The sequence below is a fragment of the Furipterus horrens genome, unplaced genomic scaffold, assembly GCF_987537825.1.
Source record: "Furipterus horrens unplaced genomic scaffold, mFurHor1.1.pri manual_scaffold_13, whole genome shotgun sequence".
NCBI lineage: Eukaryota > Metazoa > Chordata > Mammalia > Chiroptera > Furipteridae > Furipterus > Furipterus horrens.
The window spans coordinates 57,574,914-57,635,622 of record NW_028327183.1 but is presented as its reverse complement, the minus strand read 5'-3'; the positions used below and the strand labels follow the sequence as shown (position 1 = coordinate 57,635,622).

Here is a 60,709-nt window from a genome sequence, read left to right as displayed (position 1 = left end):
GGTCTGATTCCCTGTCGGGGCACATGCCAAGGCTGCGGGCCAGGCTCCTGACTGGGGGTGTGCGAGAGGCGACTGGTTTAATGTTTCTCTCCCTCTCTCCCTTCTCCTCTTTGAAAAATAAATAAAATCTTTAAAAAAATAAAAGAGAGTTCCTGAGCTTCTAAGCTGTAATTCTAAAAGTAGACAGGAAAGGAAACCGAAATATAGCTCAATACTCGTGAACTGCTGCCCACAAACACGTCTGACCTGGTGCAGCAAGTGTAGAAGGAATGTGAATCCCTTTAGGTGGGCACGTGCTTTACAGTTTACCAGAGTTCGAACCACTCCCTTTGTTCCCTGATACCCGACTTGTTTTACACTTTTACTTCCTGACGCAGAATGCAATCAATGCATTAACCAACCCACATGAGTACAGGTGCAAAGAAAAGGATGAAAATTAATAAGAGAGTGAGAAAAACTTGAAGAGACAACCTTTGGAGGGGAAAGACATGGTATTACACAAATGTTAGTAGGCCCCAAATTAATCTGCAGATTCTTTGTACCTAACAAAAGCCTAAGAATTTCTTAAGGCTTGAAAGACTGTGTGAACATACACATTCATATAGATATAAAGAAAATATATAATGAAGGTTATATTTCATGCCAGCGGCTTAACAGTATTGGTGAAATAGACTCTGCTCTGTACAAAACCCCCTCATTCTTTTATCCAAATGTGAAACAGTGATTAGAAGACACTGTAACATACTTTACAGTCATGGAGAACAACCTTCCTAAACATGACATGGATCCAGAAGCCACACACACGAAGATTGTAGGTTTGATTGTGTAAGAAGTTTAGTTAAAGTGTTTATATAGTCAAAAAAGAGTATAAACAAAGGGTTTAAACATCAGAATTAGAGGAAATCATTAAGCCATGAAATTCACATCCTTAACAGAAGCGCTGTTACAATTACTTAGAAAATGACACTTGGTCCCCTCCGTGGGGAAAGGGTATGAGGAGGCAACAGGTGACTGATGAACATGTAAGTACTGAGTCTCACGAGGAGCAGAAGAAATTCAAGTTAAACCAATGAACTACCTGCATTGCAAAGGCATATGAAAGGAGGTGCTTCTGTGTGCTGGGTAAAGACGTGTGAACTGCACCACCTTTGTGAAAGGCAGCTGTCACTATCAGGATGTTCAGGGGGCAAACCAAGATTTTCTTTTGCAGTTAAACAGCACCCAAGTATCTCTCCCATTCATTATCTCAGTAAACATAAAACAATGTAAAAGGTACCACACAAAAAGCAGAAGAGAGGGTCAGTGGACGAAAGAGTTAAGTTTTGCAAAAGGCAAGAGGGAGAAGTGTTCATTTGTGAGATGCAGCACGAGAGACTGCCACCTGAAATGTTCACTCAGTCAGGGACTCAGGAATGAGAGCCTATCAGCAAAGATCCTTGGAGAGCCCCAGCCTCTGAGTTGGCTTGTGTGGAGGCTGGGGGTACTGAGGGGACAATGACAGGACTGTTAAAAGTGCTTTTCTATGCAAACGTTATGTTAGTGCCCGCTGCCAGCAGCTTCCCACTGCACCCTGTCTTCTACAAGGACACTGCCTGGGACTCTTCACACCACCCACAACAGTGGCTTCCTGTGCGTAAAATCCTAAATATGCAAGTAAGTAAATTAGTAAAAGATATAATAGGATATGTTTATGCCTATGATGTTGGATGCATCTTTCTAAAATAGACAAAATGAAAGCCATAAAGGAAGATTAATGAAGTTGGTATCAAAAGTCAGCACGCTTTTAAATGAAGCTAAAAGACAGGCAACAGAAAGGGAGATAATAATTGTAATATAACACAAAGGGGGAGATGTAAGAAGTCAATAAATAAAGGACAGCTAAGCAAACATAAAAGTGGACGAAAGACGAGGACGGGCAAATCAGAGAAGAAACACAGATGCCTGGTGAATCTGAGTCCCTGCTTAACCCTGTGAGTTTTAAGAGACGCAGATTTCAATAATGTAATCTTAAAAACTGTCAGTGGTGGGAGAAAAGAGCACTCTCATCACGGCCACGTTGGAGGCGATGGAGTTTTAACACGTTCACTGTCGCCCCTTTGGAAGGCGGTATGGTTAGTACATGAAACACTGGAAGAGGCATGCGGAGAAACACTAGCAGCAGTTTAAAAGCATGGACTGAATACTGACATGGATTTGACTAAAAGACATGGATTGACAAAGCAAATTTTTCAGAATACATAGAATATCATATTTTAAAAATACATTTATGTAAATATGTGAACGCTTAGAAAAAATTCTGAACAGATGTCACCCTAGTAAGTGTTTCTTCTGGGGAGGGGACTGATCAAATATTCTGGTCGAGAGAATTCAGTGTAATATTTGAAGTTTTAAGAATGTAATTATAATATAATTTTAAAAAGTTAAAGTATGAAAACACGGAATGGACGTACAGCGAACTAGGGCAGTTACAGTGAGTTAGCAGCTGAAGCGGAAACCTTTCTGGACTTTGCAGAATCTCTCATTGACTTTCCAGCCCTTCCCTGTACCGTTCAGAGATCCCAGTAACCCTTGCCATTTGGGGAGAGAGACCTACAGTGAGTGTCTGAAGAACTGCCTGCCATCTACTTAGGACAATCAGTCATATTATTCCTTTTTCTTAAATCCTCACCTGAGGATACATTTATTGATTTGAGAGAGAAGAAAGGAGCAGTGGTGGGAAGACAGGAATGTCGATCAGTTGCCTCCCGTATGCGCTTCGACCAGGGATCAAACCTGCAATCGTTTGGTGTGTGGGACAATGCTCCCACCAACCGAGCCACCCAGCCAGGGCCAGGAGAGTTCCTTTTAAAGCCCTCCAAAGAAGGCTGCCCTCACCTGAGGTGTCAGAGACACAGCCACCACGAAGTGAGGCTGTTTCATAAAGGACGGATGTGGTCTACAAGGAGAGCTGCCTTCAAGTAAGGAAACTCCATTTCCCTGTCCCTTCTCCTGATCTCTGCAGAGTGGTGGACCCACGAGGAGGCAAATGCGAATGTATGTATGAAGAACCTTTCAATATATTCACTAACTTCTGAATTTGAAATGGTGGAACCAAGGTGTCTCTATCTGTCCCTCCTTTCTGAAACCAAGGAGAAGCAACAAGAACAAGAATCAGATGTGGAAGCTCCATCTTGGATAAAGCTGAGACATATGATTCTGAGCCTCAAGATCCACAAAGAAATGTTGCTACACGTAGTGAGAATCCCGGGAGAAAGCCGCTCTTGCATTTGAGAGCACAAAATTACTCCGAAGCAGTGGTGTATCCAGGGGAAAAAAGGCACCTTGATTCCTTGATTGCTGCCACAGCATTCATTGCTTTGAAAAGTCTGGCTTTGCAAGCCTCCCTAGCGCTGTTTCCAGTCTCACGGCAGGACAAGGACCTGGGGGCTCAAGGAGAAACACGGGGTCTGAAAAGGTGATTTATGGTGTGACCGATGATGAGCGGGGACTGCAAAGTAAAGACCAAGTCCTTGCTGCTCCGAGCGTGGGCCAACCAGCAGCGTTGGCATCACTTGAGAATTTGTTAAGAGTTCCAGAATCCTGGGCGCTATGCCGGACCTGATCATTTGAAATCTGCATTTTCATTACATCCCCCAGGTGATCTGAATACGCAGTAACGTTTGAGACTCCGAAGTCAAGGAAAGGGCTGACGAAACTGCCAGGAGAAGCAGACAAGTCCACGCCTGTAAGAGATTGCGACATGCATCTCTCACTGGAACAAGCAGACAGAAAATCAAGATATTGAAGACTTAAGCAACACTATCAGCCAACTTGACCTAACTGATATTTTTAAATGATTCCACCCAAAAACACACCCAGCACATTTATCAAGATAGATCATTTTCCCGGCCTTAAAACTTTCTCAATAAATTTAAAAGGGTTCAAGTCATACAAAATGTTCTTGGGACCAGAACAGATTAAATTAGAAACCAATAACAGAGAGATAATTGGAAAATCCCTAAATATTTGGACTTAAATAGCACAATTTTTAGTAACCCATGGGTCAAGAGAAACCAAAAAAGGGAATACAGGAATTATTTGAGTTGAGTGAAACTTAGAACATAGAATACCAAAAGGTGTAACACTGTACTTAAAAGGAAATACAACAGGGCAAATTGCCTAAGTTATTTTTTAAAAAAAGCTCTCAAATCAATGACTTCAATTTCCACCATTAACAAATAAGAAAATGAAGAGCAATGAAAACCAGAATTAGCAAAGGAAGAATGGAAATAATAAACATACTAAAAATCGATCTTGGAGATTTTTATGCTGACTTTATAGACCCGATGTAAAAGGTTTAAGTAAAAAGTGAATTGTTGTGTATTACACTCTGCAGGTATGACCACACTTCACAAATGTGGCGGCTGCTTCCTCAGCTGTGGTCAGATGTTAGAGTGACCTAACCCACGTGGCCATACATTCCACAACGTTGTCTTAGCAAGATATGGCTGTTTTCTGGCCAGGTAGCTCAGTTGGTTAGTGTCATCCCAATACCCCAAGGTTGTGGGTTCGATCCCTGGTCAGGGCACATACAAGAATCAACCAATAAATGCATGAATAAGTGGAACAACAATTCAATGTTTTTGTTCCTCTCTTCTTTCTAAAAATCAATTTTAAAAAATAGCATTTGCAGAGGGAAAATGAACACAGATGTGTCCAACTCATTTACAAAAAGAACTCATTTTCTTTTTTAAATAATTTTTAAAAGACTTTACTTGTTTATTTTTAGAGAGAGGGGAAGGGAGGGAGAGAGGGAGGAGAGAAACATCAATGTGTGGTTGCCTCTCACACACCTCCAACAAGGGACCAGGCCCACAACGCAGGCATGCGCCATGCCCGGGAATCGAACTGGCAACCCTTCAGTTTGCAGGTCGGTGTTCAAGACACTGAGTCACACCAGCCAGGGCTGATTTTATTTCTTACATATTTTGTACAAGCTAGAAAGAGGCTGAATGCTGTTATGGGGAGTAGCTCACAGGCTGGTATGCAAATCCAGGGGTTTTCCCAAATAATTCATCAGTCTGGCTGTGATAATAAAGCACCACAGACTGGGGGCTTGAACAACAGAAATTTATTTCTCATGGCTCTGTAGGCTGAGAGTCTGAGACTGGGGTACCAGCACGGCTGGGTACTGGGGAGGGTTAAGTCCCTGGCTTAAAGACAGTTGTCTTCTTCCTGTGTCCTGACCTGGCAGAGAGAGAAAGCAAATCTCTCTGGTGTTCCTTCTTTTGAAGACATGAATCCCATCATGACGCCCCACCCTCGTGACCTCATCTAACCCCAATTACTTCTCAAAGGCCCCATTTCCAAATACCCATCACCTTAGTTAGGGGGAAGGGCTTCCACATATGGATTTGGGGGAGACACAGTCCATGAGGCTCCATCCTCCACCAATAACATATTGCCCACCAGCGTTCGTACATGAAAATACCAATGTTCATTCATATAAATACAGACACATTTATTCTCAAATAAAACAATAATTTCTGCTCTGAAGTTCCTTGGTCTACAGTATACCCTGTCCCCACCCCGCTCAGCCCTACCACCCCCTAGCCTGTCAGGCTTGTTAGATTTTTCACACCACAAAGGTCATATACCTGTGTGTCTACAGAGACAGTATTGTGACGACTTCTTCCATACAATCGTGTGATCTTTATCCACTCAAGGATTCACTCTTATTATTACCCACAAACTTCTGTCAGCTGGAAGTGATACCCTGGTTTTCCAGGAAGTCCCTTATATGTGATAGTTCTAGTTCCAAGAAACAAATTCAAACTCTCTCTTCATATAACATTACATCAGGCTCAAAGCCCCATCCACAAAGATGGACTTTACAATTTTACTTTGTTGTATGCGACCAACAAAATAGCTTTAAAGCTACATTGGAAAAAAAAAAAATTCAGTAGTTCTTACCAAATGAAGAATGGTTTTGATGAAAAATGAAGGATCCAATCATTAGAGCTTGATTAAGACCTATGATAAGGTCACTGCCTCAGTTAATTTCAAATTCTAAGGTCAAAGTCACCAAGGACTTCTGCTGTTTGGCTTTCAAAGTGGGATGCATCATCAAATGGTCCCATTTTTGCAGAATTTATGTTAGGGACAAGTGCATTTTCCCTATGCCTCTGTCTCTGCTACTTTGAGCCTGTCTTTGCTTTTGTAATCTTATGCTTTTTATTCTGAATGTGTATTCTGATGTCGAATCAGGGATGAACTCCGACTATAAGCCTTCCCACATTTACCGCATGTGTAGGGTTTCTCTGATGAGTCCTCTGATGCTGGATAAGGTCCAAGCAGCTGCTGAAGGCCTTCCCACACTCCTTGCATTCATAGGGTTTCTCTCCAGTATGACTTCTTTCATGTAGAATAAGGGACATGTGTTGACTAAAGGCCTTCCCGCATGTTTTGCACGTGTATGGCTTCTCTCTGGTGTGAATTCTTTCATGCTGGGCGAGGTGTGCACTCTGGCTGAAGGCCTTTCCACACTGATCGCATTCGTACGGTCTGTCTTCAGTATGAGTTCTCTTATGTCGAGTAAGAGATAATCGATGGCTGAAGGCTTTCCCGCATTCCTCACACTGATAGGGCTTTTCTCCAGTATGAATTCGCTGACGTTCATAAGGAATGACTGGCGGCCAAACACTTTACCACATTTGTTGCAATTGAAAGGTTTCTCTTCAGAATGAATGTTCTGATAAATTTTAAGGTTAGCAATTTCAGAAAACATCTTCCTACATTCCTTACATTCAAACAGTTTCTTTTTCCTTGTATGAACTTTCTGGTGTTGAATAAGAAATGGAGGCCGATTACAGACCCTCTCCCCTTTGTTGCATCTGTACGGTTTCTCTCCATTACGAATTTTTTGATGTGGAACAAGGGTTGAAAGCCGCCTGAAGACCTTCTGACATTCATCACGTGTAGGGTTTTTCTGAAGCATGAATTCTCTGATGAAGCACAATGAATGAAATCCTATTAAAGGACTTCCCGCCTTTTCTACATTTATAAGGACTCTCTAAAAGGTGACTTCCCTGCCGACTCAAGGCCTTCTCACCCTCATGGGTTTTCTCTCCAGTGTGAATTCTTTTATGCTCCACAAGGACTGCCCTCTTACTGAAGCCTCTCCCATGTTGACTGCATTCATGTATTTTCTTTCCATGGTAGGCTTTCCTATGAAGGAAAAGGGACAACCTTCGAACGAAGGCTTTCCCACACTGTCTGCACCAGGGAGCACCCTCTACAAGGTGGATTTTCTGATACAGACTGAGGAATGGGCCCTGACTCAAGGCCTCCCCACAGCCAGAGGTTTCCTTTCCATCATGCATTTTCTCATGAAGAATGAGGGTCTTTCTTTGAATGAGGTTTTCCCCACATTTACCACATTCATGGCTGGTCCTTCCATTGTGAATTCTCTGATGAAGGATGAGGGCTGAGACCTATTGGAAGGCTTTTCTACAATTACTACATTCATAAGGCTTCTCTTCAGTGTGAGAATTCTGATGGAGTTTAAGAGATAAGCTTTGACTAAAGATCTTCCCACAGTCATTACATTTTAAAGATTTCTTCCCTGGATGCACTTTCTTGGGTTTTATTAGGACGAATTTTTCTTGGAGCCTCTCTTTCCTGGGAGGCCTTTTCATGCTGCAGAAACTGGTTTCTGATAGATGCATTGCCTAGATTTCTTGCAATGATTTGGACGTAACTTCTTGGTCTCACATTTAGACCCTGAGTCTGAAAGGTACCAACAAATTAAATATTTGTCTTATTAAAAAAAAAAACTGTCGTGTAAGAAGCTAAGTTGAACTGACACAGAAAATTTCCTAGATTATAAGTGAAGAATTAGTTTGTCAGATGTTACTGCAAGAATGATCCCATTTTATATGTTGAAAATATCTAGAAGTCAGTACATCTAAATAGAAAGCACTCTTCCTGGGAAAGGATTGTAGTAATATTTCCCTTCGTTTTGATTTTTGTCATTGTTTCGAAATGTACATGTTCCTTATGCATATGAAAATCAGTACTCATTTCAAATGACTAAAGTAGCTCTCTGAAATGCTAAAAGAGTGGTGAAAATTCAAAGTATTAGAAAAGGAATTTAAAATTACTTGAACCCTTTTGATATTTTGCCAGAATTAATGTCAAGAAAAAATAATACTGTGAAAACTGGATTTCACTAGGCTGATTAAATTTGAGGCAGGCTGGGCTTTTAACTAAATTCCCATTTTTGCAAGAGTCATTGGCAACTCTCTTCTGAAGACAGAAACCACTAACCTCAAACTCTGTACTTTGTGAAAATATGCTTCAAAAGTGAAAGAGGAAAAACAAACTTTCTCAGACAAACAAACGTTAAGGGAATTTGCTGTCAGCAGACGTGCCTTGGCAGGAAACGTTAGAAAGAGACCCTCTCAGAGAGGAGAACAGAGATCAGGAGCTGCGATGCACGGGAGGAGGAAGAACCCCGACGAAGAAATGATGAACGCAAAAACCCTCTTATCTTCCTTATGCTGAACTGATCTAACAGATAAGTTTGTTCCAATAATAACACAACAATGTATCCAATTGTATGTGTTTATGCATTTATTTAAATAAAGTGAATGACAGCAATGATACTGGGAACGAGAGGAAGCAATTACCTTTACTTTGTTATTATAAGGTACTCGCGCTACGCATGAAGAGGCACAGTGTTATTTGAAAGTGGACTTGGGTTAGTTGTAAAAGTATGTTGCAAATTCAAGGGCATCCATGAAAAAAACAACAACAAAAAGCATAACTGATATGCTAAGAGAAGTAAAAAGTAGAACCATATAAAGTGAAAAAAAAAATTTAAAGAAAAATATAAAACCACAAAAGGCAGAAAAGGAGGGGATGGCAAAAGAATAAAGACAACAAATAGAGACCAGTAACTATATATTCATTTTTGATATAATATATCAACTATATTAATAATCACCACGAATGTCAATGGTCTCAACATACCAATTAAAAGAGATTGTCAGTGTGGATCCAAAAAAACAGGAACCAACTGTATGTTGTCCATAAGAAACCCATGTTAGGTATAAAGATACATGAGATTAATAGTACACGGATGGAGAAAAATATATCATGCTGATACTAAGCAAAAGAAAGCAGTAGTAGATATATTAATTTCAGCCACAGCAGACTTAAAAACAAGGAAAGCGATCACAGATAAAGAGGTGGGTCACATAACGATAAAGGAGTCGACTCTTCAGGAAGACGTAACAATTGATATAGCGTGCGTGCCTAACGCAGCATCAACCCGAGACAGAGACGGACAGCCCTGCCGGCAGAACCAGATACATCTGCTCTCGCAGCTTCAGCACCCCTCTCAGAAACGGACAGCTCCCGCACGCAGAAAATCAGTGAGGACTGGGAGAACTCTACCACACCCTCATTCCACTGGGTGCCACTGACATCTACAGACGACTTCATCCAACAACAGCAGAATTATATTCTTCTCCAGCTCCCATGGAACAGTCACCACAGCAGAGCACATTCTGGGCCATAAAACACACCCTAACAAATTCAAAAGAGCGGAAATCATATATAATGCCTGCTCTCAGACTACAACGGAATTAAATTAGAAATCAGTGACAGAACGATCACTGGAAAGTCTCCAATTACTTGGAGATTAAACAACACACTTCTAAAACACACAGGTTAAGAAGAAAACTCAGGAGAAATTTTAAAATATTTTGAACTAAATGAAAATAAAAACATAATTCATCAAAATCTGTGGGATGCAGTGAAACCAGTGCTTAGTGGGAAACTCATAGCATTGAATGCATATATTAGAAAAGAATAAACACCTAAAACCAATAATCTAAGTTGTCCCCTTAGAAAAGTGAAAAAAGAAAAGCACATTAAATCCAAAATCAGCAGAAGAAAATAAACAGATTCTTTTTAATAAATATACAGCCGGCCCTCTGTATCCCTGGGTTTCGCATCCATGGATTCAACCAACTACAGATCAAAGACAGTATTTTTGCTCTGTGGTTGGAACTTGCAGATATGCGGGGCCGACTTAAGTTACATGCAGATTTTGAACTTTGTAAGGAGTCAAGGTCCCTAACCCCCATGTTGTTGTTCAAGGGTAACTGTATTAGTAAACTGAATTCAACAGCGCATGAAAAGGATCATTCACATGGACAAGTGGGATTTATACCTGGACTGCAAGGACAGTTCAATATGGGAAAATAATCAATGTAACACATCACATTAACAAAATGAAGGAAGAAAACCAGATGATCATCTCAACTGATGCAGAAAAAACCTTTTGACGAAATTCAATAACCTTTCACAATGAAAACACTCAACAAACTAGGACTAGAATGGAACTATCTCGATATAATCAGAACCATAATTAAAACGCCCATAGCAAATATCGCAGTAACTGTGGAAAGACTAAAATCTTTCCCTCCAAGATCAGGAACAAGGCAAGGATGCCCACTTTCACCACCACTATTCAACATAGCATTGGAAGTTCTGGCCAGAGCAATTAGATAAGAAGAAAAAAAAAAAACAAGACATTAAAAAAAAAGAGAAATAAAATTCTCTCTTTTCACAGATAACATGATGTTAAAGATTTCACACCAAAAAAAAAGAAAAAACCTGTTAGAGCCAATAAATGAATTCAGTAAAGTGGGAGGATACAAAATCAACACTCCAAGGTCCATTACACGTCTATACGTTAACAATGACCACTCCAGAAAGGAAACTAAGAAAACGATCCCATTTACTATAATACCAGAAAGACATGAGAAATAAATTTAACCAAAGAGGTCAAAGACTTAAACACTAAAAACTACAAACATCATTAAAAGAAACCAAAGAAGATACAGCTAAAGGGAAAGACGCTCTATGCTTGTGGACTGGAAGACTGAATAGTAAAAACGTGACCCGATGATCAAAGTGATCTACAGATTCAGTGCAATCTCTTATCAAAATCCCAATGAGATTTTTTTAAGAAATAGATAAAAAGTCCTAAAATTCATATGGAATCTCAAAGGACCCCGAAAAGTCAAAACAATCCTGAAAAAGGGGAACAAAGTTGGAAGCCTCACACTTCCTGATTTCAAAACATACTACAAATAAATAGTAATTAAGGTGGCCCTGGAGCGGCATAAAGACAGACACACAGACCATCAGAACAGGACAGAGAGCCCACTAATAAACCCTTGCAAACCTGGTCCATGATTTTCAACAAGAGCACCAAGACCATGCAGTGGGGAAGGACAGTCTCTCTCACAAGTGGCGCTGAGAAAACTAGACACCTACACGCACGAGAATGAAGGAGACCCCTTGCCTTCCACCAAATACAGACATTAGCTCAAAATGGATCCAAGACTTACACGTAGGATCTAAAACTACTAAACCCCAAGAAGAAAACACAAGGGAGAAGCCCCAGGATTTTGGATTTGGTACTGATTTTTTAGCTATGACACCAAAAGCACAGGGAACGAAATAAAAAATTGACAAACAGGACTAGATCAAACTTAACTTCTGCGTGTCAAAGGAAACAACAGAGTGGAAAGGCAACTGGAGGAACGGGAGAAAATAACCGCAAATCTGGTAAAGGGTTAATATACAAAATACATAAGGAAATTCTGCAACTCAACAACAAAAGACAAGCCCACTAAAAACGGGCAAAGGACTACACGTCTCCAAAGAAGACAAACGGCCCATCAGCACCTGAAAAACACTCAACTTCACTAATCACTAGGGAAATGCAAATCAAAACCACAGCATCTCCTCACACCCACAAGAATGGCCACCATAAACAAGACAAAAAGCAACAGAAAATAACAGTTGTTGGCAAGATGAGAAGTCAGAACTCCTGTGCACCATTGGTGGAAATGAAAAATGGTGCGACCGCTGCGGAAAACGGTAAGGAGGTTTCTCAGAAAAGCACAACCAGAACCACCACGGGATCCGGTGCTTGCTCTTCTGGGTACGTATCCGAAGGAATCAAAATCAGGATCTCACAGTCATATCTGCACACACGTGTTCACTGCAGCATTATTCACAGCAGCCAAGAGGCGGAAGCGCTGACAGATGAATGCACTTAAAACTATGGTACAGTCGTCCCTCGGGATCCTGGGGGGACAGGTTCCAGTCCCCCATGGACACTAAAATCCACAGATGCTCAAGTCCCTTATATTTGCAATATAACCTACACAATCCTCCCATAAACCTTAAATCACCTCTAGATTACATATTAGGCCTAAAACACTGTAAATGCTGTGTAAATAGTTACTATGCTCTATTGTTAAGAGAACAATGACAAGGAAAAAGGTCTGCACCTGTTTGGTACAGATGCAAGCACTGTAGGTTTAATGACATATTTTTAAAATACTTTCAATCCACAGTTGGCTAAGCTCACGAATGTGAAACAGGACACGGAGGGCCAGCTGTATATACACACAGCAGAATATTACGTAGCCTTTAAAAAGAAGGAAATCCTGTCACATTCTACACCATGGAATTAAGCTCAGTAAAAAAAAGCCAGTCAGAAAAGGTCCAATACTGTGTGATTCTACTCATAGGAAGTATCCAGTCATCAGAATCGCAGAAACAGAGAGCAGAAAGCTGGTGACCAAAGGACAAGTTCTAGAGATCTGCTGCCTGACAATGTGTCTACTTAACTGTACGTTTAAAAACGGTTAGGATCTCGCCCTGGCTAGTGTGGTTCTGCGGACTGAGCACCGGCCTGCAAACCAAATGGTTGCTGGTTCGATTCCCAGTCAGGGCACATTCCCTGGGTTGCAGGCTGGGTCCCCAGCTGGGGGCGTGTGAGAGGCAACCACACATTCATGTTTCTCTCCCTCTCTCTCTCCCCCTCCCCTTCTCTAGAAAAATAAATAAATAAATAAAAATGGTTAGGATCGTATGCTTAATGTTACACTTTTTTACCACAATGAAAAAACCTCGCAGAAGTGTAAAAAAAAACAACAAAACCCACACGACTTGACCAACCAAAGAGGAATTTGTTAGAAAAGGGAATGAGTTCTTACAAAGTAGTCAAAATGAAAAGTTACGGAAAAGATTTTTAATTTTTCTGAGGGATGAAGGAAATGATGCCCACCGGACATTATCACTAGAGGTGCTGTCATTGACGAGGTTGGACGCACTTTCTCTGAGGGGAAATACAGAAGCCGAGGCAGGGAAAGTGACGGGTGGGGATGAGGGTGTCAACCTGAGCTCCCGAGACTAGAAGCTGGGGTTCACACCCAGTTCTGCTGCCGCTTCGCCACTTCCTAGCTGGGCGACCTCGGGCAACTCACTAAAGCTCTCTGGTCCTCAGTTTCCTCATCTATAGGAGTAACAGTTCCTGCCTTACAGTGCTGTTGGGAGAAACCTGTGTTCAGAAGTGTCTGATACCCAGCAACAGCTTATAAAATGTTATTCTCCCAGGGGGGGCGGGGGGGCACACGGCAGAGACAGCTTGCTGCACAGGAGGTGGGAGGCGGCTCTCGGGTACAGTCTCCCGGGGTGGCCCTCTCCCATTGGCTGTGCTCTTACACGGAACGCCACCTTCCAAGCCCTGGCTCTGTCACTCACCCGGGCCCCCGCGTCTCCTCGCTGGCTCCACCGTCCAGGGCGCTTTCCCCTTCCCCAACGACGCGACCACGTCTGCTCCCCGACAGGAAAGTCCTGCACACGGGACAGACACTGGAATTGAGTGTGACGTGGGCGCCATGATGTCCGAGCCGAGCCCTGTGTCAACAGCAGGGACAGGGACTCATCAGCACAGAGAGAGCTCAGAGGACCGGACAGGCAGCCGGAGGACGAGGGGGATGAAATTCCAGGCACGGCCAGTGGAGTTTTTCCTTCCTAACTCAACAGAGCCGAGTGTTTTCCTGAAAAGCAGGAGCAGAAACTCCTGAGGCTGGTCACTGAGCTGCTGCCTGTCGGCCCGACCCCCGTTCTCGAGCTGATTGTGACGCAGGGGCTCTGCAGCCCCGCCTCTGCTTTGCCAGCAGCACCCTGAGAGCGCCCACCAGTAGGGGCTCTGGGGGTTTCAATTTCTGCTTTCCTCCTTCCCGCCCACCCCCAGACCCAGCCTCCTCTTGCCGCATCAGGAGTCCAGAACGAGGGCACACGTCCCCCCCTCCTGAACAGGGCTGTGTCCCCCTAAGTCCTGAAAGCCCCAGGCTCTCCCCTTGCCCTGGGAGGGGGGCTGCGTCCTGCATTACCACGTCAGCCTCACCCCAGTGTCCACTAACCCTCTTCACAGTACCTGCCAATGCCTGATGTTAAATTCTCTGTTTCAGCGCAAGCGAGGTGTCCTCAGGTTACATACACAGCTGCCTCGTGACCAGCAAGCAACTGCCCTCATAGGTACACACCCAAAATGGGAAGACGCGTCCGTACAAAAGCTCGCACAGATGTTCACAGCAGCACAGCCCTAAGAGCACGAAAGCCCACCGACTGATGGACGGACAGACGGACGTGGCCCATCCTCACACTGGGACGTTACTCGGCCATGAAAGGTAATGAGGCCCCGGCACCTAGTACAGGCGGGTGAACCTTGATGAAAACATGGTGCTCGGTGACAGACGCCACACTCACAGGCCACACGCTGTGTGACTCCACTTCTACAAAAGGCCAAGGACAGGCAAACCCACAGACGGAGAGGGGAGGAGTGTGTGCCGTATCAGGGGGCAGCAGTGGGCGTGGGGAAAAAAGGGGCTTTCTTCAGGGGCTGGGATGTTCTAAAATGACTGAGCTGACGGCCACACACTCTGTGAACACAATTAAAACCACTGAGTGGGACACCTGACGCGGCGAGTTGTATAGTGTGTGAACGGTGTCTCACTGAAGCTGTTAAAAAGAAAACAAAGCCAGACTGCAGCAGCTTCGCTTTTCTGGGCCAGACTGACTCTGGTCCCTCAAATGGCAGCTGCGGGGCGCGGTGGAGCCTTACCGAGACCAGGTGCTGGTAGGTCCCCAACATGACGTCTTCGTACAGCGCCTTCTGCATGGGGCTCAGCGCCCCCCACTCCTCCTGGGAGAAGTACACGGCCAAGGCCCCCAATGTCACTGGTGCCTGAAATGGAACACATCCTGTCTCAGTGGGCTCGTGTTCCCACACGCCTGGCACAGACAGAGGACTTGTCCCAAACACGGGAGAGTCAGGGGACCAGGGAGCTACGCAGGACACATCTGGGGGTGCGGAGGCCAGAGGGGCAGGTGTACGAACGTCAGTAAGACACAGTGCGGCGTGACAGTTAAGACTGTGTTGTGTAAAAAGCGTGTCACCTCCCACGTACTGGGCCCCGACCGCGTCCAGGCATTTCCCTAAGCACCTGCATGCACGGGCCTGTTTAGTGCTCAGGGGAGCAGAGACCGGCCCTGCTGAGAGGACCACAGCACTGTGACACGAGGACAGGGAGGACTGGGACGCGAGGGGACTCACTGACGTCCTCACTGCGACCAAGTGGAGGAGCTGTGCAGTCTGGCCCTGACTCCCAACCCCTCGCTCCCTGAGGGGCCCGATGAAAGGCTCTTTGCTGACGTAACGGAGGTTTTACTGCTCAGGGGACCTTCCAGCAGGGAGACGATTGAGGACCATCTAGGTGGGCCCGAGGGGAACACGGGAGCCCACAGAGCAGACTTTTCTCCAGCCGGAGGCAGAGGAGGACAGAAGGGGAGTCAGGGAGGTCGGAGGCCTGAGCGGGATGTGACCCCCGCTGCTGGTTTGGGGATGGGGGAAGGGGCCACACGGAAAGCAGGAGAAGGTAAGACCGCAGCCCGCGACGCCTTGATTTCAGTCGGGGAGACCCAAAGCAGCGCCCAGCTAAGCCACGCCTGCTCGAGCCCCAGCCCAGACAGTAACTGGGCGATAGGAAATGCCTGCCGCCGCCGAGTTAGCGGTAACCAGCAGCAACAGGGAACAGATTTACAGGCAGAACTCAGACGGCGCAGCAGTCCGTTACAGGAAATTGCCCTCAGGACACGCACTGCAGAAAATCCCGAGTGGGGAAGCCTGCTCATCACCGGAGGCTGACGCTCCCGCCTCTGGGCCGGCTCCACCTGAACAGCGACGCGTGTCTGAGCGTCAGGGGGATCTTAGCTCTGGAGAGCAACACAGGATCCGCTTCTGCCTCCGCAGGTCCCACCGGGGCGGGCATGTCCACTGTGAGAAATCAGGGGCTGTCACCTGCCCTCTGGGGACCCTCGAGGTGCTGGGGGCGGGGTGGTCACATGTACACTGAGAAAAAAGGAGAGCGGGCCCTTCTCAGCTCCCGCCCTCTGTGGTGATGGGAGGAACCTGGGGACCGGGCCTTCACTGGGTCGCCATCGGACAGGAAGTGTCCCTGGAGGGAAAGCAAATGGTCCACAGCTCACAAGATGGAACTTTCCCGAAGGAAGAGGAAGGGGTGCTTACCTTAGCCTTGGACTTGCCTCGGGCGGCAGGCGTCCTTTCCTCCCCTCTGAGAGTCCTCGTCTGGGCAGGGGCACGTGCTGGCACGGGGGGGCTGCGGGAGAAATCAGGAGGCTCACTGGCCTTCTGTGTGGCCCCCAGAGTCCCTCACGCTGAGCCTCGCAGGCACACGACCACGGAGGGGGTCAGAACACCTCCTGGAACATTCGGGCTCATTGTCGGGGTCAGGGCGGGACCACAGTCTGTGCTTCCTGCTCCTAAGATCACAGAACGCCCTGGATCAGAAGGCAAAAATGAGACACGCACAGACACCCGTTCACCACTTGACAAGCTCGCACTGAGTGCCCACCAGGTGCCAGGCGCTGTCCCAGGTGCTGAGGGCAGAGCAGAGTTAGAGCAGGTAGGTACCCGCTCCCACGCTAACTTTCCCACAGGAAAGGCCAGTCCACACAGAACGGTGTTAGCTGAGTCACTGCCACAAAGAAAAACAGGGCCAGGCCTCCCAGAGGCGGCAACATGGAGCTGAGGTCTGAATGTAGTGTCGCTGGTGCTGAAGGAAGAGCATTCTGGGTAGAAACGCGTCAGGTGCAAAGACCCTGTGGTGGGCGCATGCTTGGAGCATGAGGGGGAGCGAGAAGGCCGGTGTGCTGCAGTGGAGAGAGGAGTGTGGGAGGCCAGGAGGGGACTGAGGTCAGGAGGGCTGGATCCTGAAGGGGGTGGAGAGCAGTGTGAAATTGACCTGAAGTGGGCAAGACGTCCTTGAGGGAGAGGGGTGCTGAGCAGAGAAGTGACATACCTGACTTAACACAATTTTTGCTGGGGGGGGTGGGGGGAGGAAGAACCAAAGGGGGATACAGCAGGGCAATGTTGGTGGTGCTGGGCTGGGGGTGGGGGAGGGGCAAGATGGCGAACATCGGCTCCTCCGGAGGCCCGCCATGGCCCTGAGTCACTGCACCGCATGTCCCGCACGAATGCCACCAGCCGCGGGGAACCCATGTGCACTGACTTGGGGACCAGCCCCGAATGCTTCCCAGCAGCAGATGGTTGGTGGCAGGGTCAACCGCTCCATGCGGAGACTGCGTCACAGAGTCCACAGTCACCCCAAGCCATCTGAACTTGTCTTCTGGAGCAGGGCCGGTCTGCAAAGGGCAGACATGGGGTATGCTTTTTATTCTCCACTCCCGTCCTCATTGAAAATATCTGAAATCTAAAGAAAATAATAGTGCAAGGAACACCTGACCACGCTTCACCCACCATTCACATTTCCCTTACTTGAAAAGAATGTGAAAAAGCAAGCAAAAACCCAAAAATAAATTGTATCATTTCCAAGTAAGTTGTGGCTTGCGTGGGCTGCGTGGAGCCAGCCCCGGCCGCTGCGCCTGGCAACAGAGCTCCGCTCTTTGTCTGGGAATTCTCGCATCAGACCCATGACCCCAACAGCAGAGGAGGGCAGGCCCCGCTCTGTGGTCTGCGGCACACCCAAAGCAGCTGCCTCACGACAGGAAATGCTTTTGCCGGTTGTTTCTCTTGGTTTGAAACATGCACGTGACTTTAGCATCCTACGTCACATACATCCGATTTGTGTTAACATAAAAAACCACGTTTTACATTACTTACCAGGTAAGTACACCCGCGCTCTTCCCTCGCGATTCCTCGGGTGGAACGGACTGCTCCGGGACGTGGCGCCGTGCGCACCCTGAACCTCCTCATTGCTCCTCCTGCTGAGCCACACACCTCAAGTCGGAGAAGTGCGATTCTTGTCGACAAAAGAACCATCTCCGAGGAATTCAGCACCCCTGGGCGGGAGAGAAGAGCAGTTTGATAGGAGGGGAGTCTGGGTGCAAAGCTTGCCTCTGCCCATTCCTGGCCGCGGGACAGAGACTCACGGCCTTGGTTTGCTGGGCTGCGTGATGGGGTCACGGGCACCGACCCCAGCGTGGCTGTCAGGCATTTACGAGGGCTAGCTCCAGCAACTGGGTGGGCCAGTTCTCACAGTAATCACCAAGGCCCCCACGCGGAGGAAAACTGAGACCACTAAAGGGCTGTGGTTAGGGTTCTCGTGAGAGAAAACAGCACCTCCTCAATGGAGGGCGACACTCCTGACACTGAGGGGAACAGACCTTTGACCCAGTAACCCATTTCTGGCCTTGGTCTTCGAGTGCCCGTGCGCGGTGTACAATGACAGGCTGCGGCAGGGTTTGTGAGGGGGGCGGGCGCCTGGAGCCGGGCTGGCTGGATTCAGCTTCTAACTTGGCCGCCTCCTCTGTGTGACCTCACGCTCTGTGTCCCCTGGGCCTCAGCTTCCTCAACTGTAAGATGGGGCAAATAACAATGACTCCACAGGACTGTTGTGACTGCAACACACGGCAGAGCACTGCTAAGCGATCGTCAGTCATTAAGAGACTGGGGACAACCCACCTGCCCATCAGTAGGAAGACGGCTAATTGAACGTTATGTGAACTATGGGGCACCCTGTACCCTGAGAAAGATAGAGGGAGCACCACAGCAGTGGTTTGTCATTGGAGATTTTGCCCCCAGGGGACACTTGGAGGTTGGGAGACATTTTAGGTTGTAGTGGGGGATGGCCAGGGAAGCTGCTCAACGTTCTGCAAATGCACAGGACGACCCCACAGCAAGAACGGCCTGGCCCAGCATTCAAAACTCTATTTAGGCCAAACAAAACACTCTATTATACACTATATGGGTTTTATAAGTCATAGCTTTTGGCCTCAGGAAGTAGTTAAATTTGTCACAGAGATCTTCTAAAAAAAACACACACGCGAAACTGTGGCCTCATTTCTGATGGTACTTCCGTTTTTCCCTAAGTTAGATCTTAGAATTTGTTTTTAAATCCATATGTATAGGCCTGTGCTAAATTATTCCATTAAAAAAAAAAAAAAAGAACGATCTGGCCCAAATGTCACCCGCGCTGAGGAACACACTCAGCGTTAATTGTGTGACGTGACCTCCAAGAGGCGGTACCATAATGGGGGAAAAAAATAGAGAAAAAATACTTGGAAAAACAAAACAGAGGATCCAAATACATGAGTCTGAAAGGCCTAGACAAGCTCTGGGAGAGCAATTAAGAAGCTGGTGGCCGCGAGTGTGTCTGAGGAAGGACACAGGGTCACCTGGCACGTGGAAGGAAACCCAGCCCTCCCTTCGCCCCATCGACACTGTGGCTTTTTGTATCACTCGTGTGTGTCTGCCTCTTCCAAACGTGACCCCCACAAGGGAAATAAAGAGGTTGGGTCCCACGCGCCCGGGCACGGATGTCCACCCGGCCTCCTCCCTTTCCGAAACCCCCATCGCCGCCCGCTGGGACTGTGAGCGCCCTCCACGGAGTGCGCGCGCCGGGGGGCACGGGACTCCGCCGCCCGCCCGCAGCGCGCGCGTCACAGTCGCGGCCGTGCGCCCCTCACACCGCCCGCCGCGCACACACCGCCCGCCGCGCACACACACGCGCCCACACACGCACACACGCGCGCACACACAGCCCGCCGCGCACACACGCACACACGCGCCCACACACAGCCCGCCGCACACACACACGCGCGCACACACAGCCCGCCGCGCACACACACGCGCCCACACACAGCCCGCCGCGCACACACACGCGCGCACACACGCGCCCACACACACAGCCCGCCGCGCACACACGCGCGCACGCACACACACACGCGCGCTCACAGCCCGCCGCGCACACACACGCGCGGACACAGGCACACACGCGCGCTCACAGCCCGCCGCGCACACACACACACGCGCGCGCACGCACACGCGAGCGCACAGCCCAAAGAACAGAAAACAGTCGCACAGCCGGTCGCAGGCGGAAAGAGCCACGAAGCCTCACGACCCCACGCCGGCGCGAGCGCACAGACACCCACACTCAAACTCACCTCCGTTTCCGTGGCTCGCTTCCGGGCGGCGCCCAACCTGACAGGTGTGCAGGGGCACCGCGCTCCCTGCGCCCGCGCACCACGCCACGTCTCTCGCGGGACCGCCCTCAGGCCCTCCTCAGGAGCGCGAAGCCACGCCCCTAAACAAAGCCACGCGGCGCTAATGCGTCAGCACGCACATCTCCAGTGACGTCCCACAGGTATCAACATCAGGCCCCGCCCCTCTCGCATGGAACCGCAGGCACGCAACCAATTAGATCCGTCCATGGGGGCGTCACTGCTCGCGCGCAGGCCGGAGGTCCCGCCTCTTTGCCAAGCACTTTGCAGGCACGACCGGCGCACAGGCCCGGACTCACTTCACCAGGGGAATCACTTAGACGTTCTCCGGCGCTGCGGCCCCGCGCTATCTGTTCAGCCAGACCCAACCTCCGCGGCTCGTCGCCCTTCTCGGCTTCCGCCCCCGTGTGTTCCCATTCGAGTGCTTCTAGCCCTGTCGCCCTCCTCTGGGCCCCGGGGCCTCTGCCGGACTTGGAGCGGCGACCACCTGCGGACGCTTCGGCGTGCACCCGCGCCTGCGTGCTGCGAACTCACTCCCAGAAGCCTCCGGGGCGCAGCGGCGTCGGGTGGCGAGAGCCCGGCGGCGCGGGAGGCGATCTGCCTTTCCCGGAGATGAACTGACCCGGGAGCGGGGTGGAGGGAGGTTCCTAAGGCCCGGAGTGCAATTTCAGTAGCACCTTCATTCAACGAGGAGCCCCAGAGCGCTTTGCGTGGCGCCTTTGAGGTACCCAGACTCCATTTCCCAAGAGACCCTGCGGCACGTTTCCATGGCGACGCGTGAGGCGCCTGCTTTGTGAGGTGGAGGCTGCGTGGGTCTGAGAGAGAAGTGAGGTGTGGACCAGGCCGTGTGTCGTGAACGCCTGTGAGCCCGTGTTTGTGGTCGTGACTCCCCATTGTGTGGCGTTCTGCGTGTGTGAGAGGCCCAGCTTTCGTGGTTGTGTACGTGTGTGGGAAACAGATTCGGAAAGTGCTCGCGCACCAGCGTGCATTTACTTGTTGCGGAATTTTTCATGGTGAGAATGTTGGAACCTGCAGAGAATTTCTAGGAGTTTGAGCCCAAATTCACAAGGGCCGGTGAGCAAGATCTAAAATGCTCCAGAAAATGACCGTTTTGCACTTTCTTTTATGCGTGTGGAAATAAGGAAGGTAGGGAAGGAATATTCCCTGAAAGTGGGAGGAGCAGATTACAGAAGAGTTAAGATTATCTCTCGTTTTCTTTTTTTTTTTTTTCAGATTTAATGTGTTTTATTGATTAAAATATTACATTTGTGCCAATTTCCCTTCCCTCTGCTCCCCTCCACCCGGTGGCCCCCCTCCCTCCAGTTGTCCCCCCCTTTTAGATTATGTCCATTAGTTGTGCATACAGTTCCTCCCAACCTCTCTCCGTCTATTCCATTCCCTCCTACCTTGCTCCCCAATTCCTATATCATCTCCCTCCCTCTCCCCACTCCCCCTCCCTGTTGACCTCCCCCCAATATGCTTCCCGTACCCACAGTTCCTCTTCCACTCTCGTTGCCTGTTTAGTTTGCCTTTGTTTCATCTCCTTAGCTTCTGTTTTTTAAACCAGTCCCTTTAACATCTCATATAACAGTGGTTTGGATCTAATGAACTCTTTCAGTTTTATTTTGTCCTGGAAACACTTTCTCTGTCCTTCTATTCTGAATGACAATTTCGCTGGATAGAGTATTCGTGGTTGTAGGTTTTGGATTTTCATTACTTTGAATATTTCTTGCCAGTCCCTTCTTGCCTGTAGGGTCTCTCTTGAGAAGTCAGCTGATAGTCTAATTGGGACCCCTTTGTACATAATTCTTTTCTTCTCTCTTGCTGCTTTTAAGATTCTCTCTTTATCTTTAATTTTTGACATTTTGATTATAATGTGTCTTGGAGTGGTTCTCCCTGGGTCCAGTCTCTTGGGAACTCTCCTTGCTTCCTGGACCTGCAAGTCTATTCCCTTCCCCAATTCTGGGAAGTTCTCCTTTATAATATTTTCACTCAATTTTTCAAGTTCTAGTTCATCTTCCTCATTCTCTGGCAAACCAATGATTCTTATGTTGGGCCTTTTATAGCTGTCCCAGAGGTTTCTGATCCTCTCATTGTTGCTTCCCATTTCCTCTCGCTGCATTGGTTGACTGCTTGTTCCTTCTCCATATTCCAGTTTGTTGAAATGAACTCTGGATTTTTGTTCCTCACCATCTTTCTCGTATGTGGTTTTGTTCCTTTCCTTATGAAAGTTTTTCGCTTCTTTCTTATCTTTTTCCTGCTCTTTTGTGAATTCTGTAAGCCACCTGATAACAATGGCCCAGAACTGAGCCTCTGACAGGTTTCTTATCTGTTCATCTGTCAGGTTCTCTATCTGCTGCCTGGTGAGCTGTGTCACGGGTATTTCTATAGTTGTCTGCCTCATTTTGACAGATGCGTTTTGTTTTCTTGGGCCGGCTGTCGGGGCAGTGCCTGTGTACTCGTAATGACCCAGCGACCGGCGCCGTTTGGCGTCACAAGTCAGCGACCGGTGCCTGTCTGCGACCTATTTCGCAGCCCTGTGGTGCTTTCTTTCTTTGGGGGCGGGGGTCCAAAATGGATTCACACAGTTATTCAGCTAGGAGACCGGGATCCGTCCTCCTGCCCCCCTGGGCCTCACTGTTCAAGGCGATGCGGTGGCCGCTCTCCCCAGCGCTGGGGTCGCGCACCACCAGGGGCTTGACTGCCACCGGGATTTTTCGCTGCCCCGCCGCTCCGCAAACAGCTTTGCCCTCTTTAACTCTTACCTGCCCGAATGGCACCGCTGGTTTATAACTTCATATGTTGGGCTTCTGTGTAGTTTTATTTTCTGGAATTTCTAGTTATCCTTTGTTTTGAAGTAGTTGTATTCCTCTCTAGTTGTAGAGGGAGACTTAGCGTGTCCGTCTAAGCCTCCATCTTGGCCGGAAGTCCCTCTCGTTTTCTTTTTAATAAGAAAAAAAGATGTTTATTGATTTAAGAGAGAGGAAGGGGAGAGAACGAGAAACATCAGTGTGAGAGAGGAACACGGATTGGTTGCCTCCTGTAGGCTCCCCGACTGGGCACTGGACCTACGACCCGGGTATACGCCCTGACCAGGAGTCAGACCTGCGATCCTTCGGTTCAGGACGGCGCTCCCACCGACCAGCCGGGCCAGGGCTGCTGTCAGGCTCGTGTGCTTCCTCCTTGTTTGGTAGCCCACACTGCAGTCCCCTAATCGTTCATCCTTTATTTCACGTACGGATTTGATTGTTACGCCAGGAAGACAAGGAGTATTCAGAGCAGAGAACTGCCAGAGACCTAAACCACCAGGAGAGTGACAGCCACCATCCGCGCACCCCATATTTCCCAAGGAAGTCATGCCTACAGATAGTGCATGCAAGGGCACGTGAATCAGCCTCTCTGTGAAGCACACGCTGCATCTGACTTTCCAAAAGCCAGATATTCACGTTTTCCTCCTACTCAGACGAAGCTGGGATTGAATGTGTGACTAGATACCTGAAGATGAAATATAGGAGAAAGTGTTCCAGGAGGATTCAGGGAAGAAAAGAAAGATCTCTTTCTCTGAAAGAATGAAGTCCTACGGAGGTGTATGCCAGGCCACTTGGGGCCATCTGCTCTTGCCTTTGAGCTGAGAGGACTTACTATCCTCCAGCAAAGACAGCCCTACAGTCAGACATGCCAGCCAGCCCCCGGACACAGAACCCACTGCTTCTTTGAACCAAGGATAACAAAATATGGGGACTTTTTTTGTGATAAAAAATACATTGTTTCAAAAATGTTAACTTGGGGGTCCCATTCTGGATAGCCATGTGCGTCTGTCTGCAGTCCAACACTTGGGTTCTTACGCCTGTTCCAAGCACATCAGGAGAAAATACGTCATAACCCCTACGCAAACCATTGGGCCACTGCACAGCTGCAGTTCTACAGTATTTGCATTTTTCGTTTGCACTTAAATCCTCTCACATCACCCCCTCTCTATATTACTTCTTGTGTGTCAAACAGCAATGACTTCTACTCTTTATAACGGTAGTTCCTTTCATTCTGTTTTCCAAGTCCACCTCAGTACCTGGCACACCCACATGGGGGAGCAAAACAGCAATCAAAGCTTCAAATCAAAGGACATTAACTGTATTCAATATGTGCAGAGTAAGTATTCCAATGAAAAGGCAGGGACTGACAACCTGGGTACTTTTTTTAAAATCATGTTTTAAGGCAAACTGCTCATAGGTAGGGCTATTTTATAATACAAGTTGATCATAAAAATTTTTTTTGGTAAAATTTATACCATATTTCTCAGTCTGTTTGGAATATTATTACAAAAATATTATAAACTGGGTGGCTTAAAACCGACAGAAATGTGTAGGGGAAAGTCACAAGCCCTCTGCCAGGGGGGCCTGCAAGCCCCCCCCCCCCCCCACTGTCCTGTGACCTCAGCTTGCAAGAACTTGCAAACGAGTCCAGCCGGCGCCAGCAGCTGCACGCGGCTCCTGGTGGCTGAGTCACGGAATCCAGGGAACAAAGTGGGCTGAAGACCTAAGCCTCCTTCCCATAGTGATAACGTTGAATAGTGCGGACTCTTGGACCCTTACTCGCACATGATTCTTGGGGGCCGGTGTACAAGCCTCTAAGAACAAAGAAGCTTGAAAATTAGTGTCTCCTCTCTCCTAGCAACTACATCGGATGTGGAACAGACCCTTGGACCTTTGTAATTTACCACTTTGCTCTTTAACCCTATAGGTTAATGTTTATCCCTCTTAGTGGAATCACGTAAGCCTTTAGTTCTGTAGCTCTATAGGTTAATGTTTATTCCTTTTAGTGGAAAGAATGTTTGTTACCATGTAAGCCTTTTTAGTTTCTATTTAATTTTACTTCGAAAAAATTTTTTTCTGCAACACAATAAAAGAAACGGAGGGCTGTGAACAATTGCTGATTGCCTGAGCGAGTCACAGTCCTCCGTGCGTAGCTGGCGACTCATCCTGCTTCCTGGATTATCTCTGTGTCTCTTTCCACAAATATTCACGCAACAGAAATGTATCTCTCAGAGTTCTGGAGGCTGGAAATCCAAGGTCAAGACACTGCCCAGTGGATGTCAGCTGAGAACCTGCCTCCCAGTTCACAGATGGTGCCTGATTGCCCCATCCTCACTTAGAGGAAAGGGCAGGGGTCTCTCTGGGGTCTTCTGTTTAAGGGTGATATGTTCATGTTGACAGAGCCTTCAGGACCTGTCACCTCCCAAAGGACCCACCATCTTATACCATCACCTTGGGCATTAGGATGTCACCATACGATTTTGGGAGGACATAAGCATTCAATCCATTGGACCATGCAAACACTAACCCAGATAACACCAGTTTAGCACTACTGATACCAGACAACGTAAACGTTAAGGCCAAATATTACACTTAGAGGCAAAATGGAACACTATAAAATTATAGGATGAATTTCCCAGTCAAAAAAAAAAAAATCCTAAATTCAAAGTCTTTATGATGAAAACATCCCAAATACACAACAAACAAGCAAACAGAAAAACAGCAGCAAAACCTTACACAACTATAAATAGGAGAAACAAAACCTCTGGGGTGGAGCATCCACGGCGCACTCATTCATTGAACAAGAACTTGGTCCCCCTGGACCTGGTTTTCTCCAACTGCTGTGCTGGGATTACAGCAGAATCCCCATCATAGGGTGGTTCTATTTTCTGTACATCAAATCACTTAGCACACGGCCCTGGAGAGTGTTCTACCAGCAGCAGCCTTTATTTGCCCCCCCCCCTTTTTTATACCTGACAATTTCATTTTACTGTACCCTAAGTTTGTTTCTTGAACATTCATGGCAATGGTCCTACCTTAAGGAACTCATGTACCTCCTGAGTCAGCCAGGCTCAAGTCCTTTCCCCCATTTCCACATGTGAAGGACATGACAACAGTGACCTCGTCTTGTGACATTCACCAATGTCATTGGTACGTTGACAGTGTGGCTATTACGGAAGTGCTGTAAGTCAAGGCTTCACTCCACCTTGAGTCTCTTGTTAAATATTTACCAGCACACTTTCAATACAAGCCAAGGACAACATCAGGGAACAATGGGCCAAGTGCTGGGCACAAACTGGCTTTGTCCTCGGTCACACACCGTCTCTGATCTGAGATGTTTCCTTCTCTAATACTTCATGGGGCTGATGAAAGGGATGTAGTGAGGGCCAAACAGAGGCTCCCAAAAGCCATTCCTTCTGCAAGCAGCACGCCCCACACTGCTTTAATTTGGCCCACTCCCACTCCTGTCCGAGGGCTCCGGTTAACAGTCACGTCTTCAGGCTGGACTCCACCTGCTCTCTTAGACCACAGGACACGTCCTCCGCCGTGATTCCAGTGGAGTCCTCAGTTCCCTGTGGGGTGACAAGAAGCCCACCCAGGCCCCTAATAAAGAGTAACCTGGGCTGCAGGAAAACCCTCGTGATCCCTTGAGTCCCCACTCAGTTACTGGTGGCTACAGGGAAGCAATGAAACCTTTTTGTGACTTAATTTTCCTACATGAAAGGAGGCACTTCAAAAACAGTCCCTTGCACATAACAGGAAGTAGGTCGGACTATATACCATTCTGCCACCTAGGTGTGTGTGGTCGAAATCACAGCTTGGTGTGAAAGCTCCAGAGTTACCGAGTAGTGTCCTGACTGGGTAGTGACGTGCTTCCCTAGTTCTGCACAAGTTGGTTGGGGGCAAATGTCCTTGCCTGTCCAAGATGATGTTCTCTCGGATTGTTGGAGCCCCTAGTAGGGTCTTATCAAGCCTTTTATACTTGTAACCTCACTGCCCTGGAATGGTGGGGAAAAATGCCTTTGTCAGGCAATGTCTCCTCCATGAAACAAACTGGATGGAGCTACACTGTCTTCCCTTGTGTCTAGCACCATGTTGCTTATATCATTCACACTAGCAACCCCGTGACAGACATAGTCATTAGCTTTAAAATAGTTTTCTTTATTATTCTGTATGCTTAATATATTTCATAATCTGGAGGCTGGCATGGCTTAAAGTTAATAAGAAACATGGCTGTTGTCAATTAAGTGTACTCATAAAACAGATTGTAATTTTCAATACAAAGGTGGCTTCATAGGAGCAGGTTGTTATCCAAGAACGTCAGGAAATTCAGCATTTGCATCAGATGCTGGCACGTGAAGCCATCAGTCCCATGGAAAGAGGCCCTGAGGAAGCCCAGCCACCTTCTCTTGGTAAACTTTATCAAAGGCTTCGCTCTGGGCCACTGTGAAGTGATTCTTCCAGTCACCAGTGATTCCTGTCAAACACAAATCAGTCCAGATCAGATTTGTAAACAAGGTCTCAAGCCTGTATTTGTACTTCTCTGTCAGACATGGTCATAAACAGTCAGTGACAAACCTACCCAGTATACCCGAGTGGTTAAGTGTCTGTTGTCTGGATTCACATGCCATTGGCTGACATCCCAGACTACTAGCTGAACAATAGAGCTGACTTTATGGCATGACATGTTTAATAGGATGTACCAGTACCGGCCTCATAGGGACATTGTGAGGGTTAAGCAAGAACAAAGGCAACAGCAGCAATAACACCTAACAGACAGGAAGTAATTTCTCCTCTGCCAGGCACTGTGTTAGGATATTGCTCGTCTGCCTCTTTTAACACATAAGACACATCTTTGGGACAGTGGAGGTTCTTTTCTCCCATGTTACTCTTACTCGGGGTCCTGGAGCTGGGGCTGGAGTTCTCGGTTTAGACTGTAACCCCCGCGTCAGTCCTCTGTCCTTGAACTCTGCACCTGTGACTGGCTTAGCACCCAACTGCACTGCCCTGAGATTCCAACGTGCAGTTTTCTTTACCTAGAATGCTCTTCCTGGGTAGCCCAGCCTGTGGTCCGCTATCATTTTCTCTTTAAGGTCACTCCACCACTCTGTTTTCAATCCAGGCTGACACGGAATCTTCACAGACTTTGGATTCAACACGCTCATTTCTTGTGTTTAGTGAACGTGTTTTGTTTCCATCACAGGAATCTCAGCTGAATGTTTGTTTTGGAGACGAGTCTCATGTCTTTCCTCTCATTTTTCTCTCCACCATGGTCCCATTTTAGGGCTTCATTCAGTGGAATAGATACTCCCATTGCCCTGCATCTGAGGAGATTGTCACTCTGCAGGTCTAGAGACCACTCTAGCACTGTGAGTGGCATATCCGTGTAGAAAACATGAGTGTGCTTTACGTGATGAGCAACATCTCGGAAATGAGTCAGACAGTTAGCACCCCCAGGGATGTGGGTTCATCATCAGTGCTTCCTGTTTCTGAGTTTCCTTCACAATCTAATAAATACAAAATTCCTTAAACACTTAAAAGTCAGGTCCCATGTATGTGACTTGTGTACACTCAGATATTTCCATCATCCCGTGTCTTAGTGCATCAGTAGAAGGAGGGAGTTCACTGTTCATCTCATTCATGTCATAAAACCAGAAACACTCTTACCTTTTCTCATAAACTGCCCTTTGCTGTGGTCAATTATAGTATCAGATACTAGAGAGTAGTTGCTCATTTTATTGTCTTTCATGGCCTGGAAGGACGCATTCTTGAGGACCGAGTTCAGTTCTTCCGGGCTTAGCTTCACGCCCAAGAATTGGCTGACTCTCTCTACACTGGCTCTTATGTCCTAGAAGGAGAAGCACAGAAGAGGAAACATTAAACTAAAGTGAAAAAGGGAATAAAAAAAGACAACAGACAGCAGAGAATGAAGGTGAGGGGGAGACAGAAAATCAAGGAAAGCAGGAAGAGCACTGAATTATGGGAAGCCAGGGTGCTTGGTGGTGGCAAATGTAGCTCAGCCCCAGAGTGAAAAACCACTGGGAGCGTGGCGGCACACAGGACCCACTCCACACCGGTTTCCCTGGGGGAACCAGGCCTGCATTTCTATAATACTGTAGCTTAAAAGTTGCTTTCTACTAAAGGACCCCCTCATCCTGGGCTGAGAACAACAGATGTTCAGTGTGTAACCTTGAAACAGTTTCTTAGGGCCTATTCTTGGCTGACTTTCAAGGACAGGATGTAGCTGGATGAGTTATCCTTATCATCCATGCATGTGTGACGTTCTTTTCTCTGTCACATACAAGTAATAATCATATAAGACAATGACTGGCACAATGACTCATAACCGTCTTGGATGTAATCCTCCTAAAGAATCAATAAAAGCCTGTTCAGGCAGGTGCAAGCTGTGCTTTCTCCTCTAGAAAGTGGCCAGTCTTGTCCCCTCTTCTCCACAGGATTCTTGCAGTTCGTGTGCATTTATTCGTTTCGTCCACAATGCCGTGGACCCTGCTGGTCGGAGGTCCGCGACATTGAATCATTGTGTTCCTCTAGAAAATGTGTAACTGAGTTAGTGACGGAGGAGAGGCTTTACAAGTAAACGCTCTTTAGAGGCAAATAGAGTGTGAAATTCATTTAAGTTGATTTGACTTTTTTATGGTAGGTACCTAGTTCGTATTACTAAATGAATACACCAAATGGAATAAGAAATTAAGCCAAATAAACTAGGGAGCCAAATTTAACAAGAAGCCTGATTCACTGGGAAGCCATAATATTCATCTCGTCTGGCCTGGTAGCAGCAGCATCTAGGGGAGAATTGTGGGAAATTCTTCTTCTGCAGGGACGTGTCCGGTAGCAGCCAAGATGGCGACCACGAAGGGAAGTGTCTACTCTGGGGAAAGGACCAGACTGATTAAAGGGAGGGCCCAGCACAAGCTTGTGAAGAATTGGGGAAAGGATGGGCCAGTTTGAAAGCCTGAGAGAACACAATCAAAGTGTGACAAAGGCCTCTCGCTCGGTACCATCATTCGCCCATTTGTGCACTTGGGCGCTCACGCGTGCTCTCTCCAGAGCGGCCATGTGGGCCCGAGTACCGGCTTCAACTGTGGCCCCAAGCACGTCCTGGCTGGAGCGCAGCTGGGAACAGAAGCTAAGCCAGCCCAGATGGCGACACAGACTGAACTGCAATGAGCTTTGACATGAACTCGTGAACTGACAGGCAGGGAATTTCCGGGCCCTGGCCCCCCTTCTGGGCTTGGTGAAGGCAGGGCTGAACTTCTTCCAGAATGGGACGGACAGAGATGAGACACCAGGAACATGGGGGCAGTTCTTTACTTCTACTCCAATGCCTCTCAGTACCACACCTCGTCCTCCCACGCGTGGGTCTCCACAAATGCTTTCCTTGTGACTTTGCGTGCAAATTCTATTTCCACAGGAAGCATTTCGATGCCAACTAACACTCTATACATGTTGACATAATCAACTTCCACAGCAACTCCCTTTCTAGCAGTCAACCTGGGAGCCTGTCAATACTTCCTGCACTTGTCCAACCCTGTCAGGTCCCAAGTGACACTTTATCCCCACCGGCACTGCTCCTCACCTCCCAGATTGCATCAGATTTTTGCCCTAGAATCACTGACAGCCCTCAGTATGTACGTGCAATTAAGCTCTTCCTCAGTGCACACATAAATGTTTTGAAATGACATAAAAAAGAAAAAAAGAGAAAGAACATGTGCCAACTAGGGAGGTCGATGAAGAAAAGAGTGACATTTCTGTCATCAGCTCTGATACGAAGTACAGAATGGAAACATTGAAGAACGGAGGGAAGGCAGAGAGCTGTGAAATGAAGTCGGAGAGAGTGAAGTTTGCGAAGGAAAACTACCTGATGGAGCTCCTCATATGAAATTACTAGGAAATTCTCTTTTCCTTTCATCTGCAGCCAGCCACGAACATGGTCAAACCACGAGCCAAATGTCACTGGAAGAGAAGTAAGAAGAGAGCATGACTAGCTCTCACTTCTGAGCTCTGTTGACCAGGCAACTCTGCACCTGTCGGCCAGGCCTTAGAAGCTTGATGAGCAAGTGACTTAAGTACTGGAAACTCTCTGTCATTTGCACGAGAACTAGAATAACACGTTCACGGCAGGGTGGCGGAGCAGTGGGTGCTGTATAAGATACCGTGTTTAAGAAGATCCACATCTACCAGCGACGAAATAATTTGGGATTCTGGAAGTGAGTTCAGTTAGGAACTGAAATGTGAAACTTAAATTCCACGTGGTTTGAAATCAACGTTTTCGTTTTCTCCTCTGTGAGTCATAGGATGTAATTTCCTGCAGGAAACACGTTTTTCTCCCTTCTTTGCCCACTGCAGAGCTTTGGGACAGCACATCTTATGAGAAACTCTTCCTTCCCCATGGCCTCTCTATTCAGATGCTTGTAGCTGAGGGATCGTAAGTAGTTGATCTTATCACTTTGCCTCAATTGATTTGTCTTGAACAGGGCATCATGTGAATAAAGATCATTTGAATAGTCTTATAAATCCAGCTTTTTTTGCCCTTGTATTTTTTTCTATTGGTGAAAGGCCAGTTATACATGAAAGTATAAATACTCAAATGTTAGAATTTGCAAAATTATCCTAGATGTTTGTACTATTATTTAGCATTGGACTATCAATACCTCAACACATCTTCTACCCAACATCTCACCACCAGGGTGTTAATTTAATGCTGCGATTGAGAGCTGTGGTAAGCCGAACAATGACCCCACTCATGGACTAATCCTAAGTATCTCTCAATTTTATTTTTCATGGCAAAAGGGAATTTGAAGATGTGCTTCAGGATCTTCAGATGGAGAAGTTGTCGTGGATTACCCAGGTGGAAACAGTGTGATCTCAGGGGCCCTCACAAGAGAGAGGCAGGGGTGTGAGTCAGAGGAGGGGATGTGACGATGGCAGAGTCAGAAGGATGTGGCCATAAGCCAAAGAGTATGGGTGCCTCTTGATGCTGAAAACGCGGAAGTGAATCTTCCCCCAGAGCCTCAAGAATGGAATGTAGCAAGGTCCTCACGTTAATTTTAGTCTACAAAACATAACTCGGATTTCTGAACTCCAGAGCATAAAAACAATTTTGGTGGTTGTTTGATGCCACTAAATTTGTGATAATTTGTTACAGCGATGATAGAAAAGTCACACAGTTCCCAATGCAGTAGGTGAGAAGTAAAATCTCGATGTAGTTTACATTCCCACTTTTTCTATGTTATGTGTTGTGAGTTATCTTAATTATCTTTTTATGTGTGTATGACACCTAGAAAAATGTTGTGGGAGCAAAGCATGTTGATGAAGATTCCATGTTATATATGTCATGACACTGACATTGTATTGTAATGTCATTGTATAAACCATGAGATACTAAGACCTGAAGGTACAGGTCAGAAACTCCACTATTTAATCTAAAACCTTATTTAAAAGTAGACTCACCATTTCCTTGAAGGAACCACTTGAAATATTCTTCAAACGAGTCTGTATTTTTGACGACTTTCACTGTCTTAAAGAAATGATATCCAGAAATAACATCCCTGGGATTTCGCACGATGTAAATAATCTTAAATAAAAAAAGGACATAATGAGAATAAATGTACCCATTTTCCCTGCTTTAGGATTTTGGCCAGTGGAGCAACATCTAACTCCCGTTAAACTGTTTGGCTGTAATTGAATCTTCTGTAATTCATTGGTTTAACAAAAGTTACGGACAGCCCACCATGGCGAAGACATTAGCTTACGCTCTACAGAAGGAGCAGGGAACAAAAGTTGCGTCCTTCTACCTTTAAGGGCATCATGACATCATGAGACACGGCAGGGCAAGTTCTCTACCGGTTTGCAGGGAAAGTGATGTTACTACATTTGGCGGCACCCTGTATGCTGTGGGCGAAGAATCAGGAATTCTGAGTTTTGCTGGGACTATGACAGTGGCTTTCTACTCAGTGCTCTTCCGGGAAGATCATGTTCTGTGCTTCGTTTGCTTTTCTAGAAATTTCTACCACATAAGCATTTCCCAGATACTAATCAGATCTGTGTTAATAGTCTTTTATAAAATTCAAAATGGCAGCATAAATACACTCATTTTACTGCTGTAAATGGTGCCGCCTCAGGAGATAAATCAAATGTGAGGGTTTCTCAAATGCTTACTCCAAAGGTGAACGCCAGGTACAGAAAAAGGAGAAGGATGAGTGGTCTCAGCTTCTAAGCTCTGCTCAAGGTTTGCCTTTCATGTTTATGGGTGAGAGTCAGGTAGAGATGGGGAAGACCTGACCTGCAACTAGGTTACTGATCGCAGGTGGCTGAGAACAGATCTATATCAGGTCCCATGGCAATCAAAGCAAGGGCGTCTCAAGGTCTAGTTCAGTGAAGAGGAGCGAGACAGCAGACTGGTGTGAGTGCATAAGACAGAGCCATTGTGTTTCAGTGACCAGCACTAAAAACACTCCATATGTGTGATTCCTTTGTGATCAATTCTGGAAACACAGCAACAAAAAAACCATCAAGCAAACCATGTATCTGCATTGTTAATCTACAGATTAATTCTCCTTGCTGAGACCCCTCCACCACTTGCAATAAAATACGGTGTCTAGCTCTGGCTGGTGTGGTTCAGCGGCTTGAGTGCCCGCCTGTGAACCAAAGGGTCGCCGGTTTGATTCCCAGTCAGGGAACAGGCCTGGGTTGCGGGCCAGGTCCCTGGTTGGTGGCGAACATGAGGCAACCTCACATTGATATCTCTCTCCCCCTCTCTGTCCCTCCTTTCCCCTTTCTCTAAAAAAAATCAATATAATCATTTTCAAAAGTTAAAAAAAATATATGGTGTCTACTTCTAGGGCTGATGAAATAGTTGCCACTGACTCGTGTTCCTGATACAAAAAACTACGAAACCAGGTGAAGGATATCAGGTAATACTTGTCTGGTAGTAGACATGATGCCCTAAGAGGCTGAGATTCGCTGGGGGAAGAACTTAGGCGACTGAGCCCCACACGGAGCCCCCAACAGCCTGCGCTCTGGGGTAGTTGTTAACAACGGCAGACATCACATGACCTGAGCAGAGCATCATGCTGACCTAAGGAAACAAAGTCAACTCTGGGGCAGTCGATGTGATTGGGAGTAACAGAGTGGGAGCCCAGAAGTGAGGGAGGTCTGCAGACAGCCGGGTGTGTCCCACGCTCTGGGAAGCCACACCTGAGGGCTGGTCTGTCATGCACAGACCAAGATCACTGGATATTTATACTTTAAAAATCCAATATTTTCTTAAATCTTTATAATTTTCTGAGCATTCTGCCAGGTTGGTGTAAATGGTTAAAAATAATAATAACAAAAGAGCCTGCTCTTAGGCAAAAAAGAAAAAAAACTCATGGACACAGACAACAGCATGGTGACTGGGGGGGGCAGGAGGTTGGGTGGAGGCAGAAAAGGGTATAGTGGGGATACATGTGATGGAAAATAAACCTAAGACATGAAGCCCTGGCTGGTGTGGCTCAGTGGGTTGAGTGCCGGCCTGCGAACCAAAGGGTCTCAGTTCCATTCCCAGTCAGGGCACAGACCTGGGTTGTGGGCCAGGTCTCCAACTGGGGGCGCGTGAGGGGCAACCACACAGAGATGTGTCTCTCCCTCTCTTTCTCCCTCCCTCCCCTCTCTAAAAATAAATAGAAATCCCAAAAAATGAACTATTCATGAAATTAGTCACAAAATAAACATGCTCTCAGGAATGATGGTGGTCACTGTAAAATAAATGAAACTGACAGAACAAGCAAATGGAAATATGGCATGAAATTACTGTAATATAAGACTGAGAGACATTTGTGTTTTCATGATACCACCACTCTGCGCAAGATGGTGCAAGGGAGTTTCATACGACATGGATCATATATTGCTGTATAGTCTTGAACTATAATCTCTGAGGAAAGTGCACATGTATGGCCTAGGGCCACTCGATGCTACAGCCTTCCTTTCGTGCTCCTGAAATGATGCATCGGACGGCTGTGGACCTACTGCGCGGGGAAGCCCTGCCCAGAGTCTTTGGCTCCATGACGGGAAAAGCCAGGTGGATGTCAAATGTGAGACCAACACAATCTCCCCCGAAACACAGGCGCTGGTTTACAGCTGAGGCACTTCTCCCGTAGTCCTGTCAACGGGGGGACCCTGCACTGCTCTTGCTGCCGGGATTTGTTTTCCTAAAGACTGAGTCTGCTGTGGACCGATACTAGGGAGACTGTAAGGAACAGCACTAGGCCTCGGAATAAGCTTTTCTAATATCTCACTTTACTGCAGCACGTAGGAACCACGCCCTTGTATCCTGGCCAGCCTGGGATGCAGTCCAAGCTGACATGGCATTATTAGCTCACCTTGGCCTTGGACTTGAAGAATGACTTGGGGAAGAATTGAATGGGGAGGTGGGTGGTGTAGAAGCGTGGGTCTGTCTGCTTTTCTATAAGTTCAAGCCCTGACTGTGCTTCCAACCACGGTGAACGTTCCCAGCTGGCAGTAGATAGTACCCAGGTGGGGTCTCCCTTGGTGTGGATCAGATTGATGATCTCCCTTATCCAGTTGGTTCCTGCATGAGAAAGAACAGTGTTACGTCCTTCAAATGACTTTTGACTCCACCATGACGTCCTAAAGACACTTATTTCAGGAATGCCGCCCATATCCATGAATCTAACTGATGTTTCATTTCCATTTACTTTTAGTCACGTTCAATCGATCCTTCATCTTTTTTTTTTTTTTTTTTTTGCATGAATGCTGAAAATGTTTAATGAGCAAAGAGTCAGCGTATCCATCCAGGTTCCAAGAGCTGTGCCAATTTGTAATTGGGTGTAATGGTCCTTCATTCTTAAACACTCGGTACCTTTAGCTTCCACGACTTCATCTGCACTTTTTGTTCTTTTGAAATATAAAAAAATCTAAATTGTAAGAAGTTAAGATATAACAGAAAATTATCATCTTAGCAGTTTTTATGTCTTCAGTTTACTAGTGATAAGTATATTTATACTGTGATTCACTCAGGTCTGCAGAACCCATTTCATCTGCCACAATGAAACTGTGCTCGTTACATGGGCCTCCCGTCCCCTCCCAGCCTCTGACAACGCCAAAATACTGTCTCTCTCTGCACCTGACCATGCTTGGCACCTCATATGAGCGGACGCACACGGTATCTGTCCTCTGTCACTGGCTAATTTCACTTGGCATATCGTCCTCAAGTTTCATCTATGTGATAGCAGGTCTCAGAACGCCGTTCTTAAGGCTAAATACCATTCCACGGTGTGCTTCTATCGCATTTTCTTTCTCTTTCATCCATTAATGGGCACTTAGGTGAATTTCATGGTTGGGATCTTGTGAGGAACGCTGCTAGGAATGCGGGTGCACAGCTCTCTCCTCTGCTCCCGGCTCTGAATTGTGCAGGTTTATACCGGAAGGAGAACGGCTGGAGCCCTGTCCCTTTTGCTCCCGCTGCTCAAACTCCTTGGCTTCCTTGAATCACCTGAACCCTGGTCCCCACAAATAATGGAGCCACTTCACACACAGAGTGTGACTCACATGTTCACTGGCAGGCAAGGCAGAGGGGGTGTTACTAAGGAAGAAAGCCTCTAGGAGCCTCATAGACACCATCAGAGGAGTGAGCTCTGTCTTCTCCACGCAGGGTCCTTCTGTGGAAGGACGGCTCACAGGTAGCGCAGGTGAGGAGTCGTGGACACACTGTCTGTGAGGCAGACGCTCCTTTACTCCTGACAGTGGTCACAGGCTGAGTTTTCCTACTCAGGTGAACCTCAGGTTCAACACACACCTAGAGTCCTGGAAATGCTCCACAGGACAGAGGGTCTGGGATCTTTGAAAGAGCAAAGGTACTTGTTGCTCTGTTGGAAGGGAGACCCGGGACGGAAACGCTCAGCATTGCCGCCACCTGCTTCTTCCTTTGAATGAGCAGAGGACTCACTGCCCCCAGCTCACGTGGCCCGGGCAGCGACGAGGACCCACAATCAGATGGGACAGCGGGAGTGCCCCACTAAATTCCTGAAATTTTGAACAAAGTGGACCAATCGATTGTTTTTAGACAGTGCATTTAAAATAAAATGAGTCAACACTGGCCGGGTGGCTCAGTTTGTCCTGTACACCAAACCGTTCTGGGTTCGATCCCTAGTCAGGGTATAGTATGGGGTACCACCAATCGATGTTTCTCTCTTACACCAATGTTTATCAGTCTCTGTTCTTCTTTAAAAGTCAGTAGACATATCTTCAGGTAAAAATAAAAATAAAAGGAAATAACACAAATCCCGTGCTTACTAGATCTGTTGCAAGCACCCATCTGCGTCTACACTCTTGTACTTGGTTTACTTGTGTTACTCCTGACCAGGTAAGTAGGAGAAAGTATGTTTTACTCCAAATGTTCTTTATTTTATTTTTAGAGAGAGGGGAAGGAGGGAGAAAAAGAGGGAAAGATCAATGTGTAGTTACCTCTCACACATCCCCAACTGGGGACCTGGCCCGCAACCCAGGCATGAGACTGGTAATGGAACCCGCGACTATTTCGTTCCTAGGCCGGTGCTCAATCCACTGAGCTACACCAGCCAGGGCTCTCCATGTATTCTTATCCAATACCCTCAGTATATTGTTGAACCTCTGGGCAAATGCCCTTTCTAAGTATTTACATTTCTCCCAGATATGGTCTCTTGTATTTTTCAGTACTCAACACTGTTATGTCTTCACAACCAAAACATTTAGTGCCCAGGACAAAGCGTCTGTGATGCAGTCGTTCAGAAATGCTGCCCAAGTTTAAGTTTCCAAATCACTTCGAGCCCCCGGCCTGAATATTGCCCATTCCTCTGTCACTAACCCAGTCTGATCATGGCTGTCCACGGACTCACCTACTGACATGAAATTCTGAAATCTCATCTCATGCTCCCTACTGACCCTGAATTCTTAAAAGTTCCTGCACTGCAGAGAGGACCTGGTGATCTTACACACATGCACTTGTCCCTGTGTCATTTAAATGCTCTCCATGAAATAAGCCAGTGAGCCAAAGAGGGCTACCTATGATCTCACTTCTATGTGGAAGCTAATGTACAAAAACTGATGAACAAGATAAAAACAGAGGTATGGACACATGGAACAGACTGATAGACCTCAGACGGGAGTGGGAGGGAGGGGCTGGATGAAAGAAGGTGGAAGGATGAGCCAAAGAACCTACATGCATGACCCACAGAGAGTCAACAGGGCAGTGATGGCCAGAGAAAAGGAGGGGCGGGTGTCGTGGGGAGGTGGGCAAAGGGGGAAAAATGGGGACATCTGTAATAGTGTCAACAAGAAAAATAAAAATAAATGCTCTCCATGGCATTACATGGCCTTGGAAGAGTTTCCTAAATCTTTAACATAAGTTTCAGGCTCCACACTGACTTTCCATTTAAACACAACCAGCCTCACTTCCTGCTACTACCCTGTCCCTACGCATCACAATTTTTTTTTTAGGTTATTGATTATCTCTCGGTATCTTTCAAATCTGGATCATTCCACACGTCACCCACTCAGCTCTCTTCCCTCTTCGCCTCTGACAAAGGCTCTTTTCTTGAACAAACATTATTCTGGTTTTCTGAGCCCTTTCTCAACTGATATTGACCATGGCCTTGTGTGTCCATCATTGCTGAGCCAAGTTTAGCAAGATTCCTACTGAGTCAGTAATGAAAGTGCTCCCACTATTGATATAGATTATGGCCCTTCATAGATAACCCAATTCCCTTCCTCCTCAATTTATGATCCCACTTTCTTACCTGACTTTGGGAAAGAAATTGTGATGGTATCTTCATCCCTCACCACAAATTGATCCTGTAAAGATCTGAGGTCTCTAATCGTATTTGTAGGGAAAGGAATCCCTTCAATCCACAGATAATCTTCAGCCATCTCAAACAACAGCCTTCCAAGCTCAGAATGGTTGTTCCGGTCTTAGCGATAGACTGCTTCCTGGTTCTGATCCAAATCGTACAACAGGCTGAGCAATCCAAGTTTCCTGAATGACGGTTATGAAATGGAGAGTCACGGTATTCTTTACTTATTAGCTAACTCAGAATCCCTTTTGTGTGATCAATAAATCCACACTGGGGGATGCAGAAGGTTAATAAAGAGAGGACAAGAAACATGGATGCTTTTTCTTTTTTTTTTAAGGATATTTTATTCATTATGCTATTTTCCCCCCTTTTCCCTCCTGTGCCTGGTACCCTCGTTCCCTCCAGCAATCCTCCCTTTAGTTCATGTCTATGGATCATGCATATAAGTCTTTGGCTTCCCCATTTCCTTTACTATTCTTAGCATCCCCATATTTTTAAAATACCTCATTTATTTAATTTTAGAGGGAGGGGAAGGAAGGGTGAAAGAGCGGAGAGAAACATCAACGTGTGGTTGTATCTCGCACGCTCCCGACTTGGGACCTGGCTCACAACCCAGGCACGTGCCCTGACTGGGAATCAAACCTGTGACCCTTTGGTTCACAAGCCAGCACTCAATCCCCTGACACACACCAGCCAGGGCCCCCTGTCCATTATATATCTACCAGTTATGCTTCTTAATCCCTGTACTTTCCCCCCCATTCTCCCACTTCTACCTCCCAGCTGATAACCCTCCCAATGATCCCCATACCTATGAATCTGTTCCTGCTCTGTGTCCCCTGGGCCTCAGCTTTCTAAACTGTAAGATGGGGCAAATAACAATGACTCCATAGGACTGTTGTGATTGCAACACACAGCAGAGCACTGCTAAGCGATCGTCAGTCATTAAGAGACTGGGGACAACCCACCTTCCCATCAGTAGGAAGACGGCTAATTGAACGTTATGTGAACTATGGGGCACCCTGTACCCTGAGAAAGATAGAGGGAGCACCACAGCAGTGGTTTGTCATTGGAGATTTTGCCCCCAGGGGATACTTGGAGGTTGGGAGACATTTTAGGTTGTAGTGGGGGGTGGCCAGGGAAGCTGCTCAACGTTCTGCAAATGCACAGGACGACCCCACAGCAAGAACGGCCTGGCCCAGCATTCAAAACTATATTCAGGCCAAACAAAACACTCTATTATACACTATATGGGTTTTGTAAGTTAAAATTGTCGCAGAGATCCTCTAAATAAATAGGCACACAAAACTGTGGCCTCATTTCTGATGGTACTTCTGTTTTTCCCTAAGTTTCATCTCAAAATTTGTTTTTAAATCCATATGTATAGGCCTGTGCTAAATTATTCCATAAGAATTAAAAAAAAAAAACAAAAAAAAAACCGGGGGGAACAATCTGGCCCAAATGTCACCCGCGCTGAGGCTGAGGAACACACTCAGCGTTAATTGTGTGACGTGACCGCCAAGAGGCGGTACCATAATGGGGGAAAAAGTAGAGAAAAAAATACTTGGAAAAACAAAACAGAGGATCCAAATACATGAGTCTGAAAGGCCTAGCCAAGCTCTGGGAGAGCAATTAAGAAGCTGGTGGCCGCGAGTGTGTCTGAGGAAGGACACAGGGTCACCTGGCACGTGGAAGGAAACCCAGCCCTCCCTTCGCCCCATCGACACTGTGGCTTTTTGTATCGCCCGTGTGTGTCTGCCTCTTCCAAACGTGACCCCCACAAGGGAAATAAAGAGGTTGGGTCCCACGCGCCCGGGCACGGATGTCCACCCGGCCTGTCTTCACAAGTCCCTGGCCACAGGTGGGAAAGGGCTTTGGAAGCACAAAGCTTATTCGCGGCCCTAAGGTAAGCACGGCTGGAACCCGGAGGGAAACAAGCTTCAGAGCGTTACCGGACAGTGGCTGTGCCCCGCCCCAGGGCCACACAGCTAGGGTCCCCCTCAGCCCCAGCAGCTCTCGGATCCCGCAGGGCCTTGCCGGGCACTGGGCTGGGGATGCGTCCCGACACCTGAAAGCCAGAGCCTGTCAAGTATTCGAAGACACGCCCGTCCCTAACCCTGCTGGCCCCAGGGGCTGCTGATACCCAAAGACACCCGCTCTTCAGACCCTGTGCTCAGTCACTCGCCTGCTTCCTCCTGCACCAGATCAATTCCTTTTCCTCCCAGAAGCCCCCAGGAGCCCGCACGCTGTCACAGCGGTAGCTCTTCGCCTTGTTTGTACACTGGACTCTCTTGGGAGCTTTTGGCTAAACAGTGATGGCTGTGCCCCATGCCAGACTGATTAAATCGGAATCTCTGGGACTAAATCTGGGCCCTTTTAAAAAATAAGGCTTTCCAAGGTGACGCTGAGGCCAAGCCAAGGATCGCAACCACTGCCTAGTCCCTGAGCCTCAGGGTGGGGCTGCACTTCAGCCCCGGAGGAGGAAAGAGGGAGAAACCGAAGGTCTCACACTCCCCGACGGCGGCCGCTCCCGGCTTTGGCGTCAGCTGGGAGGCCCACGGGAAGCCGGGGTGTCGGCTCGGAAAACAGCGCCTGCCGCCGTCCCACAAGCCCTCCGCCCTCCTCCCTTTCCGAAACCCCCATCGCCGCCCGCTGGGACTGTGAGCGCCCTCCACGGAGTGCGCGCGCCGGGGGGCACGGGCCTCCTCCGCCCGCCCGCAGCGCGCGTCACAGTCGCGGCCGTGCGCCCCTCACACCGCCCGCCGCGCACACACCGCCGGCCGCGCACACACACGCGCCCACACACGCACACACGCGTGCACACACAGCCCGCCGCGCACACACGCACACACGCGCCCACACACAGCCCGCCGCGCACACACGCACACACGCGCCCATCACACCGCCCGCCGCGCACACACGCGAGACCGCACAGCCCAGAGAACAGAAAACAGTCGCACAGCCGGTCGCAGGCGGAAAGAACCACGAAGCCTCACGACCCCACGCCGGCGCGAGCGCACAGACACCCACACTCAAACTCACCTCCGTTTCGCCGGCTCGCTTCCGGGCGGCGCCCAACCTGACAGGTGTGCAGGGGCCCCGCCAAGTCCCTCGCGAGACCGCCCTCAGGCCCGCCTCAGGAGCGCGGGGCCCCGCCCCTAAAACGCAGCTAGAGTGCGTCAGCACGCACGTCTCCCGTGGCGTCCCACAGGTGTCATCATTAGGCCCCGCCCCTCTCGCATGGAACCGCAGGCACGCAACCAATTAGATCCGTCCATGGGGGCGTCACTGCTTGCGCGCAGGCCGGAGGTCCCGCCTCTTCCCCAAGCACTTTGCAGGCACGACCCGCGCAGAAGCCCGGCCTCATTTCCCCAGTGAAATCACTTAGACGTTCTCCGGCGCTGCGGCCCCGCGCTATCTGTTCAGCCAGACCCAACCTCCGCGGCTCGTCGCCCTTCTCGGCTTCCGCCCCCGTGTGTTCCCGTCCGAGTGCTTCTAGCCCTGTCGCCCTCCTCTGGGCCCTGGGGCTCTGCCGGACTTGGAGCGGCGACCACCTGCGGACGCTTCGGCGTGCACCCGCGCCTGCGTGCTGCGAACTCACTCCCAGAAGCCTCCGGGGCGCAGCGGCGTGGGGTAGCGAGAGCCCGGCGGGGTGGGAGGCGACCTGCCCTCCCCGGAGATGAACTGACCCGGGAGCGGGGTGGCGGGAGGGTCCCAAGGCCCGGAGTGCAATTTCAGTAGCGCCTTCATTCAACGAGGAGCCCCAGAGCGCTTTGCGTGGCGCCTTTGAGGCACCCAGACTCCATTTCCCAAGAGACCCTGCGGCACGTTTCCATGGCGATGCGTGAGGCGCCTGCTTTGTGAGGCGGAGGCTGCATGGGTCTGAGAGAGAAGTGAGCTGTGGACCAGGCCGTGTGTCGTGAACGCCCGTGAGCCCGTGTTTGTGGTCGTGTCTCCCCATTGTGTGGCGTTCTGCGTGTGTGAGAGACCCAGCTTTCGTGGTTGTGTACGTGTGTGGGAAACAGATTCGGAAAGTGCTCGCGCACCAGCGTGCGTTTACTTGTTGCGGAATTTTTCATGGTGAGAATGTTGGAACCTGCAGAGAAGTTCCAGGAGTTTGAGCCCAAATTCACAATGGCCGGTGAGCAAGATCTAAAATGCTCCAGAAAATGACCGTTTTGCACTTTCTTTTATGCGTGTGGAAATAAGGAAGGTAGGGAAGGAATATTCCCTGAAAGTGGGAGGAGCAGATTACAGAAGAGTTAAGATTATCTCTCGTTTTCTTTTTAATAAGAAAGATGTTTATTGATTTAAGAGAGAGGAACGGGAGAGAACGAGAAACATCAGAGTGAGAGAGGAACACGGATTGGTTGCCTCCTGTAGGCTCCCCGACTGGGCACTGAACCTACGACCCGGGTATGTGCCCTGACCAGGAGTCAGACCTGCGGTCCTTCGGTTCAGGACGGCGCTCCCACCGACCAGCCGAGCCAGGGCTGCTGTCAGGCTCGTGTGCTTCCTCCTTGTTTGGTGACCCACACTGCAGTCCCCTAATCGTTCATCCTTTATTTCACATACGGATTTGATTGTTACGCCAGGAAGACAAGGAGTATTCAGAGCAGAGAACTGCCGGAGACCTAAACCACCAGGAGAGTGACAGCCACCATCCGCGCACCCCATATTTCCCAAGGAAGTCATGCCTACAGATAGTGCGTGCAAGGGCACGTGAATCACAGCCTCTCTGTGCAGCACACGCTGCATCTGACTTTCCAAAAGCCAGATATTCACGTTTTCCTCCTGCTCAGACGAAGCTGGGATTGAATGTGTGACTGGATACCTGAAGATGAAATATAGGAGAAAGTGTTCCAGGAGGATTCAGGGAAGAAAAGAAAGATCTCTTTCTCTGATAGAATGAAGTCCTACGGAGGTGTATGCCAGGCCACTTGGGGCCATCTGCTCTTGCCTTTGAGCTGAGAGGACTTACTATCTTCCAGCAAAGACAGCCCTACAGTCAGACATGCCAGCCAGCCCCCGGACACAGAACCCACTGCTTCTCTGAACCAAGGATAACAAAATATGGGGACGTTTTTTGTGATAAAAAATACATTGTTTCAAAAATGTTAACTTGGGGGTCCCATTCTGGATAGCCATGTGCGTCTGTCTGCAGTCCAACACTTGGGTTCTTACGCCTGTTCCAAGCACATCAGGAGAAAATACGTCATAACCCCTACGCAAACCATTGGGCCACTGCACAGCTGCAGTTTTACAGTATTTGCGTTTTTCGTTTGCACTTAAATCCTCTCACATCACCCCCTCTCTATATTACTTCTTGCGTGTCAAACAGCAATGACTTCTCTATATAACGGTAGTTCCTTTCATTCTGTTTTCCAAGTCCACCTCAGTACCTGGCACACCCACATGGGGGAGCAAAACAGCAATCAAAGCTTCAAATCAAAGGACATTAACTGTATTCAATATGTGCAGAGTAAGTATTCCAGTGAAAAGGCAGAGACTGACAACCTGGATATGTTTTTAAATATCATGTTTTAAAGCAAACCGCTCATATGTACGGCTATTTAAGGATACAGACAGTTGAACATAAAAAAAATTGGTAAAATTTATACCATATGTCTCAGTCTGTCCAGGCTACTGTTATAAAAATACCATAAACTGGGTGGCTTAAAAGCAACAGAAATGTATCTCTCCGAGTTTTGGAGGCTGGAAACCGAAGGTCAAGACACCGGCCACTGGGTGTCAGCTGAGAACCTGCCTCCCAGTTCACAGATGATGCCTGATTGCCCCATCCTCACATAGAGGAAAGAGCAGGGCTCTCTCTGGGGTCCCTTGTGTAAGGATGTTATGTCCATGTTGGCAGAACCCTCAGGACCTGTCGCTTCCCAGAGGAACCACCATCTAATACCATCACTTTGGGTATTAGGATGTCAACATGTGATTTTAGGACATAAGCGTTTGGTCATTGCACCGTGCAAACACTAACCAAGATAACGCCAGTTTAGCACTACCGATATCAGACAACGTAAACCTTAAAGCAAAATATTACACTTAGAGCCAAAATGGAACACTATAAAATTACAGGGTGAATTTCACAGGAAAAAAAAAAATCCTAAATTTGAAATCGGTTTAAATGAAAACATACATCCCAAATACACAACAAACAAGCAAACAAATGGAACAACAGCAGCAAAACCTTACACAACTATAAATAGGAGAAACAAAACGCTCTTCTCTGGGGTGGAGCATCCACGGCGCACTCATTCATTGAACAAGAACTTGGTCCCCCTGGACCTGGTTTTCTCCAACTGCTGTGCTGGGATTACAGCAGAATCCCCATCATAGGGTGGTTCTATTTTCTGTACATCAAATCACTTAGCACACGGCCCTGGAGAGTGGTCTACCAGCAGCAGCCTTTATTTGCCCCCCCCCCCCTTTTTCATACCTGACAACTTCATTTTACTGTACCCTAAGTTTGTTTCTTGAACATTTATGGCAATGGTCCTACCTTAAGGAACTCATTCACCTCCTGAATCAGCCAGGCTCTAGTCTTTTTTCCCCACTTCCACATGTGAAGGACATGACAACCACTTCCACATGTGAGGAACATGACAACAGTGATGTCATCTTGTGACATTCACCAATGTCATTGGCAGGTAGAATTTCACGATGGGAGTATTGACAGTGTGGCTATTACGGAAGTGCTGTAAGTCAAGGCTTCACTCCACCTTGAGTCTCTTGTTAAATATTTACCAGCACATTTTCAATACAAGCCAAGGACAACATCAGGGAACAATGGGGCAAGTGCTGGGCACAAACTGGCTTTGTCCCAGGTCACACACCGTCTCTGATCTGAGATGTTTCCTTCTCTAATACTTCATGGGGCTGATGAAAGGGATGTAGTGAGGGCCAAACAGAGGCTCCCAAAAGCCGTTCCTTCTGCAAGCAGCACACCCCACACTGCTTTAATTTGGCCCACTCCCACTCCTGTCCAAGGGCTCCGGTTAACAGTCACGTCTTCAGGCTGGACCCCACTGGCCCTCTTAGACCACAGGACACGTCCTCCGCCATGATTCCAGTGGAGTCCTCAGTTCCCTGTGGGGTGACAAGAAGCCCACTCAGGCCCCTAATAAAGAGTAACCTGGGCTGCAGGAAAACCCTCGTGATCCCTTGAGTCCCCACTCAGTTACTGGTGGCTACAGGGAAGCAATGAAACCTTTTTGAGACTTAATTTTCCTACATGAAAGGAGGCACTTCAAAAACAGTCCCTTGCACATAACAGGAGGCAGATCAGACAATAGCATTCTACCTCCTAAGTGTGTGTGGTCGAAATCACAGCTTGGTGTGAAAGCTCCAGAGTTACCGAGTAGAGTGTCCTGACTGGGTAGTGACGTGCTTCCCTAGTTCTGCACAAGCTGGTTGGGCGCAAATGTCCTTGCCTGTCCAAGATGATGTTCTCTTGGATTGTCGGAGCCCCTAGTAGGGTCTTATCAAGCCTTTTATACTTGTAACCCCACTGCCCTGGAATGGTTGGAAAAAATGCATTTGTCAGGCAATGTCTCCTCCATGCAACAAACTGGATGGAGCTACACTGTCTTCCCTTGTGACTAACACCATGTTGCTTATATCATTCACACTAGCAACCCAGTGACAGACACGGTCATTCGCATCTGTCCACTTTGGGCCCAATGACCAATCTGTGGACCTGTACCCCCATGAATGAACACACAGTAACAAAATAAGGGATTATTCCCATCTATATCAACTTTTTATTTTCTGTACTCCTGGGTGAAATATTTGTAAATGGCAAAAAAGAAAAATACCCATTCTTAAACATGAGAGAAAATTTAGCAAAAACATATCCAAATTCCTGGCATGTAATGTAAGATGAAGTCCTTATGATATCCATATACTTACAGAACAGGAGCAATGGCAGCTGACACAGAAGGAAGAGAGAACCCAGCACAGATGTGGCCGGGACAGGAGGCCATCTCAGCCCTGTGCCCAGCAAGCTGGAAGGGACATCACACCATTTTGGTACTTCGCGGTTCCCGGTGCCGGGCTTAGCACTTCCGTGAGAGTCAGTCATGGAGTGCCAATGGCCGCATGGTAGCCTGATCTCTTAGGAAACATGTCTCTGGTTTGGCTCAGAGCAAATTCACAGAAATGGGGGCACCTGCTATTTATCATCAGCTGCACTCACAGCACTTGGTGAATTGGCACCAAAAATCTCCATCCCGGAAATATGCCCACTTAATTCTCAGTTCTCATTTAAGGTGGGTGTCAAGGTATGGAGAGGATATGTGATGGGGATGGTGTGTGTGTCCCATGTCCCATGGCATACTGAAGTGTGTCATGAATATAGAAATAGATTGACCTTTACACATTAACCCACTTAGAAATGGCATTAGCTTTAAAATATTTTGTTAATTATTCTGTATGCTTGATATATTACATAACCTTTGGAGGCTGGCATGGCTTAAGTTAAGGAACATGGTTATTGTCAATTAAGTGTACTCATTTAACGGATTGTAATTTTCAATACAAAGTTGACTTCATAGGAGCAGGCCAGTACCCAAGATCGTCAGCATTTACAACAGATGTGGGCACGTGAGGCCATCAGTCCCATGGGAAGAGGCCCTGAGGAAGCCCAGCCACCTTCTCTTGGTAAACTTTATCAAAGGCTTCGCTCTGGGCCACTGTGAAGTGATTCTTCCAGTCACCAGTGATTCCTGTCAAACACAGAAAGTCAGTCCAGATCAGATTTACAAACAAGGTCTCAAGACTTTACTTGTACTTCTCTGTCAGACACGGTCATAAGCAGTCAGTGACAAACTTGCCCAATATAGCCAAGTGGTTACGCTTTTGTTGTCTAGATTCACATGCCATTGGCTGCCATCCCAGACTACTACCTGAACAATAGAGTTGACTGTATGGCATGACATCTGCTTAACAAGACTTCCCTGTACCAGCCTCATAGGGACATAGGATTAAGCAAGAACAAAGGCAACAGCAGCAATAACACTTAACAGACAGGAAGTAATTTCTCCTCTGCCAGGCACTGTGTTGGGAAATAACTCATTTGCCTCTTTTAACACGCAAGACATTTCTTTTGGACAGTGGAGGTTCTTTTCTCCCATGTTACTCTTACACAGATTCCTGGTGGTGGGGCTGGAGTTCTCAGTATAGACCATGACTCCTACGTCAGTCCTCTGTCCTTGAACTCTGCACCCACGACTGGCATAGCACCCAACTGCACAGCCCAGAGCTTCCAACGTGCAGTTTTCTTTACCTAGAATGCTCTTCCTGGGTAGCCCAGCCTGCGGTCCACTGTCATCTTCTCTTTAAGGTCACCCCACCACTCTGTTTTCAATCCAGGCTGACACGGAATCTTCCCAGGCTTTGCATTCAACACACTCCTTTCTTGTGTTTAGTGAACATGTTTGGTAGTAACAAAGGAGTCTCAGCTGAACATTTGTTTTGGAGACAAGTCTCATGTTTTTCCTCTCATTTTTCTCTTCACAATGGTCCCATTTTAGGGCTTCTTTTGGTGGAATAGATACTCTCGTTGCCCATACATGTGAGGAGATTGTCACTCTGCAGGTCTAGAAACCACACTAGCACTGTGAGTGGTATCTCCATGTAGAAAACATGAGTGTGCTCTACGTGATGGGCAACATCTAGGAAATGGGTGGGACAGTTAGCACACCCAGGGGTATGGGGTTCTTCAGCAGTGCTTCTTGTTTCTGAGTTTTCTTTATACTCTAATAAATACAAAAACCCTAAAACACTTAAAAGTCAGGTCCCACTAATGTGACTTGTGTCCATTCAAATATTTCCATCATCCCATGTCTTAGTGTGTCAGTAGAAGGAGGGAGTTCACTGACCAAATCATTCATGTCGTAAAACCAGATACACTTTTACCTTTTCTCATAAACTGCCCTTTGCTGTGATCCATGTAGGTATCAGGTACTAGAGTGAAGTTGCTCATTTTATTGTCTTTCATGGCCTGGAAGGACACATTCTTGAGGACAGAGTTCAGTTCTTCCGGGCTTAGCTTCACGCCCAAGAATTGGCTGACTCTCTCTACACTGGCTCTTATGTCCTAGAAGGAGCAGCACAGAAGAGGAAACATGAAACTGAAGTGTAAAAGGGAACAGGAAAAAGAGACAGCAGAGAATGAAGGCGAGGGGGAGACAGAAAATGAAGGAAAGCAGGCAGAGCATTGAATTGTCATGATCATCTTGAGAATGTACAATCTGATCAAATGAGGGTTTATAAGCAGATGCTCTTTAGAGACAAATACAGTGTGAAATTCATGTCAACCACTTCCTTCCGGTGCCAACCATCCCTTCCTATGAATATTGACATAATCAACTCCTTCAGGAACTCCCTTCCTGCCAGTCCATCGGGAACATGTCTATACTTCCTGCACCCAGGCCACCCTGTCAAGTCTCGCCTTACACTTCAGTCACACCTCACTGTTCTGGCTTCCCAGATGGATTCAGATTTTTCCCTGGAATCATTCATAGCATTCAGCAAGTACGTATGTTATCAAGCTCTTCCTCAGTGCTCACATTAAATGCTGGAAGGAGACATAACTAAGAAAACTAGAGAACATGTGCCAACTAGGGAGGTCGATGAAGAAAAGAGTGACATTTCTGTCATCAGCTCTGATAGGAAGTGTAGAATGGAAACATTGAAGAACGGAGGGAAGGCAGAGAGCTGTGAAATGAAGTCGGAGAGAGTGAAGTTTGTGTAGAACTACCTGATGGAGCTCCTCATATGAAATTACTAGGAAATTCTCTTTTCCTTTCATCTGCAGCCAGCCACGAACATGGTCAAACCACGAGCCAAATGCCACTGGAAGAGAAGTGAGAGAGAAGGTGACTAGTTCTCACTCTGAGCTGTTGACCAGGCAACTCTGCACCTGTCGGCCAGGCCTTAGGAACTTGATGAGCAAGTGACTCCTTTGCATGAGAAATGGAATTCTGCATATATGAGCTGGATGGCTGAGCAGAGGGTGCTGTGCAAAATAATCATATTTAAGATGAGTTCGCCATCCACTTAGGAGGAGATGATTGTGAATGGTGAAGAGAATTTGGCTAGAAAACGAAAGAGAACTCAAACCCCACGTTGTTTGGAATCTAGCTCTGTGCTCTTTTTGTGTGTGAACAGTAGGATGTAGTTACCGGAAGGCCGCACGTGTTCCTGTCTCTGTTTTGCCCACCCCACAGCTTGGGGACAGCACGTGTTGTGAGAAGTGTTCTCTTTCCCGTCGCCCGTCTTTGCGGATGACTGTAGTTGGGTAATTGTTTGTCGCGGGTTTCTATCACTTCGATACAGTTGTTTGTTTATTTGTTTGTTTGTTTGAATAGGGCATCCATTGGATAAGGGCCATTTGAAAATCTTGTAAATCAATCTTTTTTTTTTTTTTTTTTGTATTTTTGTTAGGATTTTTATCTCCTTTGGAGAAAAGGGGAGTTACTCAAGAAAGTGCAAAAGTCAGATTGTCAGAATTTTCAAAATTACCCTGGATAGGTTCGTACCATTTTCCATCGCACCGGAAACACTCGAGCACGCCTCCTGCCCAGAGTCTCCCCACCAGAACGTGATTCAAATATTCTGAGTGGCAGCTGTGGTTAGCTGAATAATGGCCCCCACAAAGCTGTCCGTGACCAACTCCCAAGATCACCTTGAAAGTGTGATTAAGGATCTTCAGATGGAGAGACTGTCGTGGATTACCCAGGTGGAAACAGTGTGATCCCAGGGGTCCTCGTAGGAGAGAGGCAGGGGTGTGAGAGTCAGTAGGGGATGTTACAATGGCAGAGTCAGAAGGATGTGGCCAAGAGCTAAGGAGTGCAGGCGCCTCTTGATGCTGATAGGACAGGAAGTGAATTCTTCCCCAGAGCCTCAAGAATGGAATGTAGCTAGCTAGATTCTCACATTAATTTATGTCCATAAGACATAATATGAATTTCTGAGCTTTAGAGCATAAGGCAATTTTTGGTGTTGCTGGAAGCCTCTAATTTGTGATCATTTGTTACAGCAGTGATAGAAAAGTAATATACTTCGCAACATGGTAGAGGAGAAGTGGAATCTCAGTGTAGTTTAAATTCACACTTCTACTTTTTTTTTTAGTCTGGTTATTCTACTTAGAAAAATGTGTAGGAGCAAAGCATAGTGACTAAGGTGCTGTGTCAATTAGAGCTATTCTAGATTTCACAGTATTAAGATTGGATTGTAATGTCGTCTAAACCACGAGACAGTAAGACCTGGGTGTGAGGGGCGGAAACACCGCTGTTTCACCTAGAACCATTGTTTTGAGTCAGACTCACCTGTTCCCTGAAGAAACCATTCAAAATATTCTTCAAATGAATCTGTATTTCTGGCTGTCTTCGCTGCTCTCCAGAAATGATAACCAGAAACAACAATATCTCTGGGATTTCTCATGATGTAAATACCCTTAAATGAGAAAGAAGAGAGGTAACAAGAATAAATGTACACATTTTCCCTGCATCCAGGATTTTGGCCACTGGAGAAAAACCCTACTCTCATTAAATTGTTTAGCTACAGTTCAATCTTCTTTAATTCATTCATTTAACAATATTTTTATATTTTAATTTAATCTTTATTATATTTTTTCCCATTACTATTTAGTCCCCTTGTACCCCCTTCCGCCAGCATTAACATGGTTTCGAGAACCCGCCCTGTTGCAGGCGTTTACTTAGGGTTTACAGAAGAGAAGGGGCAGAGGACAAGATGTTCGTCGTTACCCTTTCCGAGGACATTACAATACTTGTCACGAAGGAAACTGTGGCTCCTCCATTTGGCTCAAGGTCTGTTGTCATGTGTATAGGGGCGACGCCTGAGACGTGGAGGAGACTGAGCACAACTGGGCTGTTGATCCAATGGCTGAGAACGGTCAAGTATTGGGGCCCAGGATGGAAATCAAAGCAAGAAAGTCTCACGTTCTAGTGGGAGCTGTGAACTCAGGGAAGACAGGGCGGAGCACAGCAGGTCTGTGTGAACACGGGGGGCGTGCGACTTCCTTACACACTCAGCAACGAGAGACCCGCTACGTATGTGAGCATCTTTAGTTTTCAACACTGCACGCTGTAAGCTACTGAGAATATTTCCTGTCATTGAACACAGGTCCCCCAAATCCTGACGAACATACAAGCCAACAACCTGAAAGTCCATCTACCTGGAGAAACTTCAAGTTAGTTCTGTCGGGTTAACCACTTCCAACCACAGCAGTCATGTCTGAACAGGTTACTTTCCACGGCACGTGCAGCTTTGAGGAGGTGATTGCCTACTTCTGTGATGACGGACTAGCAGGTACAGGCCCATGTCCACGCTACAGAAGACTCACAACCAGCTGTGCTGTGTCAGGGGATCCTTGTCAGAGAGGAGGCGCAAGGCCATGAGAGCCAGGGATTCGTGGGAGAAGGAACCCCGCCAATGGAGCCCCCTGCTCACCCCTTATCTGCCAGTGGATTATTTCCCTTCTCTAGCAGACACCATATGACCCAGGCCCACCCGTCATGCTGACCTGAGGAGACAAAGTGAAAGTGGGGGTGAGGGAGCAGGTGACTGGCACTGTCACAGTGGGACATCAGGAAGAAGGGAGGCCCTGGCCAGGTGGCCCAGTTGGCTGGAGCATCGTCACGTACACCAAACGGTGGCAGGCTCGATCTGCAGTCAGGGCGCACACCTAGGTTGCATGTTTGGTTCCTAGTTGGGGTGCATGTGGGAGCAACTGATCGATGTTTCTTATATTGATTTTCTCTTTCTCTCTCTCTGTCTCCCTTTTTTCTCTGTAAAATCCATAAATATTTCCTTGGGTAAAGATTTTCTTAAAGTTAGAAACACAAAGAAAGGAGGGAGGTCTGCTGTAGGTGCCTAGGATGTGTGAGCCAGGGGCCTCTGAATTCCCCAACCGTCAGGGGTCAGCACGCACTCACCAGAGGGCAGCTCCCGCTACTGGCTCAGTGGCACCTGAGACCCCGAAGATGGATTCATTCCATCCAGCGGGGAAAGTAGACTAGAAGCCCCACTTCTTATCAAACACAGTAGAGCCCTGATGAGAATGAGAATCTGCCTTCAAAGCTGAAGGACAAAGTCAACATAACCCTTAATATGAATCTGGTAGAAACTTCCTTCTACAATGACATGGAGTTTTACAAACACGTAAGGTGAGGGAACTGATTTATGGCTGGAAGTTCTACCCTACAGGAAGGAAGTAAAAGAAGTCCTTCTGTCTTGTGGAGAGGTCATGGTATGTGTCAGGAAGGGAGGAAGAGTCTCAGAAACAGAGTAAATAAATAGAGGACAATATTTTCTTTGTTCTTGTATTTATCTTAAAGGACCAGTGATGTTTAAAGAAAAATAATGCCATGGCTGGCTAACATTATTGATGTAAATCTAAAAACTACGGGGCAATGGCCCACGAAGCTCTGTTGCTAAAGGGAATCCTGCTCCCTCCCTCAGACCCAGATCACCTCCAGACGTTGCCCTCTGTCTGCCCAACCCCATCAGCACGGCCACCAATGCGTTACCTTTTCCTTCCTGCTTCACCTCCAGTTACTGCATTTCTTAAGATAAATAGTATTCACACAGCAGGCACCAGGGTCTGGTACTAAGCTAGGCTTTCAGCAAACAATGTAGTCACTATTGATATGAACTAATGTTGTGTCTATTTTTGCGTATTTCTAAATTATATATATATATATATTAGGAGGAGGCTTAAGTTTATCTTCATCATCATCTGCCTCCCAAGCCTTATGCAGAGCCTGACACACAGCAGGTGTCTAATACGTAAATGTAGGAAGAAAAGCTTCACGCACGGTGACCGCGGATCAGGGATGGAGGCACACAGATGTGTCACTGCATGAGATCAAATACAGAGTAACACAGCTTCAGAGACATTGTACAGGCCACCAAGGTTTGATCCCTCATTTCCTGACCTAAAACCGCAATCATTTTACAGAGTGTGATCCTGGGCTGTTTTTATTTGTTTGTTTTTATTCTCATTTATTCCTTCATTTCCAACATTTTCTCAGAGCTCTCTCAAGTTTACACATTCAGCCAAATCAGGGAAAAACAGTAACAAAAAACCTGTAATCTGGTGATCACAGTAAAATAAATGAATCTGACAGCACAAGAGAACAAATAGAAATATAGCACAACGTTAGTGTAATCTGTGACCTGTGACATTAGAATATTTTCATAATATTTTACTACCACATTGCCTCAATGGCTTATGGGAGTTTCATACGAGGTGGATCATATTTTTGGTGTCATGCATCCTAAACTATAATCTCCAATGAGAAAAACTCCTCCCTGGTAGCGCAGGATCACTCAGTACTACAGCCTTCCTTTCAAGCCCCTGACATGATGCATCGAAAGCTGTGGATCTGCCGAGTGGAACACACCTGCCCAGCGTAGGTGATGCCTTGACTGCAGGAGCCCAGGTGGATGTCAAATGTGAGACCAAATGCAACTCCCTCTGAAACACAGGCGCTGGTTTACAGCTGGGACGCTTCTCCCGTGGTCCTGTCAACGTGGGGACCCTGAGTTGGTGTTGCTGCCAGGATTTGTTTCCTAAAGACTGAGTCTGTTGCGGACCAATACCAGAAAGACTGGGATATGACAGGAGGCCTCAGAATAAGCTTTTCTATGCTAATATCTCACTTTACTGCAGCACGTAGGAACCACGCCCTTGTATCCTGGCCAGCCCGGGATGCGGTCCAAGCTGACGTGGCATTATTAACTCACCTTGGCCTTGGACTTGAAGAACGACTTGGGGAAGAATTGAATGGGGAGGTGGGTGGTGTAGAAGCGTGGGTCTGTCTGCTTTTCTATAAGTTCAAGCCCTGACTGTGTTTCCACCCACGGTGAACGGTCCCAGCTGAGAGTAGATAGTACCCAGGTGGAGTCTCCCTTGGTGTGGATCAGATTGATGATCTCCTTTATCCAGTTGGTTCCTGCATGAGAAAGAACAGAGTGTTACCTTCTTCAAATGACTTCTGACTCCCCCATGACGTCCTAAAGACTCTTATTTCAGGACTGCCGCCCATATCCATGAATCTACCTGATGTTTCATTTCCATTTACTTTTAGTCACATTCAATCGATCCTTCATTCTTAAACACTCGGTACCTTTGGCTTCCACAAGAGCATCCTCACCTTTTGCCCCACTACTGTTTTTAAATGTAGAAATATTAAATTGTGGTAAATTACACATAACAGAAAATGTAGCGTCTTAACCATTTTAATCCAGTCAGCTTATTAGTGTTAAGTTCATTCACACTGTTCTTCGCTCAGATGCACAGAACTCATTTCTATGCCTGGGAAACAGCAGGCTCCCCCTGCCTCCCGCAGCAGCCTGCTGTCTGTCTGTGCGCCCGACCACGCTCGGCACCTTGTATGAGCGGACGCACACGGTAGTTGTCCTCTGTCACTGGCTCATTTCACAGGCACAGGGTCCTCAAGGTTCATCTATGTGGTAGCAAGGGTCAGAATGTCCTCCTTAAGGCTAAATACCACTCACGGTGTGTTTCTGTCGCATTTTATTTCTCTTTCATCCATTAATGGGCACTTAGGTGAATTTCATCGTTTGGATCTTGTGAAGAATGGGGCTAGGAATGTGGGTGCACAGCTCTCTCCTCCGGTCCCGGCTCTGAATTGTGCAGGTTTATACTGGAAGGAGAACGGCTGGAGCCCTGTCCCTCTTGCTCCCGCTGCTCACACTCCTTGGCTTCCTCTGAATCACGTAAACAACCCTGGTCCCCACAAAATAATGGAGCCGCTTCACACACAGAGTGTGACTCACGTGTGCACTGGCAGGCAAGGCAGAGGGGGTGTTACTAAGGAAGAAAGCCTCTAGGAGCCTCAGACGCCATCAGAGGAGTGAGCTCTGTCTTCTCCACGCAGGGTCCTTCTGTGGAAGGACGGCTCGCAGGTAGCGCAGGTGAGGAGTCGTGGACACACACTGTCTGTGAGGCAGACGCTCCTTTTGACCTGACAATGGTCACAGGCTGAGTTTTCCTACTCAAGTGAACTTTGGGCTCAACACAACCTGGAGTCCTGGAAATGCTCCACAGGACAAAGGGTCTGGGATCTTCGAAAGAGCAAAGGTACTTGTTGCTCTTTTGGAAGGGAGACCCGGGACGGAAACGCTCAGCATTGCCACCACCTGCTTCTGCCTTTGAATGAGCGGAGAGGGCTCATGGCCCACAACTCATATGCCCCTGGCAGCCGTGAGGACCCACAATCAGACGGGACAACAGGAGTGCCCCGCTGAATTTCTGAAATTTTGAACCAAGTGGACGAATGGCTTGTTTTCAGACAGTGCATTTAAAATACGGCAAATCCTCTTAACGTTAGGGTGTGTTTGTCTGGTGCTCTCAAGAACGATTGTTATGTAGTGTAGTTATAATTTGATGGAGTTGTGGGGGGGTGCAAGTCCAGCATTTACCTACTCTGTCATCCTCACCGAATGAGCCCTCCGCTTTTTTTTTTTTTTCTGTTCTGATTGTTTTCTGCTATTTTGCTTCCAGATCACTCATTTGATTCTCTGCTTCATCCATTCTGTGTCGATTCCCTCTAGTGTTTCCACATTTCACTTAATAGTCCTCACTTCTGACGGGTTCTTCTCTATGTTCTCCGTCCCCATTTTTCTATTTTCTGTCCCTTTTTGAAGCTCTCACTAAGCTCATCTATTCTTCCCCTCAGTTCACTGAGCATCCTCATAACCAGTCTTTTCAGCTCTGCATCTCATAGACTCCTTGTTTTTTTTTTTTTTTTTTCTGGAGTTTTGTTTTGTTTTCTTTCATCTGGGACATGTCTCTTTGTCTCCCTGTGTGTGTGTGTGTGTGTGTGTGTGTTAGGTAGAGCTGCTATGTCTACGAGTTTCGGTGTAGTGGCCCACTCTGGTAGGTGTCCTGTGGGGCTGCCTCCCCAGTCACCTGTCCTTGGTGCTCCAGGTGTGTCTGTCGCAGCAGCTGTGTGTGCCCTTCGTTTGTAATTAAGCCTAGATCACTGTTGGCACGTCGACGGGAGGGGTTGCCCCTCAGTTTGGTGAGTGAGGGGTGGCTGTGGCTGAGGTGGGAGAGCTGCTGTTCAGGAGCTGACGTTAGGGGACAGGGTTCACCTCGGGGACCTCATGTCCCCCAAGTCCACCTTTTGAGTGTGCCGTTTGTGAATGTCATTAAGTGGTGCTAGTGTGGCCAGAAGCTGGCCACCTGGGTGTTCATTCTGAGGCGTCCTGAGAAGTGCAGACCCAAACCAGCCACTGCCTGTGTACTTAGGGCCTCCTGGCACGAGGTGAAGGGGTCTGCAGCAGGCTGCCACTCTTCTGGACTTGGAGGTGCCCAGGAGAGTCTAAGCTGTGAACCAGGTGTGGGTGCTGCTCGTGCCGGCGGCCTTGGGTCCCCCAAGCAGGAGGTACGGGGTCGCCAAAGCCAGATGCTGCTCGTTTGAGGCTTGTGAACCCTTGAGAGATTTTAGGCAAGTTTGCAGCATGAGCCAAGACAGGACGTTTGCATGGAAAAGCCACCAGAAGCGAGTGGGTGGCCAGTGTCTCAGGGAGTTACCAGGGCGAGGCAAACAGTGACAGACTGATGGAGACCCAGCTTTGGCACCCGACTACCGGCTCTGCGGGGAGAGGGCCCACTGAAGGAACAACGGCCCCTTCCAGCACTTCCATCTGACAGAAGCTGCCCCCACAGCTCTTGCCCTGGTGCCAGACAGTTCAGTTCATCCCCGTCTGTCCCTGGTCCTTTCTGAGCTGCTGTCCCAGGGCTGGAGTTCAGAAGGACTAAGACTGAGTGAGTCCGTGCGGGGGCCCTTTAAGAGGACCGGCCTGGGACTCCAGCAGCCTTTGTCACACTCAGGCACAGTCCCCACTGGGTTTTGCAGCCAGAAGTGATGGGGACTTCTCTTCCTGGTCTGGAACCCTGGGCTCGGGGGCCTGGTGCGGGGCTGGGACCCTGGCTTCTCAGGGGAAACTTCCACAGCCGAGACATCCATCCCAATGTTCCCACGGCACGTGTGTGTGTTGGGGGTGCGGGGAGACCACCTGGTTCTGTGTCTTGCCCCTCCAGCCAGCCTTGAGGCGGCTGTTTCTTTATACTTCAGTGCTGGGACTTTCGGTAGGCTGGACTTTAGGAGGTTTTTTAATTATGGTGGCTCTCTAGTTCAGTGGTCATTCTAACATGTTTTTAGGGGGCAGCGAACAAAGCACTTACCTACTCTGCCAACTTGACCAGAAGACAATCCTGTCCATGTCCTGCTACTCTTTTTATTTATTTATTGTAAATTTATTTTTGTTGAAACATAGTTGATATACAATCTTATATTGGTTCTGTTAGTTTCAGGTGTACAATATAGTGGTTCAGCATGTTTATACCTTACCCTGTGGTCAGCTTACTGCTCGCAGTAGTGGTGTGTAACCCTGTAACCTTGTAGCAATATTGCCGACTGTGTTTCCTTTCCCCTTCCCCCCAATCTTCTGGTGACCATTTCTTTGGCCTCTGTTTCTGGAGTCTGGATTTGTTTGTTTGTCTGTTTTGCTTTTGGATTCCCCATATAAGTAAAACAATATGGTATTTGTCTTCCTCTGCCTGACTTATTTCAGTTTCACTTAGCATAAAACATATTACCCTCTAGATTGATCCACATGGTCTCAAATGGCAAGATTTTATTCTTTTTTATTGTTGTTTAGTATTTCAGAATATGTATGTATGTATGTATGCAAATATATATATAAAATCCCAACTTCTTTTATCCATTCATCTATCAATGGACACCTAGCTAGGTTGCTTCCATTTCTGAGCAAAAAACTAAAAATAGATATACCATATGACCCACCAATTCCACTTCTGCGTATTTATCCAAAGAAAACGAGAACACTCGTTCGAAAAACATATGCACCCCTATGTTTACTGCAGCATTATTTACAACTGCCCTGTTACTATTTCTGAATAAAAATTAATTGTGGTAAATTACACACAGTATAATTCCCCACCTCCTCAATTTCCCATTCCACTTCCTTACCTGACTTTGGGTAAGAAATTAGGATGACGTCTTCATCCCTCACCACAAATTGATCCTGCAAAGATCTCAGATCTCTAATAGTAGTTGTGAGAAAAGGAATGCCTTCAATCCACAGATAATCTCTAGGCATCTCAAAAATCAGCCTTCTAAGCTCGGTCTGGTGGTTCTGGTCTTAGCAACAGAGACAGTTCCCGGGCTTCCCGGTTCTGACTCAGATCATCTACAAAGGGCCAAGCAGTCCAGGGTTCCTGTCCAATAGCTTTAAAACTGAGAGGATCATAGTGTTCTTCAGTAAATATTAGCTCAGAATACTTCCTGCATAATAATTAACTAATCCCATAACAGGGGACACAGAAGGTTGATGAACAAAGAGAGGATGACTGTTTCATTTGAAGGCAATTTCAGGGAAAATGAGTCTTATGCTCTTTACCTTGTCACATAGTTAACCTGAGTCTATGGGCACTTTCCCCCAGGTTACATAGCTAATTATTGACTTAACTGTGAAAACCTCCAATCAAACAGTATATCTGGAGTCCAGGAAAGTGGCGATTTTGGAACTTCCAGGACTATATTGAATAAGGGTGGTGAACGTGGACACCCCTGTATCATTCCTGACCTTAAGAAAAATGCTTTACGGTCTTTCCCATGGAGTAGGACGTCAGTTTGGCATATATGGCCTTTATTATGCTGATGTACGTTTCTTCTATTCCCACTTTGCTGAGAGTTTTTGTCATGAATGGGCGCTGAGTTTTGTCAAACGTTTTTCTTGCATCTATTGATAGGATCATATGATCTTTAGTCTTCATTTTGTTTATGTGCAACATCATATTAATTGATTAGTGTATATTGTATCAAACTTGCATCCCAGAAATAAGTTCCACTAACCATGGTCTATGATATTGCTAATGTATTGCTGGATTCATTTTGCGAATATTTTGTAGGGGATTGCTGCGTCTATGTTCATCAGAGATATTGGCCTATAATTTCCTTTCTTGGTAGTGTTCTTATCTGGTTTTGAAAATAGGATAATGCTGCCTTCGTATAATCTGCCTGTGAGTCGTTCCTGCTCTTGAAGTTTCTGCAATATTTTGAGAAGGATAGGTGTTCGTTTTTCTTTTTTTAAATTTAAGTTTATTTATTTATCTTTTAGAGGGGAAGGAAGGGAGAAGGAGAGAACCATCAATGTGAGAGAGAAACATTGATAGGCTGCCTCCCACACGCACCCTGACCGGGGATGGGCCCACGATTCAGGCATGTGCCCCGACCAGGAACCGAACCAGCATCCCTTCGCCTCACAGAACGATGCCCAACCCACTGAGCCACACCAGCCAGGGCTAGTTTTTCTTTGAATGTTTGTTAAAATTCTCTTTAGAAGCCTTCTGGGTCAGGATTTGTGTTTGTTGATAGTTTTTTAATTACTGCTTTGATATCATTAATTTTAATCATTCTGCTCAAATTTTCTATATCTCCTTGATTCAGTTTTGGAAGATTGTATGTTTCTAGGAATTTATCCATTTCTTTCATTTTCTTACAGTCCGCTGTCTTTCTGTGGTGTTGGTTGTTAACCTCTCCTTTTTCATTTCTCATT

The 60,709-nt window shown here is 47.2% G+C and overlaps 3 protein-coding genes, 1 long non-coding RNA gene and 1 pseudogene across 5 annotated transcripts; all 5 read right to left on the bottom strand.

Annotated features, from left to right (window-relative positions):
- Positions 1-6,204: 6,204 nt before the first annotated feature.
- Positions 6,205-9,486, bottom strand: ZNF667 (zinc finger protein 667; annotated as a pseudogene).
- Positions 9,437-16,129, bottom strand: LOC149995590 (zinc finger protein 783-like). The gene is made up of 4 exons (XM_090261292.1): positions 16,018-16,129; positions 14,981-15,103; positions 13,615-13,770; positions 9,437-9,570 (listed from the first exon to the last, which is right to left on the bottom strand). Exons 1-4 carry the CDS (start codon positions 16,048-16,050, stop codon positions 9,532-9,534), a joined length of 351 nt encoding a protein of 116 aa, XP_090117418.1. The 5' UTR covers positions 16,051-16,129; the 3' UTR covers positions 9,437-9,531.
- Positions 16,130-17,255: 1,126 nt separating this feature from the next.
- LOC149995589 (uncharacterized) lies at positions 17,256-20,844 on the bottom strand. Of its 2 annotated transcripts, none has more exons than XR_016507887.1 (3): positions 20,341-20,844; positions 18,059-18,237; positions 17,256-17,580 (listed from the first exon to the last, which is right to left on the bottom strand). It is a non-coding gene; the product is annotated as an uncharacterized LOC149995589 (long non-coding RNA). The 2 variants fall into 2 exon arrangements; XR_016507888.1 differs by lacking the exon at positions 17,256-17,580 and adding an exon at positions 17,587-17,648.
- Positions 20,845-27,347: 6,503 nt separating this feature from the next.
- LOC149995588 (sulfotransferase 2A1-like) lies at positions 27,348-39,199 on the bottom strand. The gene is made up of 6 exons (XM_090261290.1): positions 39,002-39,199; positions 35,588-35,796; positions 32,679-32,802; positions 31,087-31,181; positions 28,875-29,055; positions 27,348-27,684 (listed from the first exon to the last, which is right to left on the bottom strand). The coding sequence occupies exons 1-6, from the start codon at positions 39,129-39,131 to the stop codon at positions 27,572-27,574; spliced, it is 852 nt and encodes a 283-aa protein (XP_090117416.1). The 5' UTR covers positions 39,132-39,199; the 3' UTR covers positions 27,348-27,571.
- Positions 39,200-47,568: 8,369 nt separating this feature from the next.
- On the bottom strand, positions 47,569-59,397 carry LOC149995587 (sulfotransferase 2A1-like). Its single transcript, XM_090261289.1, has 6 exons — positions 59,122-59,397; positions 54,842-55,050; positions 51,400-51,526; positions 49,830-49,924; positions 48,986-49,166; positions 47,569-47,793 (listed from the first exon to the last, which is right to left on the bottom strand). Exons 1-6 carry the CDS (start codon positions 59,249-59,251, stop codon positions 47,681-47,683), a joined length of 855 nt encoding a protein of 284 aa, XP_090117415.1. The 5' UTR covers positions 59,252-59,397; the 3' UTR covers positions 47,569-47,680.
- Between the last annotated feature and the right edge of the window lie 1,312 nt (positions 59,398-60,709).

Excerpts from the sequence above, each read along its gene's own strand:
- LOC149995590 (XM_090261292.1), bottom strand. The coding sequence starts at position 16,050 with ATGAGCAGGCTTCCCCACTCGGGATTTTCTGCA. Across the intron at positions 15,104-16,017 it reads CCCACTCGGGATTTTCTGCA|GCACCAGTGACATTGGGGGC; the intron begins GTGCGTGTCCTG and ends GTTCCATTTCAG. Across the intron at positions 13,771-14,980 it reads CCTACCAGCACCTGGTCTCG|GGCTCGGCTCGGACATCATG; the intron begins GTAAGGCTCCAC and ends CTGTTGACACAG.
- LOC149995588 (XM_090261290.1), bottom strand. The coding sequence starts at position 39,131 with ATGGCTGAAGATTATCTGTGGATTGAAGGGATTCCTTTCCCTACAAAT. Across the intron at positions 31,182-32,678 it reads GTGGTTCCTTCAAGGAAATG|TGACATTTGGCTCGTGGTTT; the intron begins GTGAGTCTACTT and ends CTTCTCTTCCAG. Across the intron at positions 29,056-31,086 it reads CATATGAGGAGCTCCATCAG|GACATAAGAGCCAGTGTAGA; the intron begins GTAGTTTTCCTT and ends TTCTCCTTCTAG.
- LOC149995587 (XM_090261289.1), bottom strand. The coding sequence starts at position 59,251 with ATGCCTAGAGATTATCTGTGGATTGAAGGCATTCCTTTTCTCACAACT. Across the intron at positions 55,051-59,121 it reads AATTTCTTACCCAAAGTCAG|GAACCAACTGGATAAAGGAG; the intron begins GTAAGGAAGTGG and ends TTTCTCATGCAG. Across the intron at positions 49,167-49,829 it reads CATATGAGGAGCTCCATCAG|GACATAAGAGCCAGTGTAGA; the intron begins GTAGTTCTACAC and ends TGCTCCTTCTAG.